The sequence below is a fragment of the Phlebotomus papatasi genome, chromosome 3, assembly GCF_024763615.1.
Source record: "Phlebotomus papatasi isolate M1 chromosome 3, Ppap_2.1, whole genome shotgun sequence".
In the NCBI taxonomy this organism is placed as follows: domain Eukaryota; kingdom Metazoa; phylum Arthropoda; class Insecta; order Diptera; family Psychodidae; genus Phlebotomus; species Phlebotomus papatasi.
This window is the reverse complement of record NC_077224.1, coordinates 58,470,372-58,542,460: the sequence shown is the minus strand read 5'-3', so window position 1 is coordinate 58,542,460 and position 72,089 is coordinate 58,470,372. Positions and strand designations below refer to the sequence as shown.

Genomic DNA, 72,089 nt, shown 5'->3' with positions numbered 1-72,089 from the left:
TCATAAAAATGTATTTTAACAAGAGGATTTTAGAATTTATGGACAAATATTTAACATTAAACCTACGGACCGTTTTTGGTCGTTTTTACTAGTGTGCTCGCTTAGAAAAAAAAGGTGCGATTAATTTTTTTCCTCTTAACTTTAACATTTTTAGTGTAAAAATATATCAACATTTTTTAATGTCAATTTTACACCTTTTTAAGGGTAAAATTAACATGAAAAAGGGTAACTTTAACCCCTAATACACCTAAAAAGCATAATATTTACACCGATTTCGGATAAATAATGCAGGGTAAAATTAACATTTTCGGAATGTTATTTTAACTTTTTCGGATTTCTCTCAGTGGTCAAATAACAGACAGATATTTTCTTGGAAAAGAGGTAAAAATTAAAATTTAAACACTGAAAAATATATTACATGCATATTTTAAGACATTCATAGAGTTTGACAGTGATATTATGCCGTTTAAATATGTGTTAATTTTAAAAAGTTTTTAAACCGGTCAATTTGACCGGGTCTTGGTAGGTTTAGTGTTAAAACATTGGTTGTTGAATAAATTTGGTTTTGTGTCCGAAGATAGTAAGTCAGTGTTCGAAGCTCAGAAAGTCAACAGACTTAAGGTTTATTCTTGTTGACGAAGGTCTCTATTTCTAATTAACAACCAGATGCACTGAATTATAAATACTGTAAGAAATATTCGTCTTTATTCAAGCGTTTTAAGTCAAAATTTCCAAACAAACTAGCCTATTTTGAAGATATAAAAGTTAGGGCCTTGACAGACCAGAGGATTAGCCGAGAGACGGCTTAGCGTAATTATATTAGAAATAATGGTCAAACTATATTTCCATAATTTTCCACTAAGTCGTTTCTCGGCTAAAGTCGTAAGTGTGTCTAGGGTATTAGCCAATGCAGTTAATTCTCAAATAGCTCTTATCAGTATTTCTGTGAAAGTTTATAGTGAAAGACTTCTAATTAACAATTAATTATGTCTGCGGATCAACACAAGTTTGGAAATAATTTTCCAGATTTTACAGAGGCATTGTAGATTTAAGCAAGTTTGTGACAATGGAATGGATAAAATAGATTTTGAATAAATTTTAAACAATCAATGGTTTACTTTATTGATTTATTAAAAAATAAATTAAGGAAATCTAATTGACTTTTCTTAAAATATTCATTCATATTCAAACTAGGGGATCTCAGTAGCGCAAGACCATTGGTCTCGACCTTGATGATCTAGGTATTTTTTAAATTTACAGGAGCGCGTAATAATAATAATAATAATAATAGTGGCAACATTCCATAGAGGAACTTAGGCTTTCCCGCAAGAGGAGTTCGGAATATCCATTCTTATTTTTCCTTATACGGGATGAGATTGTCAGTCCCATGCCACGTGAAATCAAGTGTGAAACTCACTGCAATCCGAACGGGTCCCGGTCAAAATCTCGAAAGCCAAAATCCCGAAAGCCAAAATCCCGAACGCCAAAATCCCGAAAGCCAAAATTCCGAATGGGCCAAAATCCCGAAAGCCAAAATCCTGAATTCTTAAAAGTATCATAGCTACTCCCACGATTGTACCCGCGCTTGTTGGAGGCAAAGGGAAATCTTCTGTGTCTTAGGAAATTATTCTAAACATTATCCTGCATATAATTTCATCCCTTTCAGGATTTTGAAAACTCGGGATTTTGGCTTTCGGGATTTTGGTCTTTTCGGGATTATGGCGTTCGGAATTTTGGCTTTAGGGATTTTGGCTGCCACCGAATCCGAACACCTTTAACGCCAGAAAAATTCCTGGTGACTGAAGGGGATTCAAACCCGGGACACTTGCATCATAGAGCGAGTGCTTTAGATCATAGAGCGAGCCCGTAATAAAGTGAATCAAAATGTGATCATTTTACCCCACGCCTGATACTATTTGCCCCAGCATTTTTGAGAATGGTCACAGAATTTTTAGAAAATGTCAAGATAAATGTATCTCCTTACAAAAGAGGAAAATGACTTTCACAAAATTATAGAGTGGTAAATTTCTTATAAAATTGCGCTAAGAAAAAAATTCTGGGACATTCGGGTAGCTTGTAAAAATATAAAATAGGTATTCATTTTGTGACTTTTTGCCCCAGTCTCCCCTAGTATTTTCTTGGGAATTATATTGGTTAAATTTTGTTCAAATACGACTTCATGGTCTAACCTCTCTGAGTTTTGTATAAGATGGTTCAAAGTACGATAAAGCAAGTAAAGCAAATGAACATAACTACAAAATTTCCCCATTTTATATGATTAAAAAAAACTTAAAGTCTTATAAAAAATATCATTCCAAAGTTCAAAAATTGAAAATGATTACAACAGAGGTATTTTTTGTTGAATAATAACATACAATTACCCATTGATTAACCTCTGTGAAAACCAAGTTCAATTTCACCCAAATAAAATCACTCACCCGGTAAATTTTTGCTTTATTGAATTGAATACCTAACAAATTTTCACCGTCAAAATAAATACTTTACAATGATATTTTTAAATCCTCAGTCATATTCACAATTAGGGAAGAATATAATTAAATTGTATTTTGTTGTGGGTTTTGCATATTTTAATGGTAACACAATTTCCACGCGGTTGCTATCATAAAAAATACACGTAAACATGACCTAAATAAACAAGAAGATGAGTGGACAACTCACAATAATGCGAAACAAAAAGTTCAACAGATAATTTCAAAAAGGCATTTTACACTCTCACATGTTTCTGAAATGAAAGTGAAAATTTTGCCACGTTTGTGCGAAGTTGAGGCCAAGTGGAAAGATTAATTTTCCACGGCATTTCTTCATACAATAAATCCATTAATTCTTGAGCCACAAAAGTCAACTTTAATACATTTGTGGATGTTTGAACAAATAAGATTTTATAGCATTGTAAAGAATGCTGTATTTCCTTGATAACAGTCCCCCGTTTTGCCATTGAATGCACTTTCATTTGCATATTCATTATTTTGCCATTTAATTTATACGAAATTTATGAGATGTTGCCACACGAATGCATAAAAACATTATTCAATGGATTAAATGTTGATTGAAGTATTTAATGCAATTGAACACGGTAAATGTTGATAAGTATAAATATTATTCAGAGGGTGAAGAATTAGGTTACAATAAGAATTTAATCTCAAATGGACATTAAAGTTTTTCAAATATTGCATAGAAATTATGTTGATTTTGCTCATTCTAACTCGCAATGACGAATTTTCAGAGATTTTGTGAATTTGTTTGTCATGATGTTCTCTCGTGCAAATGATATGTTGAATGTGATCATGAGCAAAACAACTTGTTCACTTTCAATTGATATTGCAAGTGATGTCCAACAAATGCTCACAGGGAATATCAATCGAGTTGTTTAATTGTTTTTCATTTCGCTAAAACTGTTGAAATTTTTACAATATTAGATGCATTTCAAAATGAATAGAAAGTTTCATTATAAATTTCACTGTCGAAATTGTTCAGTAGAAACACGAAAATTATTTTACCTGGAAAACTTGGCAATAATGCATTACTTTACTATTTTTTCTTTAAAATATATTTTAAATAGTATTGGCACGAAAAGCACATTTTCTTTGGAGATACAGGAAAGTAAATCTTCAGAAGGGTTATAGAGGGTAAATTTCCTATACACTGAGAAAAAAGAGGGTGCAATTAACTTTTTTTCCTCGTAACCTTAACACTTTTTAGGTGTAAAAATATATCAACATTTTTTAATGTTAATTTTACACCTTTTTAAGTGTAAAATTAACATGAAAAAGGGTAACTTTAACACAAAATGCACCTAAAAAGCATAATATTTACACCGATTTCGGATCAATAATGAAGGGGAAAATTAACATTTCCTGAATGTTATTTCAACTTTTTCGGATTTCTCTTACTTAGTGTAAGAATATGTTCTTTATAAATGTAAAATTCATATATACGTTTTTACAAGTATTGCATCAGTCTCCCGTATTAATAGAGAAAGTATACCGGTTACATCTTTTTAGTAGAGAGGTATCATTACTTAGAGTTGATATTTTTCATCTTTTTTTTCAATATTAGAATATTAATTCAACTTATAATCGATTATTTCCAACTACTTTACTCTTGTAGGTCATTCCTAAAAGCCACACTCTGGAAAATAAGCCACGCCCTTTTTAAGTACAGTAGACTCTCTCTCAATCGGGCATTTGGGGAAAAATGTCATCCGAATTATCGAGAGATTTAGACGTCAAAGTCATTGTAAATTCCACAAAAGGCTCTCAATTATAAAGAATCACGATAACATTAAAAACAAGCTACAGCGAATTTGAGCAATTTTGCTTTAAAATTGAACGAGAAAACTCGACAAAGTTTTGCGCTCAATTGAGAAAGAGTCCAATTAAGTGAGAGTCTACTGCATTGCCGATTTATTAACCCTCTAAAGTCTAACTTTTAAATGCGCAAGAGAAAGTAGTAAATTGATTATTTCTAGACTAATTATCGTCCAATAAACTCAAAAAACCATCTGTTCTTCATTATCTCTTTTAGTTTAAGCGCAGAATGCGGCAATATATTTTTTTACACTCCTTTCGCTTCTAAAATTCACATTTTTGTTTTTTTCAATATTTTTAAATTAAAATTCACAAAGTAGAACGACATACATTTTCAGTAAAAATAAATTTATTTAAGTTAGATTACTTTAAATCGGTATTTTTCTTCAAATTGGAAATGTGATTTTTGGCACAACATTTTTTCCTACTTTTTCTTTGACCTGTCATACAAAACAGGGGATAGCAACTAAACGAAGAGTTAAAATGAGTTCAAACCTTCAGAAAATGTTAGTAAGACTATTATCGAGGACACTCTACTACTTTTAAAGAAACTTTTTTCCTTTATTGTCGCTGTAATGCATTTTTCGTGATGCTACTCTGGAGTGACTCTTAAACATTAGAAGGGTTAAAGAAAATATTATAATTCAAATTAAGGGGATCCGTGGTGCAATTGGTAATAGCGTACGGCTCTTAGGCGGTCTCTGTCTCGACTGCCACGTTTGTGAGTTCGAGTTCCGCCCGTTACAAAAGATTGAAGCACCTGAATGGATATTTTTCGCGAAACATTGTAAACTGAATAATTCATTTCGCTCCTTGAAAATTACAAGGGGCTAATTCACTTTTTTAGGATTTTGAGATTTAAATGTACTTAACGAACTTAATTAATTTTCAGATAATGTAAATTACTATTAAATTTCGTTATTAGAAAAGTTTTTTTAATTTACTCGTTTTGGTTGCTTGCGCAAATTTGTTTGAAGCACAAGATAAATTTTATCGTTCAATTTTTTGTTAAGCAGGGGACTAACTCAAGCAAGTTGATGCCTTGTCATTCTCATTTTAGGAAAATTTGCACATCATTTAGAATGACAAAGGGCTATCTCACAAAAAAAACATATTTTGAATAGTCGATGATTAATGCTCATATAAATAGAAATGAAATAAATTCCTTTTGGTCAGTCATTAAATTGAAATAATTTTTTTACACCAAATTTAATCTCTCCTGCTGTGTCTTGAAAAATTCATGAAAATTAGTTGGCCCCTTGTAATTTCCAAGGAGCAATTTGTAAACTAGAGTGTAAAATGGAAGAAATAGCCCAATGAGTGCATCAAAATAGATAATATAAATAAAAAAAATCAAATTCAAGGTTTGAAATACTTCTACAAAGTATTTGCATTGCTTAGTTTTTTTAGGCTAATAAAAGATAAAGAATCTCAGCTAATAAGTGCCGACTTACTAAATAAAATAGTAACTGCATAAATATAGGTTTGTATTCTGGAGGAGTAGCGGAGAGGGGTTTGGAGAATGAAATATTTGGAAATTCACTATTCAATTAAATGGTACATTGGAAACCGGAAGTTAATATCTTCTACCGTTTGGCTTTAGTCATTTTATAAATTAATAAAAAAGGATAAAAAAATTGTAAGGTTCAACGGTAATAACATCGTTTTTGAATATTACCAAAATATTTTTGTTTTTTTTAAATTTATATAAATAAATTATCATGCTAGGATAGTGGCCCAATATACTTTAAAAGTAAGGACCAAAGAGCAGCGTGAGAAAACTATAATTCGTAATTGATTTCTCATTTTCAGTATATACAAATTAAGTTTTATTGTCTTCATACAATAACAGCAAAGTACATAAAAATTAGTTATTCTGCAGTTTGTTGAAAAAACTTTTCCTAGACGAGTTTATAAGCGGAACTCTTTATAATTTTCCATGATTTATGAAGTTGTACTATTCTTTTATACAAAACCAGTAAAGCACTCTGTTTGCAATGAAAGCCTTATTGTGTGCGGTTTTAAAGATATTTTCCTATCTACAAAGTCAAGTCTGATACTTTGTATAGCTCATAATGCAAATTTGAAAGAAAACATAAATAAAATTAAAATAATTTTGCAGCATGGCTTGAATGGAGTTCATACGATCACACCGAGATCGCGTGAGACTGTTTATTTGTGCGCGCAATTTAGTGGCACGAAAACGAGACAAAGAAAGTGAGAAATATCAATGGAATTTTGCAATATGAACTTGAAGTTGAGGCATATATTTTGGATTTCATAACACCCAACTAGACAGCATGTTTGTGAAAATAGCGCTTTTGCAGGAAAACTGACGATAGTCCGAGGTGTATTTTCGATCATTTGTGGTTGTTTTTCACAACATTATGTCTCTTTTGACCGAAGATCGAACCCATTGACGAGTGAATTCTTCAGGCAAAAAAGAAAAACGGATGAACATCAGGATTTGGCAATTGGAGCCGAAATTAGACATGAAGTTTTTAAAAGTGATGGTTATTACGTGAACAAATTATCAGTGGTGCTTATTTTTAGGCATCTTTGACTTGGACATCGTCTGGTTGAGATGAGGTGTTTTGAATGGAGGAAAATCTCACGTGTTGATCTTGCTGTGATTCCACTGGAGGTGGACAAAGAACCTCTTGAAGTTGTTTGAGTGGATGGGAATTTTTCAAAGGGGCTTAGAAGATCAACAAGACCAGAGAAATTCGGGTTCAAAACGTTCCTGAGGGCAAAAACTTGTTGAAGCACTTGTTGCATCATCATCATTCATAACACTGAGAAAAATTCAAGGTTGTTCACGAAACTGAAATTTCTCACATACATCCTTTGAATTGGCCCACATTTGAAAATTTTACTTGAATTTCTTTCAGGTTTAACATTGTGTTAAGAGGCAAGGCCGTTTAATATTCACTGTGAAATTTTCCAATCAATTTCTTTTCATTTTTCAAATAGAGGAGAGCGGGCTAAATTAGCATGTAAATAGAATTATCTTTTTACGTTAATTTATTTTTTTTTTTAAATAAAACACTTTGAATATGAATAATGATAGACATTTCAGTGAATAGAGGGATGTGTATCTATTTTGATTAGAGAGCTTAACAATATTCTTTTATATAAATTCACATAAATTCAGAAATATTGTCCCTTTTAAATATAATAAAATATTAAAATACCCTGCAGTTTCGAATAAAGGAATTCTGATGTTGTATGTTCTAAGTGGATTTAGTAACTAAGATGCGAAAAAACTGATTCATATAAATAAATTTTTAATCCTAAAAAATGAGTAACATCTGTACGAACGAGATATAGTAAGAAATGCCTTAAAAGGTCCCCGGGAAGGCTCGGGAATGCGCAAATCCGCGATATTCTACGGTTCTTTCTCATAAACAGGAAGAGAACTTGGTAAGATAGGTTCTTGAAGTTGAAAACAATGGTAATCCTATTGAGGCAGATTAGCTGTCTAAAATTACAAGCAGTGTCCAAAATTACACGCAAGGTATCCAAAATTATAGTCAAATTCATCTCTACATATTTATTCATTTTAAAACTTATTGAGGATCCTGGTCAAAATCCCGAGAGCAAAATCCCGGACGCCAAAATCCCGAAAGCCAAAATCCCGAAAGGCAAAATCCAGGACGCCAAAATCCCGAAAGCCAAAATTCCCAATGGGCCAAAATCCCGAATGCCAAAATCCCGGATTCTTAAAAGTGTCACACATGCTCCCACGATGCACCCGCGCTTGCTGGAGCCGAAGGGAAATTTTCTGTGTCTTGGGAAATTATTCTACACAGTATTCTCTACATAATTTCACCCCTTTCAGAATTTTGAACATTCGGGATTTTGGTTTCCGGAATTTTGACTTTCGGGATTTTGATCATTTCGGGATTTTGGCATTCGGGATTTTGGCTGCCTCCGCTTATTGAGATTAAGTTTAGGAATACACAAGGACGATAAACAGCTTGTCAAGTTTCTAAACAACATTTCTGAAAAGAGTGTAAAAATATCTTCAATTTATATTGAAAATATTTTACTTCAAACTTAGGACATTGATGCTTATAAGAACCTTGTCTCAAATTATGAGCACTTTCGCTATATTTTTTTATAATGTTTTTTTCAGCAACTATCTGGAATATGTCTTGGCTGATCATTTTCTTATTTTCACGGTCAAGGTGTCCTACAATTTCTCTCAGTGTCTGTCTGGTTAGAGCTTGAAAAAATGTGTTTGGGGAAAAAATGCCGAAAAATGATATTAATGAGTTATAATGGTATTCCCTTGCCACTCACCTCTCTCTCGTATTGAGAATATTCACAATTTTCAACAGTCACGAGCTGAAAACATGTACAATTCATGCTCCATGTGTAAAAATGCCATTAAATGTCCGGATGAGATTTTTGCGAGTGCTCTGCGTTGTAAAATTCAATAGAGATGCGAAATAATTAGACACACTACTATCATTGTTTAATGAACCAACACAATTTCCTATTTCGTCTCGCCAGATACAAAAGGAGAAATTAAAGCTCAACCGATAAGACTGTAATCGTAAAGATGTGGTGTTCCAAAGTGCACAGTATAAAAAATAATAAAATTAAACTTTTACTACGCCACACAGAAAAAAAAATCACTCCACTGCCGAATGATGTATCACGAAATTGCTCACAAGTTCACACAGTCTACAAAAAAGTCATCGGCAATTAATTAGGGATATAATTAGCGGCAGAGTTCGAAAAAAATTAACCCCGGTGAATAAAGTGATTCATGTTGAACCGGTTTTAGCAATCCCGTATCTTTACAAAGTCATCAGACTTTGTGTTTTGGGGCAAAAAGTCTCAAGGAAGTCAGTGAAATTGGCCACATACTTGTGATATGGCCATAAATTTCTTTCGCACATCTTTTACGATAGCATTGTTCTTGTGGCCTCTGGGACAGAGACGATTTTTCGAACTCACTTTATCGTTATTGAACTTCTCAATGGGATTCTCGTACAGATGAGATTGCGAATTATTCAGCAAAAACGTTTTTCAATTTTATTTGCCATCTGAAGTGGGGAAAAAGTGGAGCGAAATTCTCAAGTGGATACAAAGAATTGAAATGTGTCGTGACCCAAATAGTGAGGAGGCACTGATGACGCGTTTTCGCGCCTAATCTTTTCGTTCCTCTAGGAATGAAAGCGTGTTTGCCAGTCAAAGTTACATGCGTGGGTTGGTGCGAATGTTCTCTACCAGATTATGAGATCCATTTGAGGTGGTAAACATCTACCGATAGATTGAAAACGATCTTTGTCACTTTTATGTTGTGATTGGCTGCATATCAATAAATATTTTAAATAAATTAATAAAAATATTATAGGGGACACCGGGGAGGTTTGGGACAGGGGTAGTATGGGACGAGGCGATTTTTCAGTAATTATTGAAATAAATGGGATTTAACCACTACTTAATCATAGGCAATATTAAGATGTATATTGACTAAAAGAATGCATAACATCAGTTTTATTGTGTAAATTATATAAAAAATAGTCTTTTTTTTAAAATTGATAAAAATAATATATTTTTGATGTCTCAATTTTCCTCTTTGTATTTTATCTATATATAAATCAAAACTTTTTTATCGTACTAAATAGCAGTGTAATCTGGGAACATATTTTTATAAAAGTTTCAGAAATTATACACTCTTGTTTTTTACTTAAATATTTTAAATACTAAAACTACATGCGAGGATGTTTGGGACACCTAAACGGGGATGAATGGGACGTTGATTTTTGACAGGATTGCAAGTGGCGCACAAAGCGTTTCTGTCAAAATAGAGATGAATTCGCAATTTCTACTGGAAATCTCCCTCTTGTGCTAACTTTAACAGTTGAGCAGTTGTCGACAGCGACAATTAAACCATTAATGTCTTAGCAATCAATAATTTCTTCTCATGAGGATATTCGACCTTTGTGCAATCCTGTTGAAAATTATTTTGTCAAAAAAATATCTTGTACAATTCTCACAAGTTTCTCAGAAAAGGCAAGGCAAGAGCTCATCTAGATAAATAAGGAAAAAGAGTTACCACGCACTTGTCGTAAAATCAAACAGGAATCCGTCAATGAGTTCACAACTAAAAGTGTCAAAAGAATCTACTCGCCTGAGGAATTTGATGACAATGAGTCTAATATTTAGAATAAAAAAGCAAAGAAAGATAGGATGGCAAATAAAAAGAAAACATTTTAAATAACTTATTGACAATAGATGACTCTACTGTACAAATGAGATTGATATTAATTTCTAAGTATCAAATAAAAGATTAAACATTTTTATTTCTGTTGTTTTTAATCTAGCATTTAAAATTAATTAATATGCTCCAATAATTCAAATTATGCGAGAAAAAATGCGTCCCAAACATTCATTTTTGCGTCCCATACTGCCCCAAATCGAGGAGGTTTGGGACAAAGCGTCAAGTTAAATGTTTTATCTTCTCCAAGAAAACTCAGTTGTTTTCCAAGTTCTATCGAATACTTTTTATAAAGTCAATACCCATAAGTGTCCTATAGACTGCATAAAATTATAATACACTATAGTGATTTTTTGGAATACTGTCTCAAAGTCAAAACTTGAAAAAGTGTCTCAAACCTCCCTGATCTCCCCTAATTCTTGAAATTAAAAGGAGTGCATTAGATGTAATTAAAACCTCTTTAATACATCTTTAGTAAAATAAAAGGTTCACTAAGAATTCTTTCGATGAAATTATAACAAAAATGAATACTTTTCATTGAACCAGTTGGATGACAATGATTTTTGTTTCATTAAAACTGAAAACTAATTAAAAGCATACAGCGATACTTTGAAAATTTCTTCAATTCAATACTTTTAAGGAGATCAACACTTAAGCGTATACTTCTGGAAAGAAAACTATAAAGATTCAAGTAAGTTGAATTAATCACCAATAAAGCAATCAGTTGAAGGCGAACTGCTAAAGTAGAAGAATTTTAACTGAAATTATGAAGACAACTCTCAGTCAGGGAAATGCGATTTTAAGGAAGTACATTAGTACCTCAATATTCTAAAGATCTAATGTTATGTTACTTAGTTAACATAGAATGCCCAACTTGATCCAAAAATGTTTCATGATCTCTCTCTTTGATTACAGATCCGTCCGCCATTTGAGCAAAAACTTTGAATGACTTTCCACGAGCTGAGAAAAGATTAACAAAATGTATTTCCATCTCTATCGAGCTATTTTTCACAAGTAATTTAAATAATTTAAAGAGACGTGTTAATCAAGAATTTCTCTGAGACTGAGAATTGTGGTAAAAAATCATTAGATAGTGGGGTGTTATAGTTTTTCCTATAAAGATTTAATTGAGCAAATTTCTATTTATTCAGAGTAATTATAGCTGCCTTGCTGTCCACTGAAATACTTATCAGTCTAATTTAAAGAAGTTTTTCATACATTATGAGTAAAGAAAAATTTCATTTGCTGGCTAATTCTGCCTCTGCCTCTCCTAATTTATGAAAGATAGTGAGACCTTTGAGATAATCTTTGATCTTTAGTCTTGAAGGATTTTCATGGCCATTTTCATCCTACCCGAAATCTTGATTATCTAAGTAGATAATAGCAATACCCAGTAGGGTACACTGAGCTAATTTTGAACAGAACCTTATAGTTTAAATTTTGAGATTGCCTTATTATTATTTCAAATGAGCAAAAAGAAAAAGAAGACCAAAGAAACTTGTACTTCTTAGTGGTTTTTTTCTTTGATCCATCTGAAACAGTGGGTAATTTTTATAGATAAAATTTAAATTCTGTTCAACATTACCCCATTGTACCTTGCAGCATACTCCAGTCTTTCTAATTTAAAAACTTCATATAAGAAGCAAATTTTTTTTTTACTAAATGCGACTGCATTTTTGACCCAAGTGGTTATCAAAGAATTCTAGCTTTCTTAAAATAACAGTAATTAAGACGTTGATGATGAATTTAAGAGTTGTTAAATGCTCATATCTTAATCTTTTATTGGTTTTTTGAACTGGTTTCAACAGCTACTTGAATTTTTACAGCTTCATGAGGTCAATTGATGCAAACACTCAAAAAGGCAACGAACTTTTCATGTGACCATAGCATAATGGTTTGGTTTATAATGTAAAAGTGAGAGTATCACTATTTGGACGCGTGTTCGCGCGTTTATGGAAAATATTTCTTATGACAAATTACGCTGTAGGAGACACACCGAAAATGATAAAATGAACGAGACAAGTGAGGTTTAACTCAAAAGTGAAATGCTCTTTAGAATCCAATTCTGAAAGTCTCTGGGCTGGTTAACGACACTCTGCAATAAGAAGTCTCATGGGGCTTTGCTTGTCGATAAGGTGCCTTGTTGGACTTGTTGGTGCATCCGCTCTTGATAGCAATAGTCAACAATCCTGGTATTTTATTGACACAATCTCAATTGCATTTTCGCATATTTATTGCCACGTGCAGCATTTCATTGTCAATCAATATATGAAAATGCCACTCACAGAGATGTTGTTTACACGGCAAATTCACTCGTTGCACCAAAAATAGTCCTCTATATCTCATCAGATAATTTTTAGGATGATTTTCATGGACTGCAAAATTGAAATTTCAATTTTGTGATTGAAGAGAGATAGTAGAAAAAAATCAAATCAGCTGTTAGAGAAGCTAACCGTATGTCGTTGTTCGCTCCAATCTGTGATTAGATAACAGAAGAAGGTGAACTAAAAAAGCAGACGATGAGAGATAACGAGTGTTGGGAGACTCTGTTAAATTGTGTGCTAAAGAAAGTCGAGTTGGAGAGAAAATCAAGGATTTTTCTTTGAAAAATATATTACCAGATATTCTTATAAATTAATTAAGACTTTTAAATCTTTTCTTTCAATTTTTAACTCTCTTAGAAGTGAGCAACAGTTTTGAGCTACGTCTCTTTCAATGATGTACAACTTTTTAGGGGAAATTGGGGAAGTACTGAATATAGGGTAGTTGTAAACAATGGTTTTTATGTCTGCACTACGTGGCCTTATGTCGACAATTTCTTAAGTGGACAAGCATTCCGATAATATCTATGAATTTACATAGGTCTCATCATCTGAAATTTAATAATCTAATTTAAAAATCAAACAGTTTATAACTGCCCCATGATTACTACTGCCTCAGGTTCCTTTATTTAAAACCATATTCTACAAAGCTTATTATAGAAATTTCTTTGCTGTTTAATTTTATAGAATTCTATTTTTTTATAATTTAAATATCAATTTACACTTTTGGAAAATTTAACAACTAACTGTCATGCTATTTTTACTCTTTTAACAAATAAAATCTTGATTGAGCTTGCAATAACACTTCAATAAAATTTACGCCTTTTCACAATTTTAGCAACTGTCTATATTTTTCAAAAATATCTTTTTTAACACTAAATCTACCAAGCCCCGGTCAAATTGACCGGTTTAAGATTAAAACATATTTAAATGGACAATATCACTATCAAACTTTGTGAATTTCTTAAAATATGCATGTAATATATTTTTCAGTGTTTAAATTTTAATTTTTACCTCTTTTCCAAGAAAATTTGTTGAATATCCTACCCTACTGCGGTTTGTCATTTAATCGAAAAAACGACTAAAAACTTTCGGTAGGTTTAGTGTTAATAAAGTCTATTAAAAAAGGAGGGGCAAAGCGTCCCAGCCTTGCAGAATGCTCGAACTCCCGAGATAAAGCTTCCCGGGATCCCTGTGAAGTACTTTTTCGCATCCTTTTGTGGTGCTTAGTGATTTACCACCGACTAAATTGATTAAGAAACCATAAAAACATTTCAAAATCGAAAATTCGTAAAGAAGTACGTATTTCAGAATGTTGTGACATGAGTTAAAAGCATACGGATAAATAAAAAATGTATATACCAGAAAGATAAGTCATTTTACGAATATTTTACCAAATCATTATACCGATTTTAAGACCTTTCCAAAAAATCTAAATTTGGACAAATTAGGTCGAAAAATAGACCTTCTAGCAGGGGCCCATCAAGCCTAATAATAAGTGAAGCTATTTTTCACTTTTCCTTGTAAAATTTTTGCAGATAATGCACCGCGACATAAACAAATTTGCTCGTAGTTCTTGTAATATTTCGGCGAACATTATGAAATATGTATTTTTAAATAGCTTTTAACGCACGATTTCGAAATATATTAGACTGATTAGTCAATTCTCTTTAGGAAAAAACTTGCCAATAGTCTTCAGTGCCTCTATGCAAAAACGTATGGAAAAATGATAAGTCGAGAGGCCCCTGTCTTCTATACTGTTTAAACTATGACCATCAAAAATTCAAGATGGTGATTTGTTTAGGTCATAGGGGAAGGTGGGGGTACTATGAGCTGTAGGACTACATTGCTATCCGAAGCCAAACATAATAGAAATTGATAGGACTCTTTTGGAAATAAACCAAAAATAATTTTTTTGCCTAGGGGTCACCAAACACCAGAAGCTGATATCTCTTACCGTTCAAACTCCAGGCCCATGATAAGTTGAAAAAAAAAAAGCAGATTTTTTATAAACTGCTCTCTCTTTGAGTTTGCACAGTAAGATTTCAATTAATTCAAAAAAAAAAAACTTTAGAGATATTGCAAATATTGGTTTTTTCAAAATTGTGGAATTCATACACAAAGGTATGGGAGACTGGGGCAAAAAGTCACAAATCGAAAAATTCAAAATTCAATATCTTTCAAAGTAAAAAAGACAGCGGCTCAATTTTTTTCTATGGATAGCCTCCATAGACCTTCTTCAATGTCGTAAATTTCTTAGAATTCGAACAATATTTTTCTTGCAAATTTTCGAAATATTTTTCTTGCAGAAGATAAAAAATATTACCTATTTATTTTCAAAAATTGATGCACTGGTGAATATTTTCTAAATAATTTGGATTTTTTGAATACGAATCCGCTTTCTATTTTAAAATTTCACAAAAGTTCTTTTCTCCAGAAATCTTTTTATTAAAAATGGCCACTTGGGGTAAAAGGTAACAAAAGGTATGGAGCAAAAAGTAACAAAAAGCGAAGCAATTTCTGATGTCTCACGGCGAAAAGAAACGTCATTATCATGTCTCGGTGTTTGTTGTTTGCATTGGTCAAACGATTTGCAGTCTTTTGTTTTTTTTTTTTTTTCTAAAATAGCTTGAAAAGCGCTTTTCTCGTTTTCTCACTTTTCTCGCAGAGAAAACGGTGTTTTACAAAGGTGTAGATGAATAAATTTTCTATGAAAATATGTCATCTAGGCATTTTTTCAAATTTACGGAAGCCCGTAATGCAGCGAATCAAAATATCATAATACCCCATGTCTGGTACTATTTGCCCCAGCATTTTTGAGAATTGTCATAAAATTACCTTTTAGAAATCGGCTCGATAAACGTATTTCCTTACAAAATAGAGGAATATTACTTTCACAAAGTTATAGAGTGATAAATTTCCTATAAAACTGCGCTAATTAGAAATTTTTGAAGCCCTCGAGTAGCTTGTAAAAAAATAAAATATCCGTTTTGTGACTTTTTGCCCCAGTCTCCCCTACTATTAAAATTTTAACAGAATGTAAATGATTATGAAGGAATCACACCTAACCTATTTGATAATTAGATATTCGTTAAATTTTTTCTACACTTACCATGTGTTATCGATGAAAGAAGTCTTTAGCCGGATGTTCAATTTTGGCAATGAATTTCTTTGAAGTTTAGCATATGTTATAATAGAGACCTTTTTTATATTATGCAACGTGGATGTGACTTTCTAGTCCTGAAAAACGAATATTTTGAAGTTTTGAAATTTTGATAAACCCTTGAAAGAAAACTTATTTATCTCAGATAGAAAAAATGATTTTGAAATGTAAATAAACGGTTAAGTTTTCCTCACCTTCTCACTCGATTGATTCATCCGACTCGTCGATAATTTACAATTTGAAGCATTTGGAAGCTGAATTTTGTCAGATTCTCTTCTTAAATCTGCGAGAGTCATAAAGTTAAGCAGAGCAAAGTATTCCAAAAGAGGGACTATAAAAGACATGAAGCTATATTTACAAAATATATATTTAACTTATAGACAAAGATTTTTTGCACATCATCTTGATTCTTTATATTTTTTTTAGTCTAACAAAGAGCTGTTTTTTTATATAATTCCTATTCGATTCAACATTTTTTGTCCTTTTTTTTTAGAAAACTAAATACTGATACCTTACAATTTATGAAATGACAGAAATATATCTTCCATTTAAATTAACAAAATTTAATCATAAAGAATTAAACTAGTAAAATTTGAGTCCACATCTATTTTTTGATTTTTCTTCCCGCACTCTCATCACGCAAAAACCTTTTTTTCGGTTACTTTTTCTTGCGCGTGTCTCAGTTTTTTTTCTTCTAAATCTTCGTAATGGTTTTCTTAGAGAAAATCACATTATACATTTTTACGAGCATCTTAACTAAAATGTAAAAAATTTATTTGTAAACCTAAATGCACATTTTGCTTTTTTAGAAAAGTAGTTTTTTTTTGGGTTTAAATTTAGTGAACAAGAAACAATTTTATTTTTATACAGAAAATTACCTTATAAACTCAATTGAATAACTAACACTTCTTCTTCGTCCTCGTCAGATAATGTCTTCCCACTGTAATATTTTTAAACTACACAAATGTCTCTAAATAAAACATCAATATAGTTATAGCACTTTGTCTCACCAATTTCTTCATCGATATGTCTTCAAACTAAAGTTTAAGAAATAATTCTAATTTTTTTCCAATATGTCTCAACCAGTCACATCGATATAATTACGTTTTTAATTGATATAAGATAGGATATACTTGTTACATTGATATTACTAATTTGACCGAATTTAACAACCAGTTTGCAAGGAGTTAGAATTTTGGCGCCAAAATGGAGAAACACGAATTTGGGAGCTTCTTAACAACATTTAGACACAGCAAGTGTCGAGGATGGCATTGCAGACGGCGTAAGGATCGCAATTTGAGCTAGGTCTGCGATCCTCCAAATATCCTTTGCCAGCATCAGCGACACCTCGTGGAATTCGGACACTGACGCCACGGTCGGCGACTCCCCAGGAGAACTTCTTAATCGACGATGTCTCAAGGCGCCCAATAAGTCGACGCTCATTGTCCTTCCCGCCATGGGGATCGTAGCAGCGAATATGATGATCCTGTTTCTTCGACAGACGCTCAATGGCCTTCTCAATCTCTTTTAGTCCTCCATCTTCCCTCATGGCGCGCGTGGAGAAGTTCGTATGGGCTCCAGCTCCATTCCATGGCCCATCCATGGGTTTAGGATCAAAAGTCACAACTACACCGTAGTCCTCAGCAACGCGCCACAGCAAATACCGCGACACCCACAGATCATCAGCACATTTCATACCCAAGCTGGGTCCAACTTGATACTCCCACTGAGCTGGCATGACCTCAGCATTGGTGCCGGCAAAGTCAATTCCAGCATAAATACAGGCTACAGCATGAGCCTCAACAATGTCCCTGGCTATCACTCGATCAGCACCAACACCACAGTAGTACGGACCCTGAGGTCCGGGAAATCCATGAGCTGGCCATCCTAGAGGACGATTGTCAAAGTCTAGAAAAGTGTACTCCTGCTCAATACCAAACCATGGCTCCTGGTCCTTGATCTTGTCCATAGTATGCTGCATAGCACAACGATGGTTGGTGTCGCAGGGATCGCCATCTGGCTTGTATGTATCGCACATAACGATAATATCGTTTTCGCCGAATTTAGTAGGGTCCCGGTAGATTGCCCGTGGAACAAGGGTAGTGTCAGAATTTCCACCCAGAGCTTGATATGTGGAACTTCCGTCGTAGCTCCATTTGGGAACCTCAGCAGGAGACTCGGGTTTCTTAAGAAGGGTGCGGGTCTTGGAACGCACATTTTCACCTAGAGTTTATAGAAGTAGCTATATAAACAACTTTTAGGATTTACTGTGTTATCACACTTGCACATTCAAATTTTAATATGATTCACATTAATTGTCGCTAGTGAGAGTCCAAATGTGTAATTTATGTATTTGAATCATTTTATATTCAAAATTTGATCTATTTGTTGATAAAAATGTAGACTTGGCCCGCAAAATTTGATATAAATTGATTTATAAACTTATTTTTGCAGGCCAAGTCCACTTCTTTATCAATAAATAGGAAAACCCCAAATATTAAGTGACTCAAAGACACAAATAACATATTTGGACGCTCACAAGCGACAATTAATGAGCATAATGAGCATAAGCCAATAGGAAACTTCCGTAATCTAGGACTGTCTTGCATCTCATTGATTTGTATTTAGGGTAGAGTGGGGATGCTTGAGACACGTATGACGTAGTATTTATGTTGCATTTTGTGATTATAATTACCTCAATTGTCAGACAAAATTTTATTTAAAAAACAAGAAATAGGAAATTTTGAAAAATTTTAAGAATTCAAACCCCTACTACACATTGTAGGACGAAATGTAAAATTTTCGTCAATAAGACGGAATTTTTGAATTTTGTTAAAAAATCAAAAATTCCACCCAATATGTAGGAGTCTCTAGCATATGTCGCTGTTTAACCCTTTAAGGAAGATTGGAACACCGGTGTCCCATAAAGAAAATAATTTTTCCTGACTACCTGAAATTATTTTTTTCTTATGTTTGTACGTAATTCCAAAGTAGAAGGTTGAAGGAATCTAGGATATTTTTTGCAAGTCTCCAGCTATTTTTATCTCTACGAAAGATTGGGACAAAAATAGCCCAAAAATTTAAGTAATTTTTCTGACAATATCAATAAATAATAATTTTCAGTCTAATGAAAAATATTATGTATGATTATTGTAGTTTCTTTTTCTAAAATGGTTTTGCTTAAAAAAATTGAAAATATAAAAAAATAATTAAAATAATTTTTCAATATGAGAATTTAAAAATTCGTCACTTTTAAACTTAAATATTTACTAAAAATTTTTAAATTCTCATATTGAAAAATTATTTTAAATATTTTTTTTTATATTTCCAAGTTTTTTTAAGCAAAACCATTTTAGAAAAAGAAATTACGGAAACTACAATACTCATACATAATATTTTTCATTATACTGAAAATTATTATTTATTGATATTGTCAGAAAAATTACTTCAATTTTTCTGCTATTTTTAACCCTAACGCTAGTAGAGTTAAAAAATGCATCGAATCAGAATCTGTTGGATTTTCCAAAGTCAGATGTAAGACTTTTCATTGATTTTGTTTATCGGTTAAATTTTATTGTTGATTTTCTGTTCGTAAAAAGTGTTTCGTCGTTAAAGTGGTAAAAATTTTTAGAAGAAATATATATTAGGAATCCTTGGTTACCCAATATTAAAAATCAGGTTGGAATGATAACTTTTCGATACTATCGAATCGATAGTGTCGATAAATCTGTATCTGTTAGATTAAGATTCTTAAAAGAATATGATTCTTGATAAATATCTATATTAAATACAAAAAGTGCAGCTGTCGTATAAATTTTTAAGAATCGACAGTCTATACTATCTAAAATAAGTTATCATGTCACGCTAAGTTTTTTTTTGTATAATTCGATCTTGTTGTTCTAGTCTGATACTGATTTGATATTTCAATGAGAGTGAGTGAGATCTAGATCTAGTTATCTCGCTTACATTTATAGAAAATTTTGAAAACATGTTTACTAATAAGAGTTATTGTGTGTTGGGCATAATGACCAGCGCACAATACTTTTTGTTTGTAAACATGGTTTCAAAATTTCCCATGAGAATGATCGAGATGATTAGATCTAGATGTTACTCACTCTCATTGAAATGTTAAAAACATGTTTACTAAATAAAAGTTATTGTGCGTTGGTCATAAGAATTGAAGTAAATATTGTTAAACAGTTTTTTTTTAATTTACTTTCAAAACTAGAATTGAGTTGAACAATAATTAAAAAGTGTTAGTTATATTTTTTAGATAGAAAAATTTCGTAAATAAAAGTTAAATAATTTTTTTCTCACAATTAAAATTATTGCAAATATGTATTACATATGTAAGAAGTCGTCTTCGGGGAGAGCTTGGTATGTTTAAGACCGTCTTTAATGTTTTGACTTTAACAAATTATTACCAAAACTCAGAAAATTATTTTTAAATTTTGTATAGCGCTTAATATACTCACTAGTGTAAAATTAATTAATTAATTAGTGTTTAAATAAAATTAAAGAATAATCCATCGCATTTCAAATATGCAGGCTGTCCTCTACGTCATAAAGTTGATACAAGTTATAAATCTTTTTTTTATTTAAAAAATAACACTTTTACTATTGTATTATATTTAAATAAACCCCCATTATGGAGTATAGTCGCTGCATAAGATTCTGTTACAAAAAATAAAGTTATTTTTAAACGATGAATATGAATACGCTTTAGTGCATAATTTTCTTGGAAGAGATCCAAAATCTTAATTATTGCAACGTTTTTTTTTCAATTCAAAAGTACCCTGACCTCCATTATTTCCGTTGTCGTGACACAGAGAACTGCATTTTGCAGACGGAAATAAAGCAAGAAATAAATTTATTACATATAAAATTCATGAAAGAGAGATTTTGAGAAATTTAATTGACAAACAAGATTCAAGAAAGGGCAATAAACGTAAAGCAGATATCATCGGATAATAAAAAATATATTTGTGGCCTTTAATCATGAATGAATTTTAATTTCAGATAATAAATTAAACTAGAAAAATACTTTCAGTTAAAAGAAATAAGTTGCTAAATTAAACTGTTGTAAAAATATTTTCTTGATCGTTTGATAAAATGTCGAGATGTCCTTCAGTATTTTTGAAGACAAAAATATGCAAAAATAGTAAGCAAGAGTAAGAAAAAAATACGAATTCATTGGCCGGTGATAAAGGCAAAAGGTAATAAAAAATTAATTTCTATTTAAGTATATTGCATGTAATATTTCTCAGTTGTTTCTTGTTCTTCTAGCACTCCTAGTTATCTCTTCGCCTTATCTAAGTACTTAATAACTATATCTGGCAAACACTGATTAGTTCTATAAACATTTTATAAATTTATGAAAAGATATAATTGTTTGAAGTTCTATTATTTTTATTTAAAAAAAAAGTATTGTTTTTACTAAACACTGATCATTTCGTTATGCCTACTGGATAATTTCACTTTCGTTTACTGACCTAATTGCTACTTTGGCTACTTTACTTTCCAAAACGTAAGTATATTTTCGATTGGTCTAAACCAGTTACCTACTTCACTTGTTTCTAAACATTTACGAATTTTAGAGTTTAAATTAAAATAGTATAATAGTTAATATTTTAAAATCAGTAACATGATCATTGTGGTTTTGGAAAGAGCAAAAGTCTGAAGAGCAGATTTCGACAACAAATTTACACATAAACAAATATTTGGTATAATAAAATGTTTAATTACGGGTAAACAAAGCTTAACGTATTCAAATAAATTAGGGGAATCGGGGCATGACTAAATTTTGTCTTACTACTTCACGAACTTCTAGATGTCGTGATAGATTTCTAAAAAGCACATTCCTATGGAAAATTATTATGGTACAACTTTTCCAAAGACAATTTTCGTCATTCTCAAAGGGACTTTACTCGAAAACTAACATTCAGGCCAGTACTGATAGGCTATCATAACTAAAAAAAGTATAGTTGACATATTTTTACATGATATTTATTTCTCTACCTACAACTTTATCATAATGGTTTTTTTAAAGCTGTTTTTGGTATAGAAAGTCTTCCCTGATTTAGAGAAAGCAGAAGAGGCAAACTGGAGACAAAATGAGCTAGGGAACTGTCACTTAAATCCAGATTCTTGAAACCTTTTCGCCCGTATGGTCAAACTTGACAGAAAAACTTCTGAAAGGACAATTTTTCAGAAAATCCAAAACGGATAACGGATTTGTGTTCAGCGGATGCAAATTATTTTGAAAACCTACATTGATAGGAGTGCTCAAAATTTCATTTTTTTTTTGTATGCATTCTTTTCTGCCTGAAAACTTTGAAGATTTTAGGAGGTTCGTGAAGACCACTGTTTATAGTAAAAATTTAAAGCCTATGTATCTTTTATCTTGACAATGAATTATGAAATTTTCAGACTGTCACATTTTGCCCCAGGTGTCTTTACGTTTTTGGGAAATTACTGACCATAAGGTTACTCATTTTGTTTAAAATGTTAATTCTTTTTTTGTTGTTTTTGTTATTTTTTTTGATCGGTTTTGTTATTCTTTTTGATTAAATTTTGTTAAAACTATTTCTAATTTAAAAGGAAAACGTTCAAGTAATTTTTAAAGTTATATAATCTTTATGGTCAGTTAAATCAATATTTAAAAATTAAAAAAAGTCAAAATTTATTTTTTGTGTAAAAATAAGAATAATATATTTAGGGGAAACTGGGGCACCACCAAACACGGGGTAGCACCAAACACTGCGATTTTTTAATCAGATATTCGATTTCAAAGGACAAGACTTATAGAAATTTCTAAGCATTATAGGGATGCTTGTCCACTGAAGAAATGGTCGAGATAGTCCAAGTAGTTTAGAAATAAGCATTAGTGTTTGGTGCTACCCCGTGTTTGGTGGTGCCCTAGTTTTTCCTAAATTAGACTATTTAATTGTCAAAATTTAAAAGAATAATCGACAAAAGGGAGCAAGGAAGGAACCTCCACACGTATTTACGGCTTTCATCGGAACTAAATCGGTGCTCCTGGGCAGTCCCCGAGGACTAACTGATCCTTCCACCACGAGGCCTAAATTGAGTGTCGAAAGAACACGCGAATACCTTAACCAGAAAAGCAAGTGGAAACTGTGGAGTGATCCAAACCTCCTCCACTTGTGTGTTAATCAGTTGTCCTCTGCCTCATGCGGAACAGGGGATTTGATGTTGGCAAGTCCCGTTGCCATTGACGTGGCCCGTTTTTGGACAGGATATATTTAATTTTAGGCCTCGACACGATTAATAATAATAATAAATCTACAAATTGTAATATAAATTGTTGAGATATTTTTTAAAGTTAGCTATTTTTCAGGGTTATTATTTTTTTTAAAACAGGGCGTTAAACATCTTTCTAGATATTTTTGGAATTGAATTTAATATTGCCCGAAATGTCGTGTGTTTTATAAAATTTGTTATCAGACAATCCAAAAAATATAGGGGAAAGTACTCTCCCTTCGAACGTTCATGCCCTCGAATAATGTGAATTTTCTTTTACTTTTTCTAGGAGACTTACACATTTCTATTAAATATTTGTTAACTTATTATCAATTATTAATAATTATGTGATAACTAAGTAAAATCTCTTAGGAAAAATAAAAGAAAATTCACATTATTCGAAGGCATGAACGTTCGAAGGAAGAGAACTTTCCCCTACCATAATATTATTTTTAAAAGAGTTTATTTCTTCAGGAAACTTACGCTGAAGAACATCATTGACCGTTCAAGTTCAAATGAACTGTTCAATTTCAAAAATTATTTCTTAAAAATGCATTATAGTTCAGGCTATTCTATTTTCACAATGTTTTTAGAGAATTATAATAAGGAATTTCTACACATAATAACTGTCCTGTATATTTCACTTTTAGGCACTAATTGTATACATCTCAGAAACAGCCCCACTCTCCTCTATTGATTAAACATTCCATTTCTTATATGTAAATGCTCACCTGTTCCATCAATCCAGACATACGTGGCCTGGATCACATTAGGATTCAGTTTGAGGCGTGAGTATCGGTCCATGAGTTTTTTGTTAAAATCAGCATTGGGAGAATTGGCCAGGACACTGGACATAGCTCTCGGGGATGAGCTGAACATGCGCGATGGCGCTTTACTCGCAAGAGATGAAACTTTCTGACGAATCAATAAACCAACCACTCTCAATGCCATGTTGGATGCTGGATGTGGATATTTTGCACAAAGAGTCGTTTGTCTCGTGTCCTTAAATGTCCTTCAGGATATCTCACTTCACGCACTTTGACTCTCCACACCGTTACTTTCTTTATTAAATGCCTGGCTTTTTTGCTGGGAATCTTTCTAGCCGTTTTCTTCGCCAGATTCTCAAATCACTTTCACCGTATGAGATTTGCTGATATAACTCTCTTTCCTTTCTCAATTGTGAATTTTGCGATGCTAATTTTAAACACTTTTTCTCTCTCAGCTCCAGCTAAAGCACAACTCTTTATCAATTTATCACAAAAGTGGCAGGGAGTAGAAAAAAAAGTTGAAATTTATTTAACAAAAGTCAACTGTGGTTTTCTGTGTTAAAATTTCCAGTTGTGATGAGTGAAAAATGTGAATATAGAAGGAAGAAGGTGCTAAAGTGAGACTGGAACACAACACTAAAAGTTGCTAAATATTGGCTTTTCTCTCTGAATGGTATTTGGTGAACTCAAAAGCTCGAATGCCCGACTCTGACTGAAGTCTGTGGCTTGTAACTCCGTTTCCTGAACCCATAACCATCGTCTTCGGTCCGGAATCTTTCGCTGCATATGCGCCCCCCTCCTCGAGACAAGCATTCGGGCCAGATTCCGAAGCCCCAACAGCTGATTTCTCTGTTTCCTTCCACGTCGCCCTGTCTTTGTTGGCTCCCACAACTTATAGCACACAGTAGTGGAGAGAAAGCTCCACTCACTCTCACTGATACAGAAGCAACTCAGAAGCACTCGTCAGCTCTCTATCCACGTGGTCCATCGACTTTCCCGCCATTCTTCATCCCATAGCACTCTTCCCCAAAAAAAAAAGTTCACCTTCTCCGCGAAATAGAAAGTGCGTAAATTTTCTCTTCTCCTGCCAAAATCACCCACTGGATTCAAGAGAATGGGCAGGAGACGCAATGAGTCCCTTAGCACTGGTTTTATAAGGTTTCTTAGGTCATTCACATTTTTTTTGCCTCCATCTCGGTCACTTTTTCAGCCGCCTCCATCACTCTATTTTAATTGCTCCATATCACCAACAGATATTTTTAACACCACAATGTGTGTCTGTATGGGAAGCTCTGGTGCACTGTTGGAACATTTAATTATTATTTATTTACCATTCGTTTCTGTACAATATTTGCAGTAGCTTGATTGTTCGATTGTGAAAGAATAAGATAAGCCACAATGGAGTTGGCATTAGGTCTTGAAAATCTTTTCTAACAGAGTCAAAACGAATAATATTTGGTAGGAATTATAGAAATTATAGAAATTTACGATAATAACGGTCTTATTTATTCAGATAATAGCATCTATTTTATTGTATATCTGGTACTTAGATAAAGACAGAGCATATACCAATAAAGTGAAAATTTAACATTTGGTATTTTAGAAACAAAAAAAAACAATTATATCATTATGGGTTCACTTTATATAACAATTAGGGTAAAGTGGTACAAGTTGGACAATGCAATGTTACAATTTGGACAGGGCTTTTTGTCTTGATAAATTTAGTACTTCATTTTTATTTGTATATTTTTAATGCTTTAGTTTTATAATTTGGTTCCTTGTGCTTAAAAACAAATTTTGTACTGTATTTATCAAGAAAAAAACCATGTCCAACTTGTACCGGCGAATTGTCCAACTTGTAACACTAATTCCAAATTATATCACTTTACTCTATCATTGTGCTATTTAAAAAGGGTGGCAAAGCATCGCAGTTTTGCAAAATGCTTGAACTCGTGACTTAGATGCTATACCTCAAAAGTACTTTAGAATAATTAACCATTTACCAGTTATAAACCGATTTAAACTAATTCATAAATAACTCAAAAGATCCATCAAAATAGTTTTAAGAGAACTAAAATCGATTATCGGATAAAAATTACTTATCGGTGTAATAACCAGTTCATTACCGGTGAACAACTGATTTGAACCGATTTATAAATCACTCAAAATATTACCTAAAATACCTTAGGAGTAATGGAATTGAATTTCGAATAAAAATCGGTTATCGGTTATGAATCGGTTCATTACTGCTTTAGCTTCGATTGCAACCAGTTCAGTTTTAACGGAAATTCCAAGGCCTTTCTAACGAGCCCAAATACACAGAAAAAAATATTTTGTAAAACATTTTTACAAAATATTTTTTACTTTTACAAACATTTGTTCGTAAATGTTCGTAAACACACAAAAAATGTTCGTAAAATTTTGTCATTTGTTCATAAATTTTTGTTTATCTGACGAATATTTTACGAACATTTACGAACAAATCACAAAATTTTGCGAACATTTTTTGTGTGTTTACGAACATTTACGAACAAGTGTTTGTAAAAGTACAAAAAATGCTCGTTAAGTGATCATGTTACGAACAATGTTTGTGAAAAAAGTACAAACTTTTACGAACTTCTTTATGGGTTATACGATTCATGAGCATTTCGTAACTCCCCCATAGTAATTCACAAACATTTAGGAACATTTTTACAAAATATATTTTTCTGTGATATAATACCATTCGGTTGAGAAATACGTTCTCAAGAGCCTTTTTAACTATTGACATTCAAGAATCGTTATTAGGAATGATTCAGCGGTATTTTCGTAATGAACGAAATATCCGCCTGAACAACCTCTAAAACATATTTAAAAATGAAAAAAAATCGCACGACGCTTTTACGAGTAATCCCAAAAAATATGGTAGGGGAAGGGTGGGGGAAAATGAGGGACAAGTTAATGTTCTTCAGGTCGACTTATGGGGGGGGCCCCTGAAAGTCCTAAGTCTCTATCTCTAACCGTTTGGCTTTTAGGTGTGGCAACGGCCGACGGTGACGGCCAAACGTACAGACGTACTGACGGACAGATGGAAGAACAGCGTCATATAATTTCTCAAAAATCGTTTCAAACGTGAAGATATATTGAGAAAAGTCGTCCCCGAGGGGTGGAAGGTGATTTTGGGGGGAAAAAATTAAGGTATTATATATGTATACTGCTCTCTCTGAGGTATTCGTGCAGCAAGAACTTACGAATATGGACATAAATTTCTTTGGTGTGTAGAGGCCATTAAACTATACTGCAAAAGTAGTTTCGCATTTAATTTTATTATTATTATATTAATCGTGTCGGAATATTTTGTTACCGCTAAGAAAGAGTCCGCTAAGCCCATTTGTAGATAGGCTTCACGCAGTGTGGATGCTTTTTCCAGTCTCCCAGAGTGTTTTAGGCAGAGGCGGTGCATTTTATTACGTTTTATCACAGAGAAAATGTCTTTTCCCGACATTCGGTTGCTTGCATCGGGCGGTCTTGAACTCACAACTTTGAGAGTCGAGTCCGCCCAAGACCCAATGGTCTTGTCCATTGCGCCACTGAGATCCGCATTTTAAATTAATTTCAATAATTAAGTTCTTCATAGGTCTAATATCAGTAAAAGCAAGTACAAACATTTAATACAAGATATAGGCCATTGTGAGGAGGTGTTGCCCTCGGGGTAAATCAAAATCAGGATCTTGCTTTGTAACGTTTAGAGATCAACTCCGAACACCTTCCTGAGTATGTTCGAAATACGGAGTCGTAGAATTTTAAACTTGGTAATCTAAACCGGTCTTCAGTCTAGAGAAGTTTATACCTGTTTATCCCAATTTCCAAAGATCTGAAAATCTCACATAATAATAATCAATTTTATTTCAGAATCTAATGTATCATTTTCCCTTAATATTCAATCCTGTTAAAATTTTGCCGAAAGACTTGACTGATAAGAAATTGTAAAAGTTGATACATACGGTTAAGTCATTCAATACGTATGTAGGTTGAGACGCAAAAAACGCCATTACTAAAAAATCTTGAGTGCAACTCGAATCAGCCATCTTTGAAATGATACATGTCAAGTAATGCCGGCTCAGACTGGAGGTCCAGTTTACGAAGGTCTCAAAAATCTTAATAACAAGCAATTTTATTGATATTTCAAAATCTAATGAATCATTTGCCCTTAATATTCATTCCTAAATAACAATTTTCTAAAAACTCATGCGCGCCTGATGTAGAATTAGAGGAGTTAAGTTAAATGGCTTAGCCTTAGGTCTAAAGCCCGTGTAACAAAGAAGTAACCAATCATAGTGTTCTTTTAATAGAATTTATGTATCATTCTGAAATTTGAATTTAAAAATAATTAGAAATGCAATTTTCTATTTAAATGGTAAAAGATTGAAATGTCAACAAAGCGAGAAATTCAGGATGAAATGAAATTTTCCACGAAATGCTCGACCAAATAAAGGGTAGTTGGCACATTGCCGCCTACATATCTCAAATCAATAAATTTATTCCACTCCTCTGTAGTGAAGTGGCGAGTCATAAAATTACTAAATTGACATGGAAATCCTCCAGGATTTTAGCTCTTTGCAGAGTCCGTGAACTTGGAGAAACCTGATGAAATCCACCAAAAAATTCCATCACGAAAATGCACAAAGAGGAATGCTCCAAGAGTTCAATGGCAGAATTTGCCGATTTTTGCTTCGAATGAAGACATTGCACTTAAGATGATTTTTTGGCAATGTGTCTTAATGATTAATTTATTTTATTTTTCATTACAAGTTAATTGCCATTTTTGTGATCCACCTACGAATTATTCTTATTGGTAGATATGCAATAAGCTACAAATAACAAAGAGAATATTTAAATATAGGGGACATTGTGTGGGAAAATGCAGAAAATTTCCGCACTTTGTTCTCTCCACATCTCATTGTTTAATGTGAACTTATAATGCAAAACAAATAAGAAGTTCTATTTCTATTATTGGACAGTCATTTTCTTTCATAACTATTTTTACTGGGCTGTTATCACATCACGTATCACTTGTCTAAAATTAAATATTGATTCCATATCGAGTGTTTGCTAACTAAAGCAAGGGTCAAACTAAAAATCATGTCGAGCTGAACACAACAGTGATTGTGGAATTGTAGGATTTGAAGGCTTATGCTGGTCGTGATTTTCAAACAGTCAAGTGTATAACATTTATTGTTGTCAAATATGACAATTCAGTGAAAAAAATACACTCAATATGACAATCTTTAACTTAAATTTCGTATTTGAACGTAGTAATAAACGTGTAATGCGTAGCCTGGAAAAATAGTTAAGACACATACCATCTCGCTATAAAAATGCCATAATCAATATAACAATATTTCTTTAAATTTTAATTCGAAATAACTATTTTTTATCAAAAGCGTCTGCGACGGAGTATCTTTAACCAAGAAATAAATTCAAGGTTAAGATTAAAAAAAAAATATTAAAAACGTTACTATACACGGCTGGCTATGAAGAAAATATATGTTTGATACAGGTGGCCACTCTTCAAGATTTCAAGATTCTAAGATTTTTGTGAAGTTGTGGGGTCAGGATTTACAAAGTCTTGACATGTATCATATCATGTTAGTGCTCTTTTAATCAATTTGAGTTTTATTTAATTTGAACGGTATGGCGTGTGTCTCGGGTAATCGAAATGTTAGTTCTCTAAATTTCAATTAGTGTCGAGAATATGAAAAACTGAGCAGAATAGTCTTGAAGAGTTGCAAAAAATCAGTCATTTTGTTTCAAAAACATGTATACGTTTGGAAAAAACTTTTGTCTCAAGAAAATTTGTTTTTTATGGCTAAAATTATTAAGAATAAGGGATCTTTCAAGGTAAATGTTTAGTGTTCTCTGTAAGTGCTTCATGTATGAACGAACACATTTAAGATGAAGTTAGAGAATTGTGTAATGGAATGGGAATATAACATATCGCTTATTGGTAATTATCAACTTATTTTTTTGCATGGAGTTAGAAAAACGTTTCTGGGAAGAAAGCTGAAGAGATTTAGAGTGTAATACCCTACACACATTTACGAATACGAATTAAGCCAAAAGACGACTTAAAGTAATTATAATTAAAATAATGATCAGATTATATCTTCATCAGTTTCTGACTAATCCGTCTCTCGTATTAAGCCAAAAAAGAGCTTAGTTAGTGGGAAACTAATGGGAATTGGGAATTTTGAGTCAAGAAACACGGTACAGGTACAGACCTTTTTAAAAACTTCTCTATTTCCTCCTGCTACGACGTTTCGGAGATTGGTTGTCTCCTTCCTCAGGTATGGGTAGGCATGGGGAAGCTCTTATCAGGTTTCTGGGGAATTACTTGAACATTCTGCGTCAAACCGTCCAAATGGTGACATCGTCCCAGAAAGTGTTTTATGAAGTCCAAGTGTATGTAATTGTTCAAGTAATTCCCCAGAAACCTGATAAGAGCTTCCCCATGCCTACCCATACCTGAGGAAGGAGACAACCAATCTCCGAAACGTCGTAGCAGGAGGAAATAGAGAAGTTTTTAAAAAGGTCTATACCGTGTTTCTTAACTCAAAATTATCCATAAAAGACCGAGAATACAATTTAAGGGAATTGGGAATTTAGTTAAATTATTATTTTAATTATAATTGCGTTAAGCCGTCTCTCGGCTGAGATTGTTCCTAAACATTACGCAAAGCAGTGCTGTAGCTCCTATTAGCTGGAAATACCGAATTATCCCAGAAAAAAAAACTATGTCCTTAACATCCCCTATCATTGCCCACGGTATCCCAGATCAGGAATGTTAGGGACAGACCGGACAGATCGACAGATTAAACATTTTTCTTTCTCCAAGATAGTCCATTTATTTTTTGAGCTCAATAGAATCCTATGGTTAACACTAAACCTACCAAGACCGGTCAAACTTACCGGTTAAATTAGCACATAATTAAACAGTACAATGTCGCTATCAAACTTTACGAATGTCTTAAAATATGCATGTAATATACTTTTCAGTGTTTAAATTTTAATCTTTTCCTCTTTTCAAAGAAAAACTCGTTGAGAATCTTATATACCATGGTCTGTCATTTGACCGAATGCGCTAGAAAAAACAACCAAAAACGGTCGGTAGGTTTAGTGTTAAAGTCAATTACTTGCAGATATTCTATGAGCCATGTAAAATTTTAAAACACTTTCTTGGCTCTTTCCGATAATGCATCAAAGTCAAAACATAAAAAAGTGTCCCAAATCTTCCCAATCTCCCCTATTCATTTTATTTAAAGAAGATGTATCTCAACTCACCGTTTTCAAATATTGACCTTTCATGTGGTTTTTAGTCCTAAGTTACCTTTAATTATTTTTAAGGCATCCGTGGTGTAATTGGTAAGAGCGTTCGGTTCTTGGACGGTGTGATCCCCCCCCCCCCCCCCGATCCACAATTATGAATTCGAGTCCCGCCCGGTGCAAATGACTGCAGTGTCTGAATGGACATATTTTTCATATACAAATAAGGTAAAGTGCCCTCGCTCGACCGGTTCCTCGTCTCGACCGGTAGATTTATTTATTCAATTTATTTATATTTGCTATAATATTTTGCGTATGATCTAACATTAATATGCCAATCATTCCACGAATAATACGAACCAGTGACAAATTCATAGAAATTGACGAAATTGACCACGAAACATTCAAAAATTGATGCACCGGTCGAGTCGAGGAACCCGGTCGAGTGAGGGTACTTTACCTTACAATGTAGTAATCTGAATAAAAATTTGTAAATTGAAAAATGTATAAAATGGCAAAAAAGGCCTGGTACATTAAAAATAAATAAAATAAATAAATAAAATTATTTCTTGTGTTACCTCTTTAATATTGACTATAAAATCTTTGCATATTCCAATATCTGTGAAAATCTAAAAAGCAAATAATATGTTATAAGTTACCAATATAGAATTGTTTAGAAATTTTATGTTTACTATTTGAAGTACTCCCTTTTATGTGTGATTGATTGAACGAGAACACTTTGAGGGTCTTCTATAGTTGTAAATTGCAGCGTGAATTGATGCATCAGTCGAAAGAGTTTTCTTTTTATAAGACAATTTTTGCAGGAGACAGCATGTTTATGTGCAATTTTTCGCCCCCCAAAGACCATCCTCATTCCAATTAAACTTTTCATTCTGGCACTAAACCCAAGATGAGCTTTTACGATGGTTGATCTGCATAAATGCGGGCGCTTGGACTCTGATGGTATGAAAGTGCTTGAAAAACTTTCATTCATGTCAAAAATTGCCCTTGAGCACTCACCAGATAAAAATATCCACGCGATAAAGCTCAACTTTGTGATATTGAAAGCGTGCGCGCCAAATTACTATATATTTTCCCTGCATGCAACAACTCGTGCTCATTGAGGATGTTCATGTGTAGCAATGGTCGGGAGGTGGCCAATTCACATCGAAGGGAATACCCGAGATTTGCTTTCTCTAAATCCTCGTGGGAGGCACAATCCTCATAAAAATATCCTTCGTCTTTAATCATATTTGCACGTTCATCGTTACAGCAATTCCCAAATGAGACGCTAAATTTTTGGTAGGATGATGGAAGCAATATAACAATAAAATTGGACGTAGAATAGAAACCTGAAAAATGTGATTTTTCTCTGTCTCCTAAGATGGGTTCTTGTTCCTAAATTTGGCAGAAGAGACGAAAATTCATTTTGCCCATTCTGCCATATACTTCTTTCTTCTCGCGCGAAGACAACTAAAAGAATGGGAAATGTAAATAAAGCTAACATCAACAGGGGCAAGGACCTTTACTGTACCTGAAAAAAAATTTCTAAGAACACTTTTTCAAAGTGCGCATTTTGCGCCAGAGGGTGGAAAATTTATATACGATTTGCCTAAAAGGGTCTCAATAATGATATAAAATTCGAAACTTATTGAACAACTTTACCAAAGTATTCTTTAGTCTTCAGCCTTTAACATTTTTCGAAATAACATTTTTCTCTCCTTTGTTGGAAATGTCCTTTTCGCCTAAAGGCTTACATTGATAGATTCTTAGCTTGTTGTAACTTAGAGATTATTAAATTTTATCATCAAATCTGTGTCATTAAAAGGAAATTTATAGAAAAATGAATACACCGTACGTTTAGATTAATTTTAAAGGTAAGTTCAAATATGAACCATGAAAGCGAATTTACTATAGCACACTTTTTACTGTTATTAAAAAGTGTAGCTATAAATTAAGTAAAGCGTCCTAGTTAGGGGAGACCGAGGTAGATTCGCCACCAAATGAAATTTTTCATTGCGTATAATTTGTACAAAAAATGTGTGTATAGTAAGGTGGGGTAACTGGATCGTTTTCCGAAGAGTGCTACTTAAACGCTTGTTTTTGGACTGATGAAACTGTTTTTTACTTCTTCTAAATCTATAGAATTATTCACGGTTTCATGCAGAAACATAATATAAAAAAATTATCAAAAATATTGAATAAAATTTATAAAATAATGATAATACTGAAATAATTCCGCATGCACTAATTGGTTCGCCTTTTCGCTAATTCACTTTTAATTAAACCTTTTGATTTAAAATACTTTTTTGACAAGGAAAAAACAATAAATGTTTTCAATCAAGCAGCTGTCATTAGCGAAAATATCACTGCTAGAAAATTATTAGAGAAAGAACCCAGTTGGCACAAGATTGAAATGAGTCGATTACACTCACTTATTTAATGGATAAAAATATTATTTTTGCTTTTTCTCAAACTTGCATTGTTATATTATGTTACTGTAGTGACTATATTACGGAAATAAAAATAAAAATATTATTTTAAGTGGATTAGTCATAAACGATCCAAATATCGAAGCGCCCGGATTAGCTCACTTGACTGTATATATTTAGAATAGATAATAGTTTCCTCAATATTCCTTCGCAGGCAAAAGTGGCTAAATCTGCCCTGGTCTCCCCTAGTAAGAAAACCGAGGCAAGTGAACAATTCTTCTTGTGTTTTTATGGCTTTTTGGTGTATGTTTCGACTGATTATTTTCCAGTTTTCATTTAGGTTTTTGTTTTATTTGGAATGAAACATTATCAAAAGACAGTCCCTTCGATGATGCACATGCCACAACAATTATTGTCCTGTGATTTATTACTAACCGTAGGGGGAAGTGGGGCAGTTTTGAAAGTGGGGCACCTTTGAAATTGGGATTTTTCACCTATTTTTAAATAAAATTGAGCCTTATCGTGATATTATTTAGCTGCACAAACAGATTGAGAAGCTAAATTATATCACGACATGGCTCAATTTTATTTAAAAATAGGTGAAAAATCCCAATTTCAAAGGTGCCCCACTTTCAAAACTGCCCCACTTCCCCTTACCCTACTAACCCTACTAACCGAAGACCATAATTATTCAATACAATTTATTAAAATATCACTCCTGCTTATGTCAGGATGTTCTCTATGGTATATGTTTCGACTCGACTAACTATGCAATATTCTTGGCAGTTAGTGCGTTTACAGTAACCTGTACGAGTAGGGTAGGAAATATTATTAATTGTTATCTCACATCAATGTCGAGTAATTTAAAAAAGTAAAAGTAGAAAGAAAAAGTAGAAAACTCAGGGTAAGTGTGCAAAATTTCGGCATAGTTGCATGCAAGCGTCAAAGTCTCAAGTTTGAAATGTAATATTTTAAATACAAATTGATTTTTTTCTTTTTTCTTTTGTAAGACTGTTGCTTGGAACCTTGTAAAGAGTTTAGCGTCTTTATTTACTCTAAGATCATTCTTAATACATTTTAAAATGAATAAAATGTAGACATAGCTTTGGTGCCCTATTTCGAATACCTTCATTCTCATAGTTCCTTGCCCTTCAGGAATTCTTCCAATGCCTTTTTCACGTCATCTCGTTTGTCGAAGCTACATTTTTTGTTATTCTTTTACATTGTATAATCTCTAGAGTACGTAAAATCTCAAAGTTCATGGAAATTCGAGAAACAAAAAAAGTGGCCGAAATTGCAAGCTGGCCGGAATTTGGCACACTTACCCTAAGTTTGAATATTTAAGAGCTCGATAAAATCTAAAATTTTATTCCACAAAATACATCAGATCCTTCTCTGTGATTGATTGGCTAGTGAGCTTGATCGCATTAAAAGCTTCAGCCAATCAAGAAATGCCAAGGACCAAAATATTTTACGAAATTAAAGTTTTGTTTGCTATGATCGAATATTTTACAGAAATAAATTTTGGCTTTTAAAAATTCAAAACATTCTCATTCAAAACGAAACACCTTTTACTTACTACAACTCAAACCAAATTCTGTAGTCCTCACAATAGACCTCACGCCATTGGAATTCCAGGTAAATTCCTTTTCTTCTCATTCCAAATGGAAAAACGAATAAAATTCAATTTCAATTCGAAACCCATACTACTACCAAGAGTTTTTCTATTTCAATTTATTGCGTTTCGTTTCAACCATTTGACATCAACAATGAATGCATGAAAATCAACGATGCACAATATTTTCCGAACACATTACCTCACCACAGACGTGGCTCACATTGGCAATTGGAACGTGGTAAATGTGGGATTGAGTACAGGTGGAAATGTAAACAGAATCCTTAAGAGTTTACCACCTGAAAACAGGGTATTAGGCTTGAGAGACATTTCAGAAAAAAAAAATCATCTATTGTTGGAAAACAAGAAGAATTACAATATTGTGACTTTATGACAATTTGCATAAAAAAAATTAAAGACAGGAGGTTCTACAGAAAACTCTAATTTTTAGGACTAAATATAGGTTATCTATTAGATTATCTTTATTTTCACAATTTTCAGAATTTATTATAGGAAATTCTAGTCCCCATGGCACGAGAAATATTTTCTGAAAAATAAAATCGGATGTTCTTAGAAGTTAGAAATGAAGAATGGCTGTCGTTGCGTAAGAAAGGGCAATTAATTTTAATAAGGTGCCTTTTATAAATAAGATTCTAGGGAATATTTCAAAGCTAAAAGAACAATTGAGAAATTTCATTGACATTATATTATGCAAGATGTTAAAGTTTCCCTACTGCATTTAATTCTTGCAGACTTGTAAAAAATGGATTTTACAAAATGGTATTTTACCAGTTTATATAAGTTTCAATATCTGCGTGATAGTTGTATTTTATACTACTCAGTCTTAAAGTGAGTTTTCTTTTGTGAATATCTCAAAGTTGTTTAATTTGAAGGAGTTACAGGCACTTTTCTTAAATGGATAAATAATGTGACACAAAGTCTAAAATTTATTTAAAAGTTCAAGAAATCTGTAGGAGAAAGTGGCTTCTTTCAAATGCGCCAGCTATTGAGCACTTCAATTTTTCTCTATTTCCCAAAGCAAAAATTCTATTTTGATGGTATAATAACTCGGAATCATGTATATTTTGGAATTTTCAAATTTTCTCACAGCTGTAGATGGCCAAAGAGAAAAAGAAAACCACGAAAATGTACAAAACTTGGCATTTAAGGGAATTTCTTCGTTGTTTTTCCATTTGCCGTCTAAAACTGTTAAAAAATCTAAAACATGATTCCAAATTGCGCCATCTTACCTTATATTCTTTATTCTTTTCTAACAATTAATACTATATACTGTTTTCTATTATTTTTGATTAGTAAAATAGATTTAATCTTTGAGAAATAAGACTAATGGCCTCTACACACTAGTAGAAATTTCTTTAAAAAATCCCTTCTTAAAGAAAATTTCCCCTATCCTTGTAGGCAGAAACGTCAAATCTTTTTTAAAAAAAGGCAATTTTTGACGAAAACTGCTTCTAGTGTGTAGACACCATAATATCGAAAAATTCAAAGGCTGGCCATATCGAAGGAGGGCCACATTCCCCTATTCTTTATCACTATGGATTAGGGGGATTAGTAAAAATATTAAGTAAGGTTTAAATCTCTTAACGGTTTTTAGTAGAATACTAATAATGGTAGTAGTTCAAGTAATTTAGGTAAATGAACTCCATCTGGATGCATCAAACAGTGTATTTCTTTTAAGTCGATAAATCCGTTGACTCATCCTTTTTTAAACCTTTGGCAAAGATTTTTTTGTGTTTTCTTATTATGAAAGAATAATACCCCTGATACATCTAGAGGGAGTTCATCTCCCTAATCCTTTAGGGGACGAGAGGGTCAAAAATCGGTGGTCAGGAAAACTCACTTTTTCTGACTTTTTAAAGCAAAACATACCTTTAGGTGGCCGTAGGAAAAATTTTATTTTTGGGTCACCGGTGACCCAATCGTCTTTAAAGGGTTAAGTTAAGGGGTTACGTGGGACTCGCAAACTAAAAAAATAGTATATTTTCTTTACATCTCCAACATAAAAAAAATTATTTGAGCTCATAAGCATAATGGTACAACATTTTAACTACAGTAGACTCCCGCTAATTCGGCTCTTTCAAGATCGGGCTACTTTTTAATTCGGGCTGCAGTTAAATTCGAAAAAAGTTTGTTGACATATTTCGAATTTGATTATGATTATCGAATGAAGCAGATATCCTTAAATTTGCCACGGTTTGTGTTTTAGATCTGCATTATTAAGAAGTTTTCATGATATTTACAATAAATCTGAGTACGTAAACTTAATGTGATTATGCAAATGAACAAAAAATCGTTGCATTTCAAACAGTTTGACGCCCGAATTTCTTTCTAATTCGGGTGACATTTCAGTTCCAAATGCCCGAATTTGAGAGAGTCTTTTTTGAAGGTTTCCTTTGAAAATTTAAAAATTCAGCCGTTGGCACCTGATGTTTTAAGACAATTTTTATGAAAAACACATAGTTTTTTGTGGACAAGATTTCTCAGAGTAATATTCATCTGACGTCAATAAACTAAATATTTCCTGTTAGTTGATGAGTTAAATCCTTGAATGGTGTTTTTTTTTCTTGATCTCTCAACAATGATTGCGTCTATTATGGCCTCTACACACTAGAGAATTTATGTCCATATTGAAGAGTTTCTCATAGACAAGCGTAGGGAATTTGCTTCAATATGGACATAAATTCCTAGATATCAATTATAGAGACAGCATAATTCCTAGATATTCAATTATTATGCCATAAATATCGCTTTTCGAGAATTATTTATGTGTGAAACTCTCTCACCCTCTCCTAAGCATTTTCATGGAAAGAAGTTCTCTTTCTTCCAATGATTTTGCAACGTGAACAATTAAATATGATAACAGAAATATTATGTCACATGACAAAGTCATTGGCACAGCAAAAATACCTAACATCTGGACTGAAGGAATTCTTCACACTTGTGAAAATTGTCGCATTAGAAGTATCACATTGTTGGGAATAAAAAACTTGACTCGGGTGACAGAATAAGTTATCAGAGCTTAAGTTCCTTGAGGCCATTGATTGGAAGCTCTTAAAATTTCTTAAAATTCTTTCAAAAATATCAATTTTCTAAAATTGCAAATACATGGGTGCATTTATCACCAATAATAATAATTCTTGGAAAATTCCTGCAAATGATTCTAAAGCTGTCCTTGATATGCGTCAAAAAAGCTTTGAAGTTTTCTTCATTACGAGTTTTTAAAAGCTTTACTGCTTTTAAAAGTGGCTGCCGGAAATTACGATTTTTTAAATCTGTTGCTTTAATAATGTTCCTCAGTTTTGATAAGCCAAATTAAGTAAAAAAATAACGCAGTTGAGTTTTTGAATTCCGCTTTCTCTTTAAATATACTCTTTTTCCACGTGCCTACATATTTTTGAGTCAACATACAAACATCCATTTACATCCATGTGAAATTATTAAGCCTCAGTGACGTATAAAGATAATGCTTGCCCAAAAGCAGTGAATTGCGTATGGAAATGTGCCTGACTATTTGTCCAATTTAACGGTACTATGTAGCATGTGACAATAATTTGTCAGAATTCTGAATAGAATAGATCGCATAAGGCTATCGATATATCCACGTGCTGCTTTTCTAATGAACATTATTATGCATCTTTGGAATGGCATCGAATTTCTTTCATGTTTCATGTGCTTTTCATTAAATTTTATATGTACCTATCACACAATTCATTCAATCGATGCTTATTCATGGCAAGTCTCATGTTTTCTGTCTTCTCTAATACAAATATTGCTAAATCAATTTGATTCTCTTCACCGAGTCCTTTACAAATTCCAGTCAATGTGATAAAGAAGCTACTTAATTTTGTATATCGGGTGTACACACGCATATGCCTAAGGGGAAAGTATGGGAATACTTGGAATTTCGAACACCAATTGATTTGCTGAAAATAAAGTCAAGGATAATGGTGAGATGTTACTTCTTAAAATTTTGGTATCAAGGCGTGCAATATTAAATTAATAATTAATTTGTTTATTAACATTTGAGTAATTTGAGGAAAGAAGAAAGTTTAGACCTATGTTCCATAAGGATTTCTTAGAAAATTCCCCTGGAGCGTTGAAAAAAATTATTCCATTCAGAAGGTCGTAAAATGTTATTAACGCAAGGTTCACAATTTTCCTATTTTGTGTACATTCGAGCCTTCCTTGAATTTTCCCCTGCTCCTGTTCATTTTAGGCAGCCTCATTTTTATTTTCTAGGCAAAAATGCATGCGAGGGATTTTTTTTCTGAATGAAGAAATTGCCGGGGAACTAATAATCCTATGGCAGAACATTCAATATTGCGGTATATGAAAGTTTCTTATTTAGATGGTACACCCCAACCAAATATATAGTTTTGCATAATGTATAGGGGAGACCGGGATACAATTAGGCAGGGGCAGAAGTAGACAGTGGATTTTTCTCGGTTCCCTTAAAATGTACCTTGAGCAAAGTATTTTTTAATGAAAGTAGGAACACATCCCCATATTCCCAGAAATATTTATAAGTCTGATTCTGTTATCCTACAATTTAGAAGCATTTTTATAAAATGGGTATAAAACTGCAGTTTTGATGTTTCAGTTTTTGGACCAGCATTTGGTTTTCTGAGTTTGTAGTCAAGATTTCATAGTTTTACCTCGTCCCTGGTTTCATAAACCTAATTAAAAAATATTTTTCACTTGGATAATAATTATCCAATTTTTTATATAAGATGAAAAACACTAAAACAGCTCTCGGGGCAGTTGTAGCCACTCTTCTGTGGCCGGATAAAACTATCAATGATTTTTCACTAATACATGGATAATTGTTAGATGAAAGAGTACTATTGATATTCCAAGCAATATTGCCATTCGGATGAAAAATTTGTGAAATAGATTTTTTCAGGATATTTTCATCAATTTGCCGCAATTACAAAAATGTCATAAAAAAGTCGGCTAAAGTCTTTTTCATTAGGTTTAAGTTACATATTTAGTATCAGTGGGCTTCAATGGATCAAGTGAAATAACACTTGGGCTGAAGTTGGGGGACACCATTCAGTTGTCTTGAATCAAATTGGTGAAATTCAAGGATTTGAATGGACTGACAGAAAAGTGATAAGCGAAGAGTACCCCCGGATCGGAATGTTAAGAGACATACTCGATATTCAGTTGAAAATTCAAGTCTCAAAATATTATTTGGTATTTTTGTGTATGCTAATCGGTTTATTTGCGATCCATTTAACTGTACCTGTGCATTTGAATTTTAAAATATTACAATAAATTTTTAAAAAATAGATGTAATTGCAACGAAGTACTCTGTACCTCGGATCGTTACGAATTTAATCAGGTGCCTCACGGAAAAATAGTTTTGTAAATTAAATCTGAACGAATGCACTGCATTCTTGTGACAGATAAATGGTAAAAAGTAGCTAATAATTTTTAAAAAATCACTCGAAATTGGTGCAACAATATGGTAATAAGCTGACGATCCGAGGAACACTGCCGATCGCTAGTACTCTTCCCTTATGGATGAAATGTAGACCAGAATGTTCTCTATAATTTTGCCGTAGAACTTGATCTCATCGATTAATCAGAAGCCGAGATAATCGAGGTTGTTTGTTTTAGAACTCCATTTATCGCCCAGATCGCCCCAAGTGTTCATTTGATAACTTCAACTATATCAAAGAATTGTTGTATTTTATGAGACTTTCCATTTAAAACCCTATTTTAAGTGTCTTGGTGGAGTAGAAGCAGTCAAATTGGCATCTGAGTAGTATCTGAGTGATTTCAAAGCGTTATTATGGGAAAATCAATTTTACACATTTAAAATACAAAATCGGACAGATGGCATTGTCTGATCGAAAAATGTTGTATAAACGAAATATAGACATAAATGTCCTGTACAATTAAGTCGAAGTAATAATCAAGATCGGTTAAGCACACGTCGAGATAATTGAGGTCATGAGTTATGAAAATTGGTTTTTCGACTGTGTCGAAACACAGTTTGGCCAAGTTTGAGCTCGATCCGATGACATGAAATTTTGTTAGGATTATAGTAGGTGAAATTATTAAGAATCTCACCTAATAAAAACATACAAAGCTTGAATAGACATTTTACTAAAACTTATTTTACTAATTTTATAATTTTACTAAAGTTCAGCAAGCTCATTTTACACGAAGTGTTTTTTGTTAGCCTATCGCGATAAAACTATTTTACTGCTCTTCAATTCAGCAATACGCTTGGATTTGATTTTTTAGTTTTTTTCCAATTTGGCTTCGAACACGTTTTAGAGGGTTTATTGTACAACATTTTGTTCATATATTACTTAGGATTGTGTGCTTCGCAGCATTTTTTCAAAGTTTTCCTGTTATATAATTTTATTATCCATCTATTTAAAATACCAGTTTAAAATTGAAATGAGCATTTACAGTCAGTAAATGATAGCGGATTGGTCGGTATAAAAATTATTATAATTAATATATAGATTATTTGAATTTGAACTGTAAAACGCATTAGAAATTTCATCTAAACTTTTAAAGATACCAGGATATTCATATTTCTTGAATTTTCAGTTTATAAAGGCAGTTTCGCTATTATGTGTATTCAAAATTTATGATTTCCCTTTTAATTGTCTATTCACCAAAATTTAAAAAGAAGATTATTTTACCAAAATACGGCCCAATGTGGTGCTGAAACAGGTTTTAAAGTTTCGTATAATAACTTAGAAAAAATAATTAGTATACCTCCGGATTTCTTTTTGGAAAATAATGGTTAGGTTTCATATTTTAAAATGAGAAAGAATTATTCAGATTGTCTCAATGTGTATGGCCAAATATTAAACTTTCTCTCCGTTTCAATGAGACTACCCTGTATGAAAGTAATTCCGTGTCAGTAAAATTTAAATTATCCTGAGTATTTCGTGCTGGATTCTCTAAATATTTGACCCTTGACACTGTTGTGATTAACTTGCAATTTCAGATGGGTTTTCATCTACCTTCCAGTCGCATTTGAAGAGTTTGGTTGTCCTCACACCAAATATTGCTTTTCCGCGGAAAATTCAACTGGCACTTGAGCGGGGAAATTCTACTGTGAATATATGGGTCTCCTGGATGGGGATGAGGAAAACGCAGGCGCACATCCCAATGCCGGGTTCACACTTGAAAATTCCCCATCTCTATGGGAACGTTCAGCGACTCTTATAAATAGGAGATCAGTCGTGATTTTCACTCTAGTCGTCGGAAAAGTCTCAACCGGTGCTCATACATTTAACCTTCGGAAAAAGTGAAAATCAGTGGTTTCCCTCTAAATAAAAATCTGGTGAATCATTTTTTTGAGATTTTACTTGGTATGTGCTCCATAAAAAGTGAAAGAGAACGGATAGTTTAGTAACAGCCAGACGGAAAACCACCGCAGATTTTTTTATTGCAAAAGAGAGACTGAATTTCAAAACGAAACGGTCTGGTCAGACTTTTTGGTTTTAAGCTGATATTTGAGCAGTGATTGAACTTTTTTTCCTGTGAGAACAGACAATAACAGCCACAACGTGGTTTTGTGAAGAACTTTGGGTTCTTGAAAATTTCAATTGTGAGTGAAGAGTTGAAGAAACTCAAAGCAGCTGATTCAAGATTGGTATTTTTAAAGGTAATTTTCTTGAACATTCAATTGTGCTAAAAAAAGTGCAACATTTCCCAATAAAAGTAAATGTTTGAGATTGTTTTATGGAAACGATCAATTGCTTTAAGAGAAAATTCACTGAGAGAAGAATTAATTAAATTTACTACATTTACGATAATGTTGCACTTTTTGGCTGACGTTCTTCTGAACTTAATGAACTTTTTCGGGAGGGATTTACTCGAAGAGGAATGAGAAAAAGAAATTCATAGTGTTAGTTCACCAAGTCAAACTCATCAAAAGTTCTCTAATTAATTAACTTTCACGGTCGTGCATCTCAAGTTTGTGCACTCGGAGAATAAGGAGTATTTTGCAGCAATATGAAATAAGTGTAAAACTAACACTCAAATTTACACTCACTCCAGCTTCAACACTTTCTTGTTGTTGATGGATTCTAGTGTTGAAGTAATTCTATTGATTTATCATAAGGTATATTCGGAGATTAAAGCAAAACATTTAAAAGTGTTAATTTAACACTAATTTATTTTTTATGAAGATTCATATTTTAAGTTGAAAACCACTGTATTGATTTCCATATTTATAAGTTTTAACTTAACACTGAAATGTGTTACTTCAACACACTGTAGAGGGTTTTTGGGCTTAGTTTTACACTTGCATGGCTTATATCAACATATGAAATTATAAATAAGTCATTTGTCAGAAGTGTACATTTAAGTACTGGATAATTTTCGGCCAATTGGTTAAATTTGCAGTGAATAAAATACAGAAATGACTTAAAACATTTAAGTAAAGCTTTCGATTGCAAAATTAGGGGAAACCACGATACCTTCGGACGACTTAAGCTTCGAACAATTCATTTTTTTCAATATGTTTTTAATAAATTTGATCCATTAATAGCTAGTCCAGTGCCTCAAATATCCTGAGAAGACCTATGAGTCAAATCCATTAAAAACATAGAAAAATATGAGTTGTCCGAAGGTAGCGCGCTTTCCCCTACATTAAGGACACTAATATGAAAGGGCATTTTTCCGAGTGCACAGAGAAGAGCCAACAGAACGTTTAACAGATAGAAGTGACTTTTTCACAGCAAACAACCCAAAAGTACTTCACATTTATTTGCAATAGCATGAAACACTGTAGTGTCTTTTGTGTGAATATTTCAATTTTGGCTGCAAGCACATTTTCATTTTACTGTGGGAAAATACACCTAAATGTCAGGATATAAAATGTTACTTACAGTCATGCCCACTCGTCACTAAAATTTGCTCTTTTCAATTGATGAAGAACTCTACCGTAAAAATGTCCAATGTGTCACAAAATTCTTCTTCCTCCTTCGCCAATTAAATTTATTTCTTTACATTGTCCTTCGCGACAAATTAACTGAAAAAGAGGTGGAGAGGCACACATAAAAAAACAACATTCCCCCAAATATTGTATGCAACAGCGAAAATGCTGACAAATTTAAAATTTCTTTACGCAAGTGGAGCAAAAGTACCAGGCGTCCCCATTTCACATTTCACTTGTTACTTCCAAATTGTGCCTCTTGACTTGTTTAGATATTCGCCCCACACCATCGGCATTGAGTGTTAACAATTTGTGAAATAAAACAAATTCTGTTGCACAATTAATTCATTCTGAACATACACCCTCCCCCTTGCTCTTTCTGCACTCAAAATTTTGTATATTTTCCCATGAGTCTGACCATGAAGGATGATTCTGTAATTAGAGAAATGGGGGAGTGAGAGTTTCAAACATCAATGGTATAGATTTGTATATGCATTTTGGCAGATTTATATAGAAAAGATAGATTTTTCTTGTATGTAGTTGTGTTTTTAATCACATAGAATATCTTAAGTCGATTAAAAACATGTGAATTGCGTTTCTTTCATTGAAATATTTATCAGTGGACTTTAAACAAGTTTTCATAAATCATAACCAAAGAAAAATTTCCTTTGTTGCTAATTTTGCCACGGTCTCCCCTATTATTCATCTCAATAAATAAAAAGAACATCCTTAATTTAGAAATAATGACTTAATCCTTTGATAATTTTCAATCAATTATTGAGCCATGTTTTTGTATAAATGTTAAAAATATTACTGTATTTTAGGGATAATTTATTCTCTTATAGAATCTAAATTATCATATTTTCTTTTTAAAAATTTCTTGTTCATTACGAGTTTCTTTTTAAATTATATAAAAATAACTAATTAAACAACGTATTAAATAAATAGTCTTATTTTATTTTTCTAACACAAAAATATTGATTTTCAAATCAAGATATTTATTTAAAAAAAAAAGAATTTTTATTTTTTTTAACGTTCTTAACACAAATTAAATGGTTTCTCAATTTTAATTTAATTTTGATTAATTTTGATTTTTATGTCTCATTCTTCCACTCTCTTCTTCTTATGAACAGCACAACAAATTCGATTTATCTCAATCGAATTTGAATTACGAGAGAATAAGATATATATACTTATGCAAATTTTTTGAGAAAGAAAGGGATATGAATTTTGATTTCATGAAATTTTTCCGACCTAAAAGGTGTGCCGGAGCCAATAAAATCAAATTTGATTAGTACTCAATTTGGAACTTTATGACTTAAGCACATTTTTTAGATCAGGAAAATTTCACGAAGTCGAAATTCACATCCCTTTCTTTCTCACACGTTTTGCATATGTCTATCTCATTCTTTCGCACAGCAAATTCGATTGAGCTAAATTGAATTTGGAGTGATGTTTAAAAGAAGAAGAAGAGTACAATAGAATGAGATAGACATATTCAAAGCATGTGAGAAAGAAAGGAATTCGAATTTCGACTTCAGGAAATTTTCCTGATCTAAAAGGTGTGCCGGAGCCATTATGACTCCAGCACATTTTTTAGATCAGGAAAATTTCATGAAATCAAAATTCTTATCTATTTACTTCAAAAAACGTTCCATACTCTGTGATATTGAAATTAAACTGGAGTAAATTGTATTTACTTGTTCAAAATAAGAAGTGGGACGTAGTAAAATTTTCTTAGCAAGTTCTAGCAAAGGGAATATAAAGAAGTTTGTTTTTTATTTTCTTTATTAAATTTTTACTATTTTTTTGCTTTAAATTTTGCTTATATTCGTACAAGTGCTATGGTTTTTCAAAAACTTATTAATTGACCGAAAAAGAACATTTACTGCTAATACCGAGATTGGTTTCATTTTGAAGGCCTCTACACATTTTGAGTAATTTTCGTCAAAAATAGTTTTTTAAATGAAATTTTCTGCACTACTGCTGTAAATGGAAACATCAAAATTCAATAAAAAATGACATTTTTAATGAAAAGCTCCCATGTGAAGAGGTCTTGAAAGAAAGCTTGATAAGAATTGTTAAAAAAAAATATGACAACAAATTCACCCATGTTTTCCATTCAATTTTCCGGAAATAACATTTATATCTAAAGCAAAGTTATGGTATAATATTTTAGACAAATATTGGGTAATTTTTTTTCTATGAAATTGTTTTTGATCAACTCCCACTCTATTTTGATGTGAGAGGAACAAGGAAAAACTCTCGAAAACATTTTTATAGGGCGTTAGCCTTATGTTATATACCTTCTTAAAATTTCTTTTATGAGGAAATCTTTAAGGACTTTTTCCAAATTTAGACCAACAGTCTGCATCAATTATTCTTTGCCTCAAAACTATAAATTTCTCATCAAATTTAATTTGTTTCCCCAGAGAATTCTCCAAATAAACCTTAATAAAAAGCCCATCATTGACATTTCTAACATTTTCAGCCCTGTATTTTTTTTCAAGATAGAATGTAAACAATTCAGAAGACTAAATATAGTTCAAAAAAGTATTTTTTTCCTCTTCGTTTTACATAATTTATTTGATTACTATTTCTCGTGCATTTTCTCCGTTGCGATCCAATAGAAAAATATGGAGGAAATAGTGTGAGACATGTGAGGGAGAAAATATCGTTGAAATAAATCTCAGATTTTTCCTATTAACTCAATTAAAGTCCACTCTCACGCCATGGTGAATTTTCTCTTGAGGAATTATATTGGTTATTTTTAGTGAGTTAATTCACACTTTTGGAATTTACGATCCATTGCACGAGATGCAATAAAAAGTGGTGAATTTTCTCACAGAGAAATTATGGGCTATTGAACATATTTTTCCTTAAATATCCTTGATGAAGGCATTTGTGTCCCCTATATAACCTTTGATGGGTTTCACTTAAGAAGGGTGGTTCTTTTCTTAATGTGAGTAATTGAAAAACTCAATTTCCTTCCTCAGAGAAAATGCTCAAGTGAATAAATTTTTGAGAGTATCTTGTATATTATGGCGTATTGTTCTCACCAATATAAATGTCATGAGGAATTTTAACGTGGGATGATGGTATTTTCCTCATGGTTCTTATGAGAGACAGTGAGAGAAGGAAATTTTTAAATTGACGACATTTAATCTGACAAATAAATTCTTAAATATTCTTATGCATCTTTACTCACTGATTTTTTTGATATTTTTTACCGCCTCATTTTCCACGGTATCATATTAAATTAATAACCCTGAGGTGATGCCAAGAAGTTGAACAACAAAATATTGATTAAATGTCTAACAAAGTCCGCAGAGATAAGGAATAACGAAAAAACCATTGACTAACTCCCCTCAACTGAATCTCGAATTAGAAGTCATAGAACAGCTGTTTTTTATTTTATATTATAAATATATTTTCTCTTGTTATTTTCAAATACTAATTTATCATTTTTTTCTTAACTCTTGAGTGAGACTCTGTCGCCGGTGTGCCAAACATCTGAGATATTTTCCTAAATTTTTTGCCATTTGCTTAGTCAGATCAATTGCGTGGAGAGAAAAAAATGGAAATTTTAAAAATTTTATTGCTACAATTGTTGTAGATAAATAAAATGTTGCGTGAAATGTTGAGTCTGCACTACTTTGTATGCCAAAGATGCCAAATCTTAGAGATCTAAAGAGATAGAAGTTGCAATTCACAATGAATAGCCATCAATGGACCAGAATACTATTTATGATTTCATAGTAAAAATAAACATTTTGCACCACCCACACGAACTACTAATACACTTGGACTCTTTGGGGGCTGGGAGGCGATGCCTCTTCTTTGCTACCATACTTACGTCAATACATTAAATGACTATTTAAATTCTGTGATTGTCAGCTTGGCAAAACAGGAAAGCCAAGAAGCCGCTATTAAAGTCACACAAAGTTGAGAGGAAAGAATTTTGGCTCCACAGATGAACATTCAAGCGTCAGAAACGGGGGGTTGACGAGACACTCAAAAATCTCTCAAAAGAAAATTGAAGAGAAACCTGTGTAGGGGAAAGTACTCTCCCTTCGAACGTTCATGCCTTCAAATAATGTGATTTTCTTCCACTTTTCCTAAGAGATTTCCACATAATTGTCACATAATTATGAATAATTGATAATAAGTGAGCTAATATTTAATAGAAATGTTTAAGTCTCTTAGGAAAACGTAAAGAAAATTCACATTATTCGAAGGCATGAACGTTCGAAGGGAGAGTACTTTCCCCTACTTATAAAAAGAAATTGCAACGGTTACATTTAGAAGGGCGTCATTTTTAAGTTTATTTGTTATGTCCACTGCCGTCTTAGCGATAGTATCCACTTCTTGAATATAATGGTATAAAAGATAGTGGAGGTGTTAAACTGGTAGAGGGAAATGAGGCAGCTTTGAAAATGGGATTTTTATATTATGTTTTAATGGAACTAAGCTATATCATAACACTGAGAAAAAAAGAGGGTGCGATTAACTTTTTTTCCTCATAATTTTAACACTTTTTAGGTGCAAAAATATATCAACATTTTTTAATGTTAATTTTACACCTTTTCAAGGGTAAAATTAACATCACAAAGGGTAATTTTAACCTCTAGTACACCTGAAAAGGGTAATATTTACACCGATTTTGGATCATACTGCAGGGTAAAATTAACATTTCTGGAATGTTATTTTAACTTTTTCGGATTTCTCTCACAGTGAATGTAATTTGGCTTCTCAACCTATTTGTGCAGCTAAATTATATCATAAAAAGGCTCAATTTTATTTAAAAACAGGTGAAAAATCCCATTTTCGAAGCTTCTCCACATTCAAAGGTGCCCCACTTTGTCCTATTAGTTTGAAAAATTCAGCTTATCACTAGTGAGATTTTGATTCATCTCAGGACTCAAACACCTTTTTAATGCAGCCCAAAGTCCATATCCGGACGTAAGCTCTGGGCAACATCAAAAAGGTGTTTTTGTCTAAAAGTGAATCAAGATCTCACTGATGATAATCTGAATTTTTAATTGAATAATAAAATGATATGATCAAAAATTCAGGATTATTACTCTATGTTTTGTTTAAAAAAATCTTCCAGGTACCAATGTGTAAAATTTTTAATCATGTAGGGTGGAATCACCACTTCTCGTCAGTGCCCCACTTCTCGCCACGTATATTGAAATCGCTATTTTTCACGATTTATGAAATAAATAAGCCGCAAAGTTACTTGTAGTTTTATTGCTGCTACGTATAGAGTCGAAAAACACTAATTTTTTGTTTTGAATTTAAATATTTGGGCATTTTTTAGAGGAATATTTTAAGCAAGTGCATCGAATCCAATATTTCTTACCAAATATAGTAAGTGTCATGAAACTTTTATCGAACAAAATTTAATTTTTGAATAAATAATTTGCCTATTGAACACTTAATTACATTCGGCGAATACATAAAATTTGTATTTAGTTAGTTAATATTTCATTTTATATTATTTTTATATAAAAATGAGCCATGGCGGAAAGTGGTAATATTCTAAAATTGATTCACCACTTGTCGCCCCATTGCTTTTCAATAGGCGACGCTAACTTCACTTCATACATTCTCAGTTGTCAAATCTGCTTTATTTATTTTCTGCAATAGTCTAATAATTTGATTTCTCAAATAAATGTGAAGAAAAATCATTTAAAATGAGTAATAATAAGGTTGATCACGAGGAAAGAGAAATGCTGAATGTCTTCTTTGTATAATATTGCTCAAAATAATCGAGTTTGAACTTTTCCAAGTGGGTGGTGAGAAGTGGTTACAGAACTGGCGAAAAGTGGTAAAAAGTGGCGACGAAGTGGTTATTTTTGCATTGTTAATAAAAATCAGGTTTTTAGGTACCCCCGCGTTAAATTGTAGGACAATTGTTTTGATGAATCTAGAACCAATATATCTAAGTAGCTTTGTCTCAAATTTGAGTTATCTGATAATAAGGGGTCAAAAGTTATAACACAATTAATTTCACTTTTTCCTAAAAGTGGCGATAAGTGGTTACTCCACCCTAATAATACCAAAAAGCCATGGAAGTATTTTGTTAAATTGGAATTGCAAAAAGTTTCTGCATTTTTTTTTAACAATCTTAATGGTTATTTCAATGGGTTTAATTATACACAATTCCCCTGGTTTTCAACCCTTTTAATCTTCACATTGAATACCAGTATAAGGTTTCCATTTGCTTAAAGGCATCAAAGGTATATTCTTACGAAATTCCAACACATTTCCTGTTTTTCTTTTTCTCAACGGAATTTTTGTTGAGATTGTTATAAATCACTGGCACTTTAATGCATAAATATTTTACTTTTCCGAGAAGTGTCTTTAAGGAATTTTTCTTCACAATAAGTCCATGAGTCATTGATGACCACACCTCCAGAGGAGAGAGGTATTTGCTGAGGAATTCCCATAAGCTTTTCAATGGGGGAGTACAGTAAAAAAAAAAATGTGAATGAGTTTCCTACTCATGATTTTTTTCCCTCTACGCTCATTCAATTCTTCGAGTAAATATTGGTCGAATAAACATTAATTGCCAATAGGTTAATCACATTTAACCATCGAAAAACTATTTTTAGGTGCTGGCAAAATGAAAACAGAGGATAAAAATAATGTACCACGAGTGAGGATTGCCGTTTTGGGAAATATCAACGTGGGAAAATCTGGTGAGTTTAAGATTTTATACAATATGATTGATATGTTCGTGAGTGGAGACGCCTGGTTGTTGGAGTTTATTTTTCTTTCATCGCCCAAAGCATATTTCTCAAACACTCCAAATTACTTTTTGTGTAAATGTGGAGAATGAGCTAAATGAGTTGCGGCAATTTTGAGAGTTTTTTTTTTATTAATGTAAGATAAAACTCACAACATCCACCCCCTCATAAAACACCTTTTCACCTTTCAGAAATGCTGGGTTTTCAGTAATAATACGTCACTCATGACAGTGACGACAGAAAGCATCCTACCACACATTTTTTTTCTATTCCTTAACCTACCCACAATCATATTGATTGTGATACGCCTTTTTTCCACCCATTCACCTGTCGTATGAAGTAATACAGCTCAATTGGGCAGAATCCTATTGTTTGTTCAAATGTATTAAATTTTTTCTTGAAGTATCAGCAAAAGAAAGGGAAGAAAACAAAAATAGTTTTCAATGTACCCTTGAGGATTCATTTTTTTTTCCTTTTCTATCATGCTTTATTATGTTTCTTATTACCTAACACAACAATGAGAAAAATTGACAATGTTCGCTTTCAATGAAAGCTTATACAATAAAAAACGCAGTCGATATAGTATGAAAAAGATAAATATTTTTTTAAATTTAATAAATTTCCAACACTTTGTATTAAGTTTTAGTACTGTACACAGAAATTTTCGTCAAAGTAGAGCATTTTGAAGTAAATTTCTTTTTATATTTGCACGTACAAATTTGCATCAAAATACTTTAATTTGACAAAAAATTCATGGAGTTCACAAAGGCCGCTATAAATTGAAACACATATTGTCGTCAAAGCAGAACATTTTACGTAAATCGTTTGAAAATTTTTTCGAAATCAGGTCAAACTTTGATTTGACAAAAAATCTAGTTTTCATAATGTCAAAAGAATATTGATGCATTTTCTTACGGAGGCAGCCAAAATCCAGAAAGCCAAAATCCCGAACGAAAAAATCCCGAAAAGGCCAAAATCCGGATTTTGACCGGAACCCATTTTCTTGTGATTTACACAATCAGAACTAGTGATTCACAACTCCACAATTATCACCCAAATATGGACAGGAAAAAAATCCTGTCTACACCTAGGCTTGAAACCTGGGTGGAGTTGGGAATCGCTAGTTGATTGTCGCTTCTCTGTGCAAAAAAAATTCTTGAGCTTACGTACCAAGCGAGAAGAAGTCTGTTCAAAAACACTCACAAGTGGTTTACTTCAAAACGCTTTAATTTGACGAAAAAGTCTTATAATGTGTAGGGTCCTTTAAGGCCTCTATACATATTGGAAGCAATTTTTGTCAAAAATTGCTTATTTGAAGGACATTGCTTGCATCGTTCTAGGTAGACACGTCAAAAAATTATGTCAAAAATGCAATTTTCAAAATATCTCCCATTATTGTTGAAAGATATGTCAAAAATGCAAATTTTGACATATCAATATGTCAATATATGATTTGTAAAACTGCAATTTTTGACATATCACAAAAATGTGAAATTATTTCAGGCAGGCATGACTTTCACAGAAGAACCAATATAATCAGGGAGATTACGTTAGATTAGTTTTTCGTACTATAATGAGACATACTTAACGGCTATAATCGTGATTTGTTTTTAAAATTGCACAGTAAAATCTTATCGATTGTATGGCCATTCTTATTTGAAGAGAAATGAATGATTTATTATTAAATCAAACTTATACCATTGAATAAGTAGGGAAAGGCTTTCAGTCTTCGCATACACAGTGGTATGGAACACTTCAGGAAATACGCGACTTAAGACTAGCTATTAAAATAGGTCAGTTTCAGGGAATATTGGAAAAATATGAAATGTTCCAAGTCACAGTGTGTGCGAAGCCTGAGAGCCATTCCCTATTGGTAAATGCAGCATCTTTTGTTTCGGAACTAACCCTAAAATTATGTAGAAAAAGCATGTTTGTAGTAATTTCCAAGATAATAAAACATTTATTTATTTATTTTTACCTATTATTTCTGTTAAAGTAAATTTTCGTGTAACGTTACAATGGCAAACACACGTCGAAAAAAGAATCAATGATTATTGTAACATTTTCCTGACTGTGTGGGCGAGATATCTCACAAGGGAATTCACTGGATGATTACCAAGAGACGAATCCAGGGAAAATTGCTTTCTGTACTTCTCAAGATGTTCAATTGTCCTCCAGTTTTTTTTCCATCTAAAATTAACTTCCTCTCAAAGCAACACTCATTATTAATATGAAGCCTTAGGAAAGAGCCTTTTGAGAAAATGCCTATGAAAGCATATCAATTGATTTGTAGACTATTGCATAAAATTCACAAGAATGACTTAACTTGCGAAATTTTCTCTTGATTGCAAAACATACAAAGAAAGTTACATAATCGGATGTTATGTAATGTTCAATTGTGAAGTTCTTCAAGAAAATTGATTCCATTCGCGCGACTCGGGCAATTAAATGCCATATCGATTTGGTATCCTTTATGAGGTATCTGTTGAGCTGTAGAAATGAGTCAGATGTGAAGAAATGATTATTTAAAATTTTCCAGGATAGCTTGAAATGTAAACAGAACTCCTAACATTTAAACATGACTTTGTGTATCAAATTTTTTCCAATTGAAACCGGTTGAAATTGGTTCTGGGCCACTTGGTAAGCTCCAAAAAGTGGAAAATGTATGTGAAAAACAAACCTAATTAAACAAAAACGTTATTACTGAAAGTAATTAGAATTTCACATGAGAATCCCTCATGCTCTGGTCTAGAAAACTTTCCCGCATAAATTCTAAAAGGTGATGGAAAACCCCAAGTAGCATTTCATAAATGGGTAAAAGTGTTTTTCCACTTTCTCCTCACGCGCATTGATTGCAGAGAAATTGTGTTAATTGGCAAAGGAGATACTCTGAACATTTTATGTGAGGAGTTTCATCTTGTTCTGCGTTTAACCACAGGAGTTTACTACAAGAAAAGAAAAAGCGTAAATAAATAAATTGATAGATTAGATTCTTACTTTATTTTTTTGTTGCTTCTGGAGCGTTTGAAGAAAGTAGGTTAATATATTTTCAAGTTTGATTTTCCCCAAATATTTCCCACTTACACATATTTTTTTTCTCTAAGTCAAAATACATGTAATTAACACCAATTGACCCGATTTTCAAAAAACACTCGAAATTGATGCCTCTTGCCTTTTTTATGCAAAACCCATAACTTTTGCCAAAAAGTGATTTATAGGAAACACAGGGTGTGCTAACCTCGTAATGCTTCTTTAAGCACTCATTTGATAGTAACACGCTTCAGTTTAACAAATTAAATTTAAATGTCTGACTATAATTGAATGGAGTGCATTGTTATATAGGGGAAGACTTTTATGGTTTGGCAGACTTTAGAGACTTTAAAAATTTTATATTTTTCCCATATTCCTATATAATAAATCTGACTTAGAGGCCATTTACACCGCCGAATTGGATTGAGATTGAATTGTCCCAAAATCAGATTTTGGGACACTTAAGTCTGAATCTAATGCGACAGTCTAAATGGCCTCAATGAAACCGTTTAGATTGTGGCCTTAGATTGAGACTTAATGATTCGAAGTCCGATTTTGGAACGGTTTAATCCCAATCTAATGCGGCGATGTAAATAGGCTCTTAGTCTTAAGTCACATATTTTCTGAAAAAACTAGGTCAGATTCATAAAAGGAATATACAGAAAATATGAAATGTTCGAAGCCAGAGTGTGTACGAAGTCTGAAATTAGGGCCTCTGACCTAAGGCTTAGCCATATGGCTTAACTGCTATAATTTCTTACCAGGAAATATTTTTGGAAAGATTAAACTTAAAATGGGATTATTCAGAGTAAATGATATCTGAGATACCAATAAAATTAGTTGCTATTTATGATTTTAGATCTTCTGGTTTTGGGCTAAACCTCTAATCTGAAGACCACTTTATTCTACAGATATAATCTATATGATTTTAATAAAATATGTATCTAAAACATTTGAATATAGCCTTTTTCTCCCTTACTGGATATTTTTCTTCACTTATGGCCATCTGAGAAACCACTTAATGCCACTTTTCAAATTAAACATTTGAGCTTTGTATTCGCGATATTTTATATTTTGTTTCTCTTTAACTAATAATAAAAGGGTAATTTTAAAATAAATAATGGGAGATTAACTGAAATTATATAAATTTTTCATATTAAATCCAGTTTTAAATGTAAATTCAATAAAAAAAAATTTCGGACAACATAAATAAATGTCAATAAGTGGTCAGACATTTAGAAAGTTTATTGTATCTTAAATTTAAGATTAAATTATATTCGTAAATAAAATAAATCGTTCGAGCAGATTTGAATTAAACCAAAAAACATGATTTTTGTGTATAATTACATTTTATTTAAAAAAAAAACTTTAACGTATCTGCATACAGTGATAGGGGAAATTTCCTTTAAAGAAGCATTTTTTACAGAAATTGCTTTCAACGTGTAAAGGCTTTTATGGGGGAGGGTGGTCATCGAAGACCCGAAATCAATATCTTTAACCGTTTAGAACCCTAGTCTCGTTAGAAGCTATCGGATCAAAAAATATTTTTTTCAAAGTGCTAAATATATAAAATGTTTCAAATTCAATAAAAATTTGGAGAAAAAGTTAATAAAGTAATTTGTAAGCTTTACGTAAATGAAGCTTTATTTGAAATATTTAACGTTTCTTGTCTTACATAAGTATACTAAATGTATTGTTTTTGATAAAACATTTCAAAATTAATCTAATTTGTGAGAGGATGAAAAATTATAGCTTTTGAAATTGATAACATCTAAAAAAATGCTACAATAACAAATTCTTTTTGTGATTTACAATAGAAAGTGGTGAAGAATCAGTCTAAAATCACTTTTTTTTTTGTCCTCAATAGCCTCAATAGCACATCTTTTCTTCGAAGCATTTATTTATGAGTATTTTTTTTCGGTGGAACACCGCACCAATTTTCTATCCTACTTTTCTTTGTTTGCATCCATAATATATAATTTATATTCGTGAATGTTTTTATAAGGAGGCCCCAGAAAAAAATTCTATCAGATTCTATATTATTTTATTTTCTTTAAACATACCCTCTTCTCCTTTGTCCACTTAAGAACGTTTATAGAGCGATATTCTGGATTGGACTTGAGTGTAAACAATGGCTTCAAATGGACCGGAAAATTACATTGACCTCTCACTCATTTACTTTTATTTTGCAAAATGTTATAATAATGTACATATAAACATATGTATTTTCACTTTACATTCCATCTCCTTTTGCCCAACATTCTTCACACATATCCCCCAAGTTCCAACACAATGGAAGTAGGTTAAGGACATCATCATCATAATAGACAACTGATTGTGAGGCGAGGAAAAAAAAACTCTTTTTCGAGATACTCGCAAATTGATATTTCGTATACAATTTCCGACAGATTTCCAGAAAGTTAAGGCCACTTAAACATACACTTTGTTTGGGAAAAAGCAAACAAATTCACACATTTTCATCCTCATCTCATCCTCCACTCCATCTAGTTTCTCCCTCGACATCAGAATGTGAGGAATTTGTCTATGGGCTCAATCATAAAGTGATTGGCACAAAATGTTATATAGTGCCTGCTTAATATCTCAATCTGGCAATAACATTGGCGATTTCTTCTCATTTTAGCACTCACTGTGAGATACTTGACGAGGCGTTTCATCGGTGAATATCGCTCCAATACAGATCTCCTCTATCGCCAGACAATTTCCCTCGACAGTGGACTTTTGGATGTGGAAATAGTTGATATATCCGTGGAGGGAGAGGCTGATTTCCCATTAGAGCAGGTAATATTTCCACAGCATTTACTTCCGCTCTCGATTTTCCCCATTTCGAGATAATTTTCGTGGCAGAATTTCTCTCTTAATTGCCATTGATCTTTAATATCAATAGCAGCTCATAAGCAATATATATCGCTTATGGGCTGCGCATAGAGATAATTGTGTCGACACCTGCGGAAGCTCTCATTTTTTAACCCGGAAGACTTTTCTTTTGATCGTTTGCAGCAGATTTTCTGAAATGTTCAGAATTTTGTGGAGAACAATGTTTAGATTTAGAATGTTCCGGTCGATATAATGTTTTTTATTTAATAGTTTTGCTCTCTCTTTATTGATATTTTAATTTTATTGAGGCCAAAGATCGAGTTAATCAGACCAAAGACGCATTTTGGAAACAGCTTCTTTATTCTGGATGGTATTTCGTTCTATTTCGACAACGTGACTGACGTGATTTTAGTCTGTAACACTACTTTTAAAAACTGTAAAGAGCTTTAAATGACACGTCTTTAATAGATATAGATAAACTAGTATATTTAGAATAGATCTAGAATAGATTGTAAACCAAAAGCACATTTTTTCCGAATTAAAACATTTTTGAACGGGGGCATTTTAATTCGAAATTTCCATTTCGAAATAACAATCTTGCGCTGAGCCTAAAAGTGTAAAAAAATCATTTGAAATTTTATATTTGTAGTCTACAATGTATAAATACTTCTTCTCATCTATGTCTAATTTTCATCACTAGACATGTAAAACTTCCATATACTAGTTTATTAATTTAAATTTGTGGTTGACGAAAGTATTCGTTCTTTAAGCTTTGCAACCTTTCGGTGTAAAATAGAAAGTGGTAGACTTTCCAATTTTAGCCGAGACGCTTTTGGGAGGATTATCTCAGATAATGGGATGATTTTAGCTCAGGAACAAACCACAGACAGTCTTTTCTGATTAGAGGTTTAGCTTAAGGATTCAGTGTCTATAAATTCATGACAGATGAGATTTAATGAACACACAGAAAAATTTTGACTCTAAATTTATTAATATAGAGTAGAATCTACACTTATGGATGTTATACACTTATGGACAGCGTGCTAAAATCTTAAGTTCTTACGTAAAACAGATTTCGAAAAGTTATAAAATTATTAGTTTATAATGTAATTAACAATTTTTTGACTTTTCGAAATCTGTTTAACGTAATAACTTAAAATTTTTGTGTTGTCCATAAGTGGGTATAACATCCATAAGTGTAGACTCCACCCTATAAGATCCTGGGAACTTAAATTGGACGTGAATCCCCAAGGCGTTTAAGTTTAGAAGCTCTGAGCGAAAGAAATGGGCTAGAATCCCTAGCTCTTTCAAGTTAAGCTTAATAAGTCATTTAGATTCTTAAAGATAGATCCTCCTTACTGGTTTCAAGTCTGACGACCTTCGAAAATTAGGTTTAACCTCTCTGTCTCTGTCTGTATGATTCGGTTTTCTCTAGACTCACTGTTGCGTAGTACCCATTTAAATGAACGTATTTTAATTCGAAATCTCCTTTTCGAACAGTTTGCCCTGATTTTCAATTTTAGCCGAGACTCATGTGGGGAATTCTAACAACAAAGGGTCTGGAACGTTTTTATCTGACAAACGAATACTAGGAGAGATTTTCTAAAACTCACCGGTTATATAACACAGTAGGATGGATTTTAAAATACCCCTCTCTAAACGCACCTTTATGGATTACTCAATAACAAAATTAAGTCATTCAGTTGACTAGCTGATCGTTACTATTTTTTTAGTGATGAATATTTTCAAATTCGTATTTTAACTATTTTTTCTTATAACTTTTAATGAATTGAGACCTCGCAGAGCTTTCTCAAATATATATTTTATGTTAAAGTTGTAAGCTATTGTGCATACTAAACAATTTTTTAATTTATTTCACAGATTCAATGGGCAGATGCATGTTTAATTGTCTACAGTATTACGGATAAATCGAGCTTTGACTATGCAAGCAAGAGCCTGGCTGAGCTTAAAGCCCTGCAAAATGCACCATTCGCATACCTGATTGGAAATAAGGCAGATTTAGACCATTTACGTGCGGTAAGTTTTAACCAGAAATTGAACGTTTTTCTTACCACCTCATTCTGCGTACCGTGATCTTGACATTAAACACGTGCAATATTATTTTGAGCCATGTTCCTCCTCAAGACGAGACGGAGGAAGTGGCCAAGTTGCAAATAACGTGGAGCCAAGTTGAGATGTAAACACATTCAGTATTTTCTTTCCTAAAGCCATTCCCGTGAATTCCAGTGATGGGGATTTTGCTGTATTTCAAGTTTAACTTCCTTATTTGCTTTGATTGCCGGTACGGGTATTAAATCACTTGAGTGGAGGGATTCATCAAGTTCAATGTTTATTTGCTTTCTTTGCCCAAATATCATCACACCCAGGATTCCCAGCCTGATGAAATTGCACTGCAAATTTCCACTTAATCTTCCAATAAAGTCAAATATTTTCCTGTAAATAAAAGCCAGGTTTTGTTTTGTGATTTGGCCAATTTCTATATTTAAATTACACATTGTTTTTGCAATAAATATGCGGAGTTCATTGGAAATCATCACATAAGATCAATAAAGATATTGCTTAAATAAGCGCTATAATTCTCTGTTACAGCAATTTGTATTCAAAATTATGAAAATAAATACAATTGAGCTTTCTGGGCTGGGAGATGGAGTCCTTTGAACTGGAAAAGACAAATTTTGGCAAAATGGCTAATGTAAACAGATATAATTTTCATACAAATCAGTTTGTGCTAAAAATGTCCCGCATAAATCTCTTTTTGTGTCCTTTGTGTCTTATCGTAAGGGGCTTCCGCTTTTAACTTGGTGCTGTTTGGAGTCTGAACAACAAACGAACAATTAATGGGACGTCAAAAGATAATGCACTGTTAGAAATCTGATTTTCCAGACTTTAGATTCTGAAGTGAGGTTTTAAAAAAAATCACTCATCATCTCAGATATATATAATCGAAATAAAGGATTCAAAGAGAAAGGCGTAAAAATTTAATGTAAACATTGAACTAGTTCTTTCAAGTTTTGCGCAACTGCGCTCCCAAATATGCGTTTCTTTTATGGCATTCTATTATTATTCTTTATTTATATGAGATCTGCCTTTTAAGGCGGCAGGTGTGGTGTAATATTTCGAAAGATTTGCAGTGAAAAAAGCTGAATGAATAACACAGGATGAATTTAGAGTTACTTCCACAATATTATCATTTTCTTTGAGAAATACACGACTCCCATGTGCTTAACCTTCAATTTACCCAAACAAGTTCTTGGTCAATTGGGAATGAGAGTCGGAATTTGTAATTCTACGGTAGTCTGTAATTTTTGTAGATATTGCGTCTTTTAAATAAAATATTATTAGGCTTAAGGTGTTTTGCACCCTGGACCTAGAACTGCGTTCCATCTATGAGCTACGTGTCGGTTATAGAAGAGTACTCCTCTTAAGGAGGAGACCTAGAATGATAATTTTAATTTTGATGGATAAATGAACGTTTCCCTAGCCAGGAATCTCGGCGATTTGCTTATAACTTCCTCATCGAAAAATTATAGAAAATATCAGTCGACGTTGTAGAGCTTATGACTTATTCAATAATTGTTAACAGCGTTAACAGACTTTGAAAAAAAAATTTTGTCAATCAGACAAATTGATTTTCTTAAAATTTTGTCAATAGGATGTTGTTTACCAATTTGGCAAAACTTTTTCTCAAATTTTATTTGGTGAAACATAGGGTAAACTGGTACAAGTTGGACGGTTGAAGAGTGAGTGGTACAAGTTGGACAACTGGGGCTATGCATGATAAAAAAAATTGAAGTAACCAGTCTTGTTTTTCTTGAAAGACACCGAATTTTGAAATTTTCGGCAAGATAATTTTTTTTATCAAGTTCCCCCACCACATTTACAGAAGAAATCTGAATTTTCTTACACATACCTAAAATAGTTTAATACATTTTTTAGCATGATTCATTTATGTGATGTTCACATTCTTTATGTTCATTCAGAAAAGATATATTTCGGCGAGTTGCCAAAGTTAAGCTCATTACCAGATCATTCAATTTCCTCAATCAATTAAGTACAATAATTTCTTCACAAATTGTACATTATAAATGTTAAACTTTTCTTAATCTACTAATTTATGGGGAGAATTTTGCACTTCGTTGTGAAGATGAGTTAACAAACTTTGAGGGTTTTCTTTATTAAACTTTTTATTTAAAACATTTTGTGTTCCATTGAATTTTCTTTATCTTGAGAAATTAAAGTTTTTTCTGGCATTATGTATCTTGAATTCAAGATCTCATAGCGAATTATTTCTAACAGTGCTGTTGTCTAGCTTCTTAAATAGCATCAATGAAAAATTCTCAGTCAGCCGTATCAGTTCAAAATTCAACACTAACTTCTTTGAAAAATGTTTCTTTTTCCAGGGAAATGACATCATTAAAAATATCGTTAAAATTTTCCTAGAAAATTCTCGGGAAAAACAAAACTCCAAACGAGATTGATTTTCAGAGAAACAAAAAAAAAGTCCTTTATCCACGGTGAATGGTGCAAACATCTTCCTAATTGAATCTCATCATTCACTCCTCATTTCACAAGGAAGAAGCACTTGAGGGATCTCTTAGGAATTCACATGTTAATTTAGTCCTAAACAGGAGGGAAATCATGGAAAATCATTAGAAACCCAAACCACAGGATTATCCCTTGGAGGACTCCTGCTGTTAGTCTGTTGAGAGACAATGTCTTCATTGCAAATTAATTTCGTGGCGTTGGTTGATGAGGCGAGTACACGAAAACTTTTTGGGGATGTTGGGGGTTTTCGGGAGGCTGTACCAAAGGGAAAGTCTAATCAATATTTCTATCTGGGTGGAAATTGTTACCATTTGAGGGAATAAGTGCAATGAACTCTTGGTGGTATTTGGTGAGGGAATTTTGGGTGGGCTTGATGGGCTTTTACGGGTGCGAGAATAAACAATAAATCGGTGAAAACCTCCAATGCTATACATTCCCTAATGTGTCCTTCATCATTTGCTGAAATATTGAGGATGATTTCCCAAGACCTGACTAATTGAGAAAATATTTGAATGCTTTTTTTTTCTACCTCAATTCACGAAAATTCCCTCCGCACCACACGCGACATGAACTGAAAACCGTGAATATCATTTCTAGGGCATTTGAATGGTTCTTTCGCAATTTTGGCGCTCTCTGGCCGTATCAATTCTAAAGAGGAACACCCTTCTGGCGCCAAAACCCATTCACTAATTCTTCACACTGTTTATTTACCGATGAGATCGGTGGATGTTTTGGCTGCCGACACAATTATAGCATTCTCTATAATGTCTTGAATTTCTTAGAATATTAATAAAGCTCATTGAGACGCTCAATTAGCCATTCTAACAACATTTCACAATGATCTTTCGGCAGGTCTCAGAAAGTGAAGGTGCTAAATTGGCGGCATCATATGGAATTGGCTTCTGTGAGGTGTCCGTGGCGGAAAATTCCCCAGCATTGTACAAAGCTTTCGAGAGGATATTGATCGAGTCACGAGCTCGTCCTGTGAAGCAGCGGAAATTTTCAGTCAGCAAAATGATTGGTGAGTGTTATGTAATTTTCTTGTAAAATTTTCCTTCATTTATATGCACACATGACAGAGTTGGGAGTATCTAAATTCAAGATAAACTGTTACAAAAGATGACCTTTTGTACAGCAGAATTATATATAGAAGACTGAAATGAATAGCAAAGTTGTGGTTACTATAAAATAAAATTAAGAGTAATAAAAGTTCTTTCGAAACCGCTTTCAATGATAAAACTTCAAATTAAATTAGATAAAGTCGAAAGGGTGGGTGTTTGAGAAAGATTTAAATGGTTTAAATATAAAATAATGGGACTCTCTTAAGAATGAAACTTGATATCGCTTACCGTTTGGTTAGTGATATAGATTGGAAAAAAAATCGTATTGTACTGCTTTTAAATTTTCTGAATTTGAGCAATTGAAACATTCTAATTTCATCAAAAGTAGCTTATAAATCATATACTTTTTGTTTGTTATATTACAAGACAGTATTGGCCATTCGTTTGAATTTATTAGTTCAATTTTAAACTTGAAGGTTCAGTTTCAAGCATTTTAATGTAAAGTACAGTGCAAGTCCAATGGCGAAAACACAAGGATTCGCGTTACTCCAGTTTTTCAAGCATGTAGTTGCAGTAGTTTTTAATTTACTCTCGGAAAGTTACCTGAACTTCATAAATAATATTAGTTTAGAGATTAAGTGCTTATATGCTTGTATTTTATTTATTTATTTATTTATTTAATTTTTAAAAAGAATTTGAATATTACAGCACCCTGTAAATTAAATAAAATTAAGCTTCAATAAGTCGTACCGTCTTGTGGCATCAGTAATCGGGTTCGATCTGATCTAAATCAAAATTAATAAAAAGTGTTCTCAATATTGTTTCATAAGTCGTGGCATTAACTGGAATAATTAAGAATTTGGCAAATAAAATAACTTGAAAGAACTGAAATTCGCAGAGCTATCAGATTCTTTATTTAACATGAGGTACTTTGGGGATCTCGTGGTCCATTGGAAAGAGCGTTGCCTTTTAGGTGGATATACCTCTGGCTTGATTCACAGTTGTGAGATCGAGTCCTACCCGGTGCAAAAATTTGAATGTTTGATTTAAACACTTTTGACATGTAATAGAAGTGTAATATGATGCATTGCCTTTGTACAATAACTCCAGAAGCACGGAATAAACACCTAAACTGTACGAAGCCGCTCCTCGGCTCCTCGGTATAAATGATAATTTTATCATATAAATATCTTTCGATTAGAATAATAAAATGTGTTTTTGAATTTTTAAGAACAGTTTCAGGTTATTTGTATCCTGTAAGTAAGATCTCGGATAAATCTTGACTTAGAATGATTTATTAATTTATCAAGAACAATTAATAGTACTTTGAGAAAAGACCTTCAGGAACGGCGTTAAACCTCAAGTCTAAAAAAAGTAGTACAGTAAAGTTCCTCAAATAAGGACATTTGGGAGGCATAGGAAAATACATTTCTCTCCTCTCAAATGTGAATAATATTTTCAAAAACGCAACGGAATTCATGTGAAATGCACGTTCTCTAAATTAAGAAAAAATTATAATTTATTGATAAAGAAATGGAACTTGTTGAGAGATCTAATGTGTAGTACAGTAGAGTCTCGCTATAGTCCATATTTGGTTTCAAATTTGACACTTGGGTCGCACTATAGTCCATGTAATTTTTTAAAATTATCAACGATTTTTAGTATTAAAATTGCTCGACGGCTTCCACTTTCTTTGCGATTGTGGTACTTGTCCTTTCTCTCTTCATTGTGGATCACAATTATCGCAACTACTTAATAACGTTTGCCAAAAATATTAAAATAATTATGCATGTCGCATACTAAAAAACATAACCTAACTTAAAATCAGTGTTTTGAAATCAACGGTCGATAAATTGTGGACTATAGAGCGATGGCCTATAGCGAGACTCTACTGTAATAGTACGCGAATCTTTTTTTATATAACCTCAAATTTTGCATTTTCAATTCAACCGTCGTTCATTTTTCAGGAGTTCATTTGAGGAACTTGACTGTAGATAGAAGCTTTATTAATCTTGACAAAATTTAAATATATAATGGATCGTGTCTTATATGGAAATAATTGAGATTATCACCTGAACATAACATAATCAAAGTTTATCGAATAGGGTAAATGTAATAATTCAAAACCATTTCCAGACGCTTTAACTTTGACAGAACTTTGCTCCTTGACTCTTCTAGAATGTTATTGTTTAGTGAAAATTCTTTAGATTTGATTTGAAAACTTCTTAAATATAAGAAAAACATACAAGTGCAAAATGCTTCTTTTGGAAACATATTAATCCAAAGGGAGACAAGGGAAAGTTTCTAATTGGAGACAAACAGTGTAAGTGAAACCGCGACAAAAGGCTTCCCAAACCTTGTTGAGTTGCTCCTGAGTGCAAGATTTGTTCTTATTCCTGGTCTTTTCTCCTTTCCCATCTAAAACAGTAAGAAAAACTCTCCAAAAAAATCATATTTCCGGGGTTTCCTATTGAAGCATTTGCAGACACTTCAGAAAAACCCTTTTCATTCATGAAATAGGTAATTTTATTTCATTTGAAAACTTCATGTACCGTTAATAATAAAGATTAGCACTTAATTTAACTAAAATTAACCAGAAATATGACATAAATGTTAAACAAAACGAATAAACAGTCAACTCATTGCGTTTTTCATTGGAAAACATGGTCGATCGATGAAAAATTCAATGGTGAAAAGGTACACTTTTAATTTTTCTGAGAATTTAACAAATTAAAATTTGTGAATATGAATGGTTTTTCGCTTTATTTAGAGTAAAATTAACTAAATAATGAAACTTTGGTATAGAAAATACATAAATTAGTACTGTATTTATTATGAAAACAATGACGTCTCCATTTGGAGTAGCGAAAAATTTCCATTTAGAGCAGGTTGTGAATTAGCTTTATTTACCCTACTTCCGAAAACTCAAAACTAATCTTCGATCTTTAGCTACAAATTTGATTTTAATAATTCTCCCAACTCTGTTGAAAGGGATGTGTTATGCGGAAAATTACCAAGTGGAGTGTTTATGCAGAATACAAAACAGTAACTTTAATTATTCCTCAGGCACATTGATAGGCAGCAGCGCATCTAAGCCGATCCAGATAACCCAAGGAACTGTGGTCCCTTGCCACAAAGGTGATTTGCATAAGTCGCGCGTGTTGAAACGACGCCAGGCATTCGCGGCCACAATATCGCTATGACAGACCAACAGATTGACGGCCAGTAGCCCGAGTGACTGCTAAATGGACTCATCCACCAACCGTTGCTGGGTGAGGATATGCCAAACTTCTCTTGGCTTGGGAGTCCCCATACATAAAATCCCTCAGTGGAAATTTACCGATGATGAACTTTTTCCACTGCATTGTCTCCACTGAGGCGTGCTCTCGCATCGACATATTTTCTATTAAAACGATATAAAATGAAAGTCGGGGTTTGAAGATTGTTGCTGGCGACAGCACATTCAATGCGTATCACTCGTTGATGTGTTTATTTTGTCGGCAATATCCACCAGCAGTGGAATTTTCACATGCACGTCACCGAGTGCCTCCAAATGGCGCATGAAAATTCTTTATATTTATTAATTTGCCCCCGCAATTGCATTGAAAACTCATCAATCAAAAAAAAATCCCCTCTTCCTATATATTTTTTTCTATTTTCCCCCTTTTGATTTTGTTTTAAAAGCTCAATCAAAAAAAGCCAGATGAGCAAAAATTATTGTGATGAAATATAATAGCAGATTGATGCTGCTCGGTTTGATTTCTCAATGAAGGACTCTTCATGGCATCAATTTCGAAATTGTCCTACATTCTCTGTCCAATTGAGACTTCAAACTGCGACTGAATGGGCGAGAGAAGGAGTTTTGCAAAAAAGATCACTAATAACAATAATAATAATGTAAGATTATTTAACATCAATGTGGCGTGTGTGCTCCATCAAATGTTAAAATTGTGTATCATTAGCTAGTATTTTGTCGTTTATCTACACACAGAGAGACTGTTTGGTAAAAATAGGTGGGAAGAAAAATTCTTTTCCCCTGCTTTTTCACGCAATTTTTTGGCATCTTTCGCGGGATTATTTTGCTTGTTGAGTCCAACTGCGACTTGACTTTCGGCAATGAAATACCATTTGGACGACTTTTAGTTTATCGTCGATTGAGAAAGACATTTTCTATTTACATATATAATATATATAATTTTTGTAACAGAGGAAAAGTTATTTTTCTTCACACATAGGACAAAGATGTTAATGAAGAAGAAGAAAAACAAGAAAATGCCATTTAACTTAAAATGATGATCGATATCACTGATTTTATTGCACAATTTAGTGTTTAGGTGAAGAATTCGAGGCAAGAAAATGGAGATGAATAAAAAAATATCTCTGTTGAATATTTTTAAAAGCCCAACACAAAGAATGACCTCAAGTTGAATAAACTTTTGCGCTTTCTGTTTGAGCTAAAAATGCATAAAGAAAAGAGATATTTGCGATAAAAATATATATTAAAAAAGAGTTAATTATCCATCCCCAAAACTCCCTAAATTACCTGATTATATCATATTGATATAGCAAAATTTGTTTTTACATTTAAAAATAAGTTTTTTTTTTGTAGCTAGTAGAAAAGTTTAGGGTAGAAATGAGTCAAACAGACAAAGATTTTGGGGAAAACTGCAAAAGAGCTCATCCAGGATGGAGGCGCCTGGTTATTATCACACTTTGTCTTGTATACAAGCACTCATTTTTTTTTTTTTTTGAAAAAAAAACTCCGCCAGTCAATAACCTATCGAATATTCATCAAAGTATTACTTCTGCACATATGTTTACATGGTCTTTTTCTTGCATATTCTGCAAAAATTCTAGAGTCTCGCCATGGAAAATCAGCAAAGGAATAACTTTGCCAATTTTGGGAGTTACTCTTGGATTTTTGTGCGTTGTGCAAGAACAAAAAGGACATTATGCAGTATTGACAGGGATGGGCATTGTTTACACTTTATATGTCGACTATTCTGGTAAACAATTCCTTTTAACATATCAATCACATTAGAAAAATCCATTGCATAAAAGTATACACTTACTAATTCTAGAAATCAGCATTTTCTTTTAATTCTTTCAAAATTTTCCATTTTTTGTCGCTTGATCAAAGCAAAAAAAAATTCCTGGCACTTATTCCGCCTAAAGTTCTAACCACGAAATTCAAAATATTTCAGTATTAGTGTTGTTAAATACATAAACATTAAACCCTATCGTAGGAAGCATTAACATGAGACAGTTATGTCGATAAAAAAAGGTGATCATTTGAACATAACTTCAATAACCTAACTTTTCTTTGGATTTTCTATTCTCTCTGCTGAATTTAACCTCAAATTTCGTTCGAAAAACCATTTCTTTTAAAAATTGTTTTTGAGAAGTTTAGTCAATGTAGAGAAAATCTTCGTAAATACATAAGAGGTCCGGTTCAATGATGATGCATTGTTGGAATCAACATAACCTAAAAACTGTAATTTTTCGGTTGCACATTATCCTAAATTTATTATACAGAAAATTACATTCTTGCAATTGTTTTTTTTTTAATTTTTGGCAGTGATACAAAATATTTTCGTTAATTTAAAAACTATTCTGTAGATCAATTTTTTAATAAATTTTGTGGTCGTGATGATAATGTTACAGGTTCTAAAACCGGATTAATAAAAATTTTCCTTAACGGTAATAAGAAGAAAACAATTAATAATTTCGAAAATTGATTTACGATGAAAGAAACATCTAATGACACTTTAAGAATTTCTTGTGCATTAAACAGTTTGACTTGAATTGAGGAACATTTTCAGTGTAGAGCTTTATAATAAAATAAAAAAGTATTTAATATTTAGTATTTATTTATTTATTTAATTTAAGTATTTACTATATTCTTGAATAGTAGGTAGAGATTTTGTGTCTCATAGTAGTGCATACAAACCAAATAAAAGTGCACCCAGGAATGATGCGATTTGATGCTGAGGAATGAAAATGTAGGATTTAAGTGATTTTCAGTCTCGAGAATATCAAGAAGCAAGGGTACGACGTCTTTATTTGTACTTTTATTCACTTTGTTTGCACTACTATGGGACACAAAAATGTCTACCTACTATCCAGTAATATAGTAATCCGTAGTTCTGACCAATTTGACAATTGTTAACCCAGTCGGCGGTAGAACCAATTGAAAAAACTTCAACAAATATCTCTACAGATACCTTACTTTTCAGACAAAAAAGAAGTATTGTAATTGCCCAAGAAGCATTTTTTCTTAACGTAATCTTGTATAATTCTCTAAGTAAATCGTAATAGAACTAAAATTCTTATAATCTGGTAATAGCGATCTTGGTACCGTCATTATGACTACTAAAAGTAAAGTGACGCACTCTTAAGGAGACTTAAGAGCTTTTACAGGAATTTCTATACAAAAAATCTAATTATAAGCCTTTTAAAAGTGCATTAAAAGACTTGTCAAAGTCTTGGTTCTATACAGAAAAAAATATCGTAAACTAGTTTGTAAATGTTTGTGAATTTCCAATGGGAACTTACGAAACCACGAAACGCTCGTATAACGTACAATCCACAAACAAGCTTACTAAAGTTTGTATTTTTCACTATCATTATTCGTAACTTGATCATTAGATGAGCATTTTTTGTTCTTTTACAAACATTTGCTTGTAAATCTTCATAAACATACAAAAAAAATTCGTAAAATTTTGTCATTTTGTCCGCAAAGCTTTGTTAAGTCGTTGTAAAAAAACAAACGAACGATGGTTGTAAAACAACAAAAAAAATGCTCGTCAAATGATCATGTTATGAACAATGTTTGTGAAAAAATATAAACTTTCACGAACTTTTTTGTGGGTTACACGCTTTACGAGCATTTCGAAAGTTCCCAGTAGGAATTCACAAACATTTACAAACAATTTTATGAAACATTTTTTCAGTGTATAGGGCAGCTATTTGGCTTCTTGGGCAATTCACAATAAGAAATACAAAAGTAACAAATTTTTAATGAAAGTTCTAACAAACTTTCATTAATTCCTTTAAAAAATTTCCTGGTTTAGTCACTCCAAAGCAGATGGAATTTAGTAAATATAGAAAAGTTCTGTACGGAGTATATAATTTAGAAAATTTTAGATTTTCCACATTTTCTACATTCTCTACATCGAAAGTGTAAACAATGCAACAATGAGAAAAAAAGTTCCATCCTTGATCAATGGGTAAAAAATCATGCAGTTTTTTCGAGTATACTAGAAGAAGGCAGAAGAATGTGATGGGAAAACAGATGGAAAAACGGGGAAAACTCATTCTTTTCTGACTCATACCTGTGTTGAAAATTGTGAATAACACTCTTTGTGCTTTCCAATTGATTTCTGGCACAAACTCACCTCGCCAATATATCAATTTTTGCGCGCTGAGGTGGCAGCGTGAAAAAGGTGTAAAAAAATTGGGAAAATGGGTTGACAACTTCAACATTTTATTGCATATTTATTTCGACTATTTTTCTTTAATGGCAATTCGTATGACATCTATTTTTTTGTGGAGGTGGACTAGTCTGAAGAAGACACTTTACATGATTTTTTGTTATTATTTTTTTTTTGACTTTGGGTATATCCCAAATACCAGAAAAATTGAGGTGGGAATTCAAATCTGGAAACTATTAAAATGTGTGTAGAATTTTTCGCTGATTTTCATCTTTTGGGTGGATTTTTTTTTGTCTCACAGAAGCACAAATAAAACACGTATTTTGTGGTGCTTCTCCCACCCACCATTAATCACTCACGTTCAGTTTGAAAAATAAATAATCGGATAAATTAATGTTGAGCAATGGTGTTAAACAAACAAAGTCGGAAGTTGAGAATTCCGTGCTGGCGACACTCTCCATCGGACTTATCGCCACTCTTCTGATGAGTTTTTTTTTCTTTCCAATTTACTTTAACATAAAATGTGGAAAATCCATCAGCACATCGTGAATAAAAAGCTCCCCAAACAACCCATTAATTTGTCTGATTATTGAAAATATCCCAGGATAGTATGGGTTAATCATTTTTTTGGGGGGATTCACGCGCTAATCCCAAATGACGTGCGCCTTGAACGTGGCACGATCTTCAGATAGAGAGGAAGAGCCCATGTAAAAAAAGGCGCTAGATTGAAAGATTTTTAATTTGTTGTGAAAGTTGATTGCGACGGAATTTTACACCGGCGACGCGCCAGTGGATATTTTTGTCCCCCAAAAAAGACACTTGGCGACTTTTCTCACACCACAATCATACTAGAATTGAAAGAGTTTTCCTTGTTTTTCCCCTCACACCATCACTGATTAAAAATATTCATTTCTTTTTCTGACTGAGTATGGGATTGAACTAACCATAACAGGGAGATTTTGGATTCTTCTAGCTAAATTTTTGGCTAGAAGAGGTTTTTCTAACATTCTTTGGCAACGATTTAGAACACAAATAGATACTGTAAATTGTAAAATCCCTCAAGATTAAGTAAATTATTATTATAAAGCAACATTTTTGTACACTGTTAAGAAAAGTTGACTTAAACATTTTATTTTCTTAAAATTTTATTTAAATAACCTTTTGTCTAATATTGCAGCTATATTCTACACAGTGAAACGAACTTTTTTTTTAAATTACTTTCCTTTTTGTAAACTTTACACAAATGTGTAATTTTTGACAACGTAATTTTTGATTTCCATTGTAGCATACTACAAAAACTTATTTAGCACAGTTTTATTGTCTAGCATTTTTTGAAAAATTGTTAAAAATAAATTAAATCAAAAAGAAACCATAGAAGCTTTGTAATTTGTGTATTAATAGTAAAGATTTGCGAAATAATTTATTATAAACAATTTGTTTTACACAGAAATTCTTGCAATATTCAGAGATATATTTAATAAAAAATATAATTTCTTTTTATGTTTTTGAAGTTCTGTCTTGAAGATTTTATTTTTGAAACATTTTCTTCAATTTCTATTGAAGTAGTTAAATTTATATAAAAATTCTAATAAACTAGGGTGAAAGGAACACTTATTGACACTTTAAGAATTTGTGTCAGGATCTATTGACACCCTGTACCATTTGGAATACGAAATTTGAACACTTATCCTTATCTAAAAAAACGCCATATTACTTACATTTTATTAGATACATTAAATAAATTTCAACATTTTGACAAAAGTGTCAATAGGGGTTCCCTGTCGAAGAGGTGTTCATTCGACCCTACTTAAAATTTTTGTAAGTGGACTAGATCAAGGAGTGAATAAATAGGTATTTGAGTAAGCGCCTGGCAAGTTGGCCTTTTTATATAGAGCTATTTGAAGCCAATTCCTAAATTGATCTCGGAATCAGCTCATCGTGCTCCGAGGAAAAAAATTATTTAAACAAAAATTTAGTATATTTATCGCTCTATACGGAAAGGTATCTTATAATACGGAAAAACTTCTCAATTTTTAAATATTTAGCAT

The 72,089-nt window shown here is 32.5% G+C and overlaps 2 protein-coding genes across 2 annotated transcripts; one reads left to right on the top strand and one right to left on the bottom strand.

Moving 5' to 3' along the window:
- Positions 1-16,396: 16,396 nt before the first annotated feature.
- LOC129807009 (glutamine synthetase 1, mitochondrial) lies at positions 16,397-25,507 on the bottom strand. The gene is made up of 2 exons (XM_055855953.1): positions 24,042-25,507; positions 16,397-18,270 (listed from the first exon to the last, which is right to left on the bottom strand). The coding sequence occupies exons 1-2, from the start codon at positions 24,259-24,261 to the stop codon at positions 17,291-17,293; spliced, it is 1,200 nt and encodes a 399-aa protein (XP_055711928.1). The 5' UTR covers positions 24,262-25,507; the 3' UTR covers positions 16,397-17,290.
- Positions 25,508-42,454: 16,947 nt separating this feature from the next.
- Positions 42,455-67,349, top strand: LOC129807008 (ras-related and estrogen-regulated growth inhibitor-like protein). The gene is made up of 6 exons (XM_055855952.1): positions 42,455-43,086; positions 50,982-51,068; positions 56,788-56,945; positions 58,863-59,018; positions 62,400-62,568; positions 65,675-67,349. The coding sequence occupies exons 2-6, from the start codon at positions 50,993-50,995 to the stop codon at positions 65,809-65,811; spliced, it is 696 nt and encodes a 231-aa protein (XP_055711927.1). The 5' UTR covers positions 42,455-43,086; positions 50,982-50,992; the 3' UTR covers positions 65,812-67,349.
- The last annotated feature ends 4,740 nt before the right edge of the window (positions 67,350-72,089 follow it).

Bases quoted from the DNA above. Each gene is read 5' to 3' on its own strand.
- LOC129807008 (XM_055855952.1), top strand. From the start codon at position 50,993: ATGAAAACAGAGGATAAAAATAATGTACCACGAGTGAGGATTGCCGTT. The intron at 51,069-56,787 runs GTGAGTTTAAGA...TTCTCATTTTAG, and splicing joins TATCAACGTGGGAAAATCTG to CACTCACTGTGAGATACTTG. The intron at 62,569-65,674 runs GTGAGTGTTATG...ATTATTCCTCAG, and splicing joins TTCAGTCAGCAAAATGATTG to GCACATTGATAGGCAGCAGC.
- LOC129807009 (XM_055855953.1), bottom strand. From the start codon at position 24,261: ATGGCATTGAGAGTGGTTGGTTTATTGATTCGTCAGAAAGTTTCATCT. The intron at 18,271-24,041 runs GTGAGCATTTAC...TATAAACTCTAG, and splicing joins TGTCTGGATTGATGGAACAG to GTGAAAATGTGCGTTCCAAG.